At 36.2% G+C, this 72,089-nt stretch overlaps 3 protein-coding genes and 2 non-coding genes across 7 annotated transcripts; 2 read left to right on the top strand and 3 right to left on the bottom strand.

The window, feature by feature from the left end:
* The first annotated feature begins 27,218 nt into the window (after positions 1 to 27,218).
* LOC127106116 (protein MIZU-KUSSEI 1) lies at positions 27,219 to 28,034 on the top strand. Its single transcript, XM_051043408.1, has one exon. The coding sequence runs from the start codon at positions 27,264 to 27,266 to the stop codon at positions 27,930 to 27,932; it is 669 nt and encodes a 222-aa protein (XP_050899365.1). The 5' UTR covers positions 27,219 to 27,263; the 3' UTR covers positions 27,933 to 28,034.
* An 8,461-nt stretch (positions 28,035 to 36,495) lies between these two features.
* Positions 36,496 to 41,028, top strand: LOC127106476 (uncharacterized). Of its 3 annotated transcripts, none has more exons than XM_051043766.1 (7): positions 36,496 to 36,568; positions 36,938 to 37,054; positions 37,481 to 37,707; positions 37,809 to 38,020; positions 38,144 to 38,246; positions 38,774 to 39,144; positions 39,370 to 41,028. In XM_051043766.1, the coding sequence occupies exons 3-7, from the start codon at positions 37,600 to 37,602 to the stop codon at positions 41,009 to 41,011; spliced, it is 2,436 nt and encodes an 811-aa protein (XP_050899723.1). In that variant the 5' UTR covers positions 36,496 to 36,568; positions 36,938 to 37,054; positions 37,481 to 37,599; the 3' UTR covers positions 41,012 to 41,028. The 3 variants fall into 3 exon arrangements, with proteins under 3 accessions (XP_050899723.1, XP_050899722.1, XP_050899721.1); XM_051043765.1 differs by having other exon boundaries at positions 36,531 to 36,662; XM_051043764.1 differs by lacking the exon at positions 36,496 to 36,568 and adding an exon at positions 36,575 to 36,847.
* A 102-nt stretch (positions 41,029 to 41,130) lies between these two features.
* TRNAL-CAG (transfer RNA leucine (anticodon CAG)) lies at positions 41,131 to 41,210 on the bottom strand. The gene has a single exon. It is a non-coding gene; the product is annotated as a tRNA-Leu (tRNA).
* An 83-nt stretch (positions 41,211 to 41,293) lies between these two features.
* On the bottom strand, positions 41,294 to 41,365 carry TRNAQ-UUG (transfer RNA glutamine (anticodon UUG)). The gene has a single exon. It is a non-coding gene; the product is annotated as a tRNA-Gln (tRNA).
* A 240-nt stretch (positions 41,366 to 41,605) lies between these two features.
* Positions 41,606 to 42,720, bottom strand: LOC127106001 (RING-H2 finger protein ATL54). The gene has a single exon (XM_051043277.1). It carries the CDS (start codon positions 42,453 to 42,455, stop codon positions 41,673 to 41,675), a length of 783 nt encoding a protein of 260 aa, XP_050899234.1. The 5' UTR covers positions 42,456 to 42,720; the 3' UTR covers positions 41,606 to 41,672.
* Between the last annotated feature and the right edge of the window lie 29,369 nt (positions 42,721 to 72,089).

Raw genomic sequence — 72,089 nt, 5'->3', positions numbered from 1 at the left:
AAAGAACACGCAATCTATGGATGATATGTCACATTAGAATGATGAAGATCAATCCTTAAATGGATGTAATGAGAGACAAGTTGTTTCCTCGGTATTTGCTGAAATGAATAAGAGCAGTTCATGGAATGCTACTTCTGATTGTGTCATCATAAGATACTGTGAGGATCTGATGGTAAGCATAATAAAGCGGTTTATTCATCAAGAGAGGATTAAGCTTGAGAAACTGAAGGATTACTCAACTAACTTTCAAGAAAGAAGTTGCACTTAATTATGGTAGAGTGAAATGATGCTTAAGGATGTCATCAAAGTTGATAAGGAATATGTTGTCCAAGATATATTGTCCAAGATGTGGAAGAGATGTTGAAGACTGAGTTACAAAGGAATGATGTAAAATCAGAAGAAACTGGAATGATCAAATCAAAATATAATGTTGAAGCTAATGCCTTAGTCAGGATGTCCATCATCCAGAGAAGGTTGAATGACAAAGAGTTTCTCTCCCTCAAAGTTCCTTTCTTAGCTACAGGAAGTTTGTTGAAGAGTATGTCGTTGTATCACAAAAGGACATGTCTTAAAAAGGAGATGTCAAAAGGATTTTTGACATTCAAGGAAATGTTACAACTGCTAAAGGAAGTCTATGTGACATACAAGGAGTTCATCATGTTAAGTCACAAGTGTAACAAAAAGAGTACTTCTAATAGATGCACTTTTATTTCCAACAATATCATATCTTGGGACATCAAGGAACGAATTGATATGACCATACCTTCTGATGAAGCTAAATTCTATATTGCTGAGTGTAGTGGTAAGCAATTACTCTATGTGAAACACATGTTAAAGAAGTGTAATGTGAGACAATATGCTATGACATTTTTCTCTAACATTCTTAAGTCATTAGATGTAGACAAATTTGAAAACAAGGTATGCATTTGTGAGATTCAATAATAGTCAATGCTAGGGAGGTGTGCATGGGAGTTTATATCTCTCTATGTATGTTCTGCACATGAAACAATATAAAATTTGATTGTTTTTATACCTCCTTTTTATATGGACATGCGTTATAAACAATGATCTTAATCTTATTCTATTTTCTCTTGCTACCGTCACATCTACATTTCAAAATGAGTAAGGTGTCTGTGAACTCAAAACCCTCTAAAAGAATGAAGAAAGAAAGGATGAACAAAGGGGTATGGCCTTCTGCAAATATAAAAGATGTAATGTCATCTATAGATGACAAGAAAACTATTACCACAAGGAAAAGACTTGTTCAGAAACATGGTTCTGACTTAGAGGCTGATGAAGACTAGATTGCCTACAAGAACTGCAAAGGATGGGTTGAAGAATAAACTCATATGTTCTAACTTAGCTATTCTAGCCTTTTTTATGTTTTTGTATTTGTAAAGGTTCTATACCCTATTTTATCTTCGTACTTTAAGACAAATCTAATGATTGTGCATCTTTTGATGTTGTTCTAGTTGTTTTCTCATGTTTTTATTGTATATATGCTAACATACTAACCTATGCATGAATAACTTCTTATGCAACCTTCTTATTTAATTTTGGTGTTGTAATTTGCACTGTGAGTAGCTAATTTTCTTTAGGTTAGATTTTGTTTGATGAACCTATTTTGATATTGTTGGGACATATGTTTGATTTGATATTGCATGAATAATTTGATCTATAATTCTATTCAATTGCACCTTATTCTTAATGTTTTTATGTGAAATATTCTTTTAGTCTGATTTTGGGTTAAAGCCAGCTGAAATATACTCGAAGGCATCGCACGCTCGAAGATACAACAGAGTCGCCACTGAACTTTATTTATCCAAAAAGAGGGAAGGGAAAATATAGATAAACCCCAATGGGAAACAGAGAAACGGATAAGGAAGTCAGTTATGCAAGGGGAAGGTATTAACACCCCTCATATCCATACTATTCCACTGGAAGCATTTTGAATTCTCTTGCTTGGATGGGTGTTGTTATCTTCATGTACATGCAAAACAGAAAGGGGTTAGGAAAAGAGTGCTCGAGGAGGATTATGGACCTCATGCCTACGTATTGTTATGGTGCAATGAGAAAGTCATATCCTCGTAGTTCGTGGAACAAAGACTAAAAATGGGGGAGAGGAAAGAAGGGATAGAGAAAGGTGCTCGCCAAGGATTCGCATCCTTGTGCCTACGTATCCTCATAGTGCAGTGAGGAATCAAAGCTTCATAGTTCAGAGGCCAAAGAATAAAGAAATAAAGATTAGGGGTGATATTTAAACCGGAAAGATAAGGGGATTACCAAAGCACATGGACTGACATGGTAAAGAAGAAAAGCAAGAACTTGTCAAAGCACATGGATTGACATGACAAGGTTCTTACCAAAGCACTGGGTCTCACATGGTAAAGGAGAAAAACAGGAACTTGTCAAAGCACATGGACTGACATGACAAGGTTCTTACCAAAGCACTGGGTCTCACATGGTAAAGGAGAAAAACAGGAACTTGTCAAAGCACGGGGAGTGACATGACAATGATCTTACCAAAGCACTGGGTCTAACATGGTAAGGAGATGGTGTCATAACCAAGAAAATGGGAAGAACCATGAAGGTGTCAACCCAGGGAATAACCATGAAAGTGTCAACCCAGAAGGAAATTTGAAATGGTGTTTAAACCAAAAGGAGAAATGAAAGAGCCATATGGCAAGTTGCCGACTTGACAGTGAATTGACTGGAACTGCACTAAAGTTTATGAATAAAAATGAATAGTCTGAGCAACTAGGGTCTACATCCTATGCACAAAGGTACTCTAGACAATGGTAGGGAAGATCCCATATCATCATTTTCTACTGCTTAAGGCTCATGGCATGCAAGTATAATCAAGGTTTGACAAGTTGTTGAAGCAGATTCCCAAAGATGCTTGTGAGGATGAGTCAGATCTACTAAGGAAAGTTGTGGTCCACAGAGGGTCTTGAACTTGTTGAGAGGCTGAAGCTCCAACGTACATGGGCAAGTCCCATCAAGTGACCAAGGGACTTATGGTCACTTGAAAAAGACTAAGGGGAAGTGTAACAAATGAAAGGATCTAACTGATCAAACGAGAATTTGATCAAGCTAAATTAAAGGAGTAAGATTGATGACCAAACAAAGATGCATGATCATATAAAAATAGCCTAAGTTCTCATTGTTAGGTAGCCCAAGAGAAAGGCACGTGGATTCAAAGTGTAATATTATATGTCTCATTGTTAGGTAGCCCAAAAGAAAGCCATATGTGTGCAAATGTCTTCTAAGCCTAAGCAGATGAATGCAATAAGCAAGAGGCATAACAACCACAAACTCAAAAGTTCAACAGGAGAAAAGCAAGTTAAAGTATCCACGAGGTCCATGGGTCCAAGGTCACTCCAAGTCAAGAAAATGGCCTAAATTCTAAGTCAAAGTCCAAAGAGGTCTTCAACAGTCCAAGTTAAGCATAAGTTTAAGATCATGTCAAGGTTAGTTTATCATGTTTTGGTTTATTAAGATTAACAAGCAGATCAATCAAACAAGATAAGAAGCAACAAATGAATAAGGCAAGATGAATAGAGTTTGAAGTGAGATGATGATTAATGGGACATGAAATTAAAGTGCATTAAGTAAATGATATTAAATTAAATGACATAAACTAAATGACTTGAATTAAATGACAATGATATAAATAACACAAAGTAATGTTAGGAGTTAATGATCAATTGATTGTATCGGGACAATTCAATGCTATGTTAAGCAATCGTAAGTAGGCTTATGTAGAAGTCAAACCTATCTGAGGTCGGTCAATAACAATGTATGTATTAGACATGTTAGAGAATTAACACAAAGTTAATCTCCTACAACATGTAACATAATGATTAAATAAGAAGAGAGATGAAAATAGAAAGAGTGAATAGGAGAGTTAAAGCAAATCACACAGGGATCATTCTATCCATAAATCAAAGGACTCAAAATATGGCGCATCGAGGGATAACATATCATTGATGCAAATTACTAAAGATGATTCACAATCATCTATCAAGAGTTTTAGATCAGAGAAGGTTGATCAACCTCAAGTCCATCTATCAATGATTTGAGACGAGGAAGAAATCATCAACCAAGCAGTCAATTCAATTCAACACATCAAGTGATCAACCAAAAAATCAAAATAAAATGAGTCTAAAATAACTTAATATTGATTAAATAAAGGAAATAAAAGGGAAAATGTCAAAGAGGGGTCAAAGCATCAAACAAAAGTCCAACAAAAATGTGGAAGGTCAACAAAATTAAAAGTTGGGGTTTAAAATATTTGAAAATGATTAAAATAAAAATGAAAAAAGAAAATTAAATGGAAAATAAAAGAAAGTATGCATTAAATGAAAAAATGATTTTAAAAAATGAAAAAAAATTGAATGAGATAGAAAATATTTTTATGAAATTATGGGAAAATATTGGATTAAAAAATAATAAGGGAGCTATTTAAAATTAATTTTGGAAGAAAAGAAAAGAAAATGAAATAAAAAAATAAAAACAATTTGAATCCAACAGCTAGCTAGGTGGCACGTTCTGATTGGGTGAGAGTTTGAATTTTCCCAGTGAAGAACGTGAAACACTTCATCTTCAACCTCGGGATTTTGGATCAAAGAAGGTTGAATCAACCTCAAGTCCATCTATCAATGATTTGAGATGGGGAAGAACTCATCAACCAAGCAATCAACTTAATTTAAAACATCAAGTGAATATCAAAAGAAAATAAAAAAACAAGATTAAACAGGATTAATAAAAGAAAATAAAAGAGAAAATGTCAAAGAGGGGTTAAAACATAAAATAAAAGTCCAAGAAAAATGGAGAAGGTCAACAAAATTATAAATGACTTGACCTCAAAAGTTGGGATGAAAAATATTTTAAAATGATTAAAATAAAAATGTTGAAAGAACAATAAGAGAAAATATGAATAAAATGCAACGAATATGGGAGGTGGCGCATTCTGATTGGCCATGAATTCAAATTTCCCCTCTGAAGCGCGCGAAGCCAACTTCGTCTACAACCTCCGAATTTGATTTTGCAACTTCCTGAACTTGAAGTTTTAAGCTCAAACATGCATCGTGCAAGCTTCTACTTCACTCATCGTTCAAGTCCCTCTACATTAGAGCAATTAATTTTCTTTGAGCATAGAGAGTTTGCTCAAACTTGTGAAGAACCCTAGCTCTTCAAAGTTAAATTAAATGAAAAAATCAAAAGATAAATCAAAGGTAGACGAGGGCTTTCAATCAGTGGCACCCGACAAAGAGAATGGTAACTTGCTTGAAGTGTAATTTTACTCGTAACTACCTTGTCTAAATCGAAGCTCGAAGTCAACAATGGTGGAACTAGAAGCAAGGTTGCAGAAAGATTCAGACCACGGAAATGCTTCAAACAACTTTAGATAATACTGATGAAGGATTATGGGCAAAATTTTGGAAGCAAAATGACCTAAATCGAAAAAGAGGGTGGCTGTTTTTTAGGTGCTTTCGAGTTTCAATGAGGCAGAGATTTTTTGGCTTTTGATGCTTGGAAATAAAGGCAAATCACTCCCCTATTTATAGGAAATTAAATGGGATCATGGTTCATGTGAAATTTGATCTCAAACGTGTGAATCCCTTCTCAAAATCTGAGATCCAAACCGTGTGAAAAATTGGCACCAAACTCGTGATTTTGGCGCTTTACAAGTCGTTTTGTGTTATAGTAAGATGCTTATGGTCATGGGAAACAAGTTTTCACGCGTGAGAAGTGGTCCCAAGTTGATTTTGGCATGTTTCCACATTATAGGTCACGGTGCAAAACAGAGTTTAGGTCACCATGTTTATACTTAGACCAATTCCAATTCACTCGTGCATTTTCCAAATTTCTTTGAGGCAAATGATCACTTCTTGAAGTAGAATATGATGCAAAAAGAATCAAGCCAAAAGGAGCTTTGAGGTGAAAGTTACATACTTGGGAAGTTGGGGTCGTGACCTGAGTTTTAGGTTGGGCAATTGGTCAAGCACTTTGAGGCATGTTTGGTCATTTTGAGGTCCTAAGTTGATGACACCATAACTTTTGATTCCCTTGTGCATTTTGAGAAAAAAAATTGGGCCAAATGATCTTTGACTTAAGATTAACAAGATGAAAAATAAAGGGATCAAAAGAGTGCTTCAGCTGAAAATGGTAAGGCTGGAAAGTAGGGGTCATGACATGGTTTTGGTCCATTTTGGCAACTTGGTCCTTTGCACAAATGAGGTCCTTAATGATTGGATTGGTGTTTGACCCTTTAATAAAAGTTGTAGAGGGGATCAAAAGGCACATTTGGCTCAAAGAATCTTAGAAATTGGATAAATATTGAGGGAGTTGTGGAGTTTGGACCAAAGGCATGGCATACTTGCAAATCAGATCAAACATGTTTGTGCCCCTTTGTGCAAACTTGATGTTTTCTTGCATTCCAATCCATGATGATGATGGAATAAGAATCCCTTTATTAAAAATTTATTAGGGCTTGGGTGATCTTGATAAAATCTTGAGGATTGAGTAATGTGGCATGAAAATAAACACATGAGCCCCCTATGAATCACAATGGAGCAAACTTGCATTTCCTTTTACTAAAAGACCTTTGTCTTGCCCTGTTTATATATTTATAATAATAATAAACAAGTACCATCTCTCAATAAAGTTAGGGTTAGTAGATAAGAAAAACAAGATGAAACCCTAATGTTAAGATACAAGGCACAATGTGGTCATGCTTGTGATTCCATGACCAAATGTAATTGTCATGCATGATATGATTTAATGTATGAAAATGGTATATGCAAGAAAAAAGGAGGGTAAATTTTGGGGTATGACATGGGCACATAGGGAATATTGACCATTAGTCTATGTGTTGGACCTAGGGTAATTATTGTGCTTGCGATGATGGACTAGGGATAGAAAAATTCGAGTAGTGGCTTAGGAATTAATGCTCTATTGTATTACCTAATCTTGTTTACGTTGGTGGACTATGGATAGAAAACTCTGATTATAGATTAGTGATCTATACATCAAGGGATTGAGTGTAGCAGTTTTGTTAATTCACAATGGGATTATAGGGACGATATCATTTATGTAACATATTGAACATCAACAATAGAGAAATAAGGGATTCTATACACAATATGGACGCTTTCGCATTATTTTCAGAATACTTTATTTTATTTTTGGATTTAAAACCTGAACCCCCCATCCCAATTTACTATTTTTTACGCATTGCAAAATATTGTCTTGTTAAATAGCAATCTTTGTGAATTCGATCTTTTTTTATTACTGCGAAATCATCGGTACACTTGGCGAGAAGTCATCAATATTAATGGTGGGTGGTCAGATCTTGGAGTTTTTCTATGATCCTAGTTTTATGATCTTTCACTTGCTGGTCGATCATACTTAAGATTTTGTGCTTGACTACACTGCTCTCAAGTACCCCCTAATCCTCAAATATACATATACTCTTCAAAGCAAGTATATAATTAAATCTCACAACGTTGTAACACATGTGTATAAGACAAGAAAAATATGAGATACAAGTTTAACGTCTTTCTGATTAGTACATCATATACAAAATATATATATATATATATATATATATATATATATATATATATATATATATATATATATATATATATATATATATATATATATATATATATATATATATATCATTACTCTTCCTTTATAATACTTTACAAGGTAATAATATTTCAACATTCTTAACCTACAACATCAATCTCAATTTTACTTCAAAATTATTCAATTTCTTCCATTACCGCCACAAGAAATCACAGTAAAAAAACGATCATAATCTCTACCATAAAAATATAATCACTTGAACCCATGCCAATAAAAAAAATTGTATTTTCTTCACTGACAATCATAGTTCAAAAGAACTATAATGTCACAAGCAAATATTAACTCTTACTTATAAATCAAACCAAATGCTTTGATACCGTTTGCTAAAAAAATTGACATAGATAAAATAAAGAACACAATCAGAACACAATATTATAATGTAGAAACTCTAAAATAGGAGAAAAATCATGGTCATTGTCAAACGAAAACCAAAGAATAGTACTATGTGGAAACTTATTACAACATATAGACTACTCTCAAACACCCTACGATCTTCAGTACACTCACACATTATAAAGTATATATCTAACTACATCTCACAATACTCTAACACGAGAGTATAATATAAATAAATAAATATTGCATACACGTTTAAGTTCTTCTAATTGGTGCATCTCATAACAAAGAACTATAATCTATATATTTTTTCTCTTCCTTATTCTACCTTTACAATATTATGCAATATGAGATTATTTTTACATGTATATTTTCAACAACCATTAGCACAAGAATTTAAATAAATAAAAGTTTTGAATCTATATGGTAATTTCCTCCCTTGTGAATCTAGTGAACATTGAAAAATAGTTGTACAAACAATCCTTGAAAACTAACTCTAACTTTCTCTTTTCTCAGTACACCATCGAGACCAGTGGCGGAACTGAGGGGGGACGTGGGAAGGCCACGGCCACCCCTCAACTTTTTATATTTTTTTTAATTCATATATATTAAATTACTAAAATATCCTTATTTTAAATTAAAATTAATTTTTATTTTTTCTTTTTCATTCAAAGTTAGGTTAAAATACAGATAAGGTAAAAAGCTCCTACATTTCCTTTCTTTCTCATATGGGTTTTCTACCGGCACCGAAATCGGAACAGATTAAAGTGATCGGCATCTAACAGGTAAAAAACTTTATTCATTCTTCTTTTTATAAAAAGTAACAAATTAAAGTGATTGCTTGATTTGTGTTTTTGAAATTTTTAGGGTTCTTCTTTCTTGATGTGTTAAAATAATCTATATGAGGTTTATTGAGCCAATTCATAACAATGTAATTTACAAATATAGTTATACACTGTAATAAGGTTTATTTAATCATTGTTGCTGCTAATTTCTAATAGTGAAGTTACCGGTATTTGAAAACGGATTAAAGTTGATTAATTAAGTTTATTAATTTTTTTCTCTTTTAATTTTTATGTTCTCTAAATTGATTTTTGGATCTGATATGATATTATAGGAAGAGTAAAGATGAATAATAGGAAAATTGATTCTTTTTTCAAAAGGAAAGCATGTGAAATTGAAAGAGAAGAGAGAGATGAAGAAATTATAATCCCGACATCCGAATCTGAAACAGTTCTTGAGAATCCAACAATTGAAGAGCATCATGGTTTTGAAAATTCTTTGGAACGCGATCCTGGAAAGTGTCCTCCGATTTGGCAATATCCACCAAATTAAGTGGATGCAATACGAAGAGCTTATCTAAAATGGGGTCTATATCAAATTCATTTAGAAAACTATCATTTGTTCGGTAACGAGGATCATCCGAGAAGGTTTCAACATACTTGGTTTAGCATATTTCCATCATGGTTAGAATATTCACCATCTGAAGATGCCGCATATTGCTTACCATGTTACCTTTTTAGCAAAAAACTAAGTGGACGTCCCAAATCACTTGTCTTTATTTCTATGGGTTTTAGAAATTGGAAGAAAGTTAGGAATGGAAAACATTGTTCCTTTGTTAAACACATAGGAAAGGATCTTTGCTCACCACACAACAATACAATGAAAGCTTGTCAAGACTTTTTGAATCAAGATGGTCATATTAGAAATGTTATTCAAGTGCAAAGTTCAAGTCAAAGAATGAATAATCGATTACGACTCAAGACTTCAATTGACACTGTTCGTTGGTTAACACTACAAGCTTGTGCTTTAGGGGTCACGGTGAAAGTAGCAAATCAAGAAATCAAGGTAACTTTCTTGAGTTATTGAAACTTTTAGCATCCTACAATGATGAAGTTGCAAAAGTTGTGTTGGAAAATGCTCCACAAAATTGCAAGTATACTTCACATTAAAATATCAAATTCAAAAAGAGTTCTTGCAAATTCTTTCTAGTAGGGTGAAAAAGAGTATTCGTGAGGAAATTGGTGATTCCAAATTATCGTTGTTGATGAAGCTTGTGATGAGTCAAAAAAGGAACAAATGGATCTTGTATTAAGATTTGTTGATAAAGTTGGTTTAATACAAGAGAGATTTTTTGATATGGCACATGTTAAAGACACCACATCTTTCACTCTTAAGGAAGCAATATGTGATATACTTTCTCGACATAACCTTGATGTTTCTAACATTCGTGGCCAAGGGTATGATGGTGCTAGCAATATGAGAGGAGAATGGAATGGTTTACAAGCCCTCTTTATGAAGGATTGTCCGTATGCATACTATGTTCATTGTTTTGCTCATCGATTGCAACTTGCATTAGTTACATCATCAAGAGAAGTCAAACCTGTTCATAAATTTTTTGAGAAGCTGATCTTTGTTGCAAATGTTGTTTGTTCTTCTACAAAGCGTCATGATGAGTTACAAGCTGCCCAATTAGAAGAAATTGCTTATTTGTTAGAGATTGATGAAATTGTAATTGGTAAAGGTGAAAATCAAGTTGGTACATTGAAACGAGCTGGAGATACTCGTTGGGGATCACATTACGATTCAATTTCTAGCTTGATAAACATGTATGAAGCAACTTGTTTAGTTTTTTAAAAAATTGCAAAAGATAGAGGGAGTTATGCTACACGTGGGGATGCAGATAGTTATTATAATTACTTGAAGGCATTTGATTTTATATTTATTTTGCACTTGATGAAAGAAATCATGGGAATAACAGATATGCTTTGTCAAGCCTTACAAAAAAAAACCAAGATGTAGTTAATTTTATGAACTTGGTTCGTTCAACAAAACATCTTATTCAAGGTTTGAGAGAAAATGGTTGGGATATATTGTTTACTAAAGTGGTATCTTTTTGTGAAAAGCATGGTATTGAGATTCCTAATCTTAATGATGTTCATTAAACAACAAGATTTGGACACTCCCGTCTTGAAGAGAATCAAGTCACAATTCAACATTACTTTAAAGTTGAAATCTTTTTCACTACCATTGACAAATAGTTACAAGAGTTGAATAGCAGATTCAGTGAGGAGGCAATGGATTTGTTAACTCTTTCTTGTTCTTTATCTTCTAAGGATGGATATAAAGCTTTTAGCATTGATACTATTTGTTCTTTAGTTGAAAAATATTATCCTATGGATTTTAGTGATCAAGAGAAGAATAATTTGCAATTTCAACTCCAATATTTTCTATTTGTTGCTCGTCAAGCATCAAACTTGAATAATTTATCAACTATTCAAGAACTATGTTCATGTTTGGTTGCATCTGGACAGGCTGAAACTTACTTCTTGATTGATAGACTACTTCGTCTTATCATGACTCTTCCCGTTTCTACGGCCACAACTGAGAGGTCTTTTTCAGCAATGAAAATTATTAAGACTAAGTTGAGAAATAAGATGGATGATGGTTTTCTTGGAGATAGCATGACAGTATATATTGAAAGGGAGATTAGTGCAAGCATTAGTTCGGAGTCAATTATTGACGATTTCAAGTCACTCGGAACGCGTAAAGCATTACTTTAAGGTAGTTTTAAGTCATGTAATTTAAATTTTTAGTAATTAACTTTGTATTTATTTTAACTTTAATGTTTTATTTAAAATACTATTTACATTTTATTTATAATCTTTATTTTACGTTAGCGGCCATACCAAATTTTTTTATCTGGCTCTGCCACTGATCGAGACCAAATCATGCACCCTAAATTTCCTTTAAGCCTCGAGTTGCAGTTTGTCTTTTTTACCATTTGGAAACTCTTTGTTATTCTTCTTATTTTTATTTTTATTTTTCTTCTTTTTCTGAAAGGTGTGTCTAGTGTTCGACACAACCAACACATATGAGTACATTCAACTAGTTTATTTTTTAATTTTTTTGTCTACATTGACATGTTTGGGTTAGTGTGATTGCTTCATAGTCCACAATACCTATTTCATTCACACTTAATATGTATTATAGTAAACGTTAGTTATACTCTTTAGTTACACTAGTTAGTCTCATTGGTCATATACGTCTTATGTTTCCCTTGGTGTAATTCAAATTCTCTCGGTATTTTAATCTAGTTTCTATTTTACTTTTCTTTCATATATGGGTTTTAATAGAAATAAGGGTTAAATATGTTTTTAGTCCTATAAATAGACCAACATTCAATTTTAGTCCCTCTAAAATTTTCCTTCAAACAATGGTCCTCCTAAACTTTTCATTTCATAAATTTGGTCTCTCTCGCTAGTTTTCACTAACTGAGGCTTACATGGAACTTATTTAATTTTCCAACATTGATTTTTTTTAATTATTTGACAACGTGGATGATTTTATGATAACGTTGACTAAATATATAGAAATCCAAAACATCTTAATCCTTGAACCATTCCACCATTTTCTTTTGAAAGTCAAACCTTATCAATCGTCTATTTCTACCTCTGTGTGGTCCCAGATCTTATGGTCTCTTCCAGTTGAAATATTGTTGGTGAGGTACTTCCTTCCAGTTGAAATTAAGCTTATGCTCAATTTTTTGCATCTTTCAAAGAACAACACGTGGTCCTATTGTGGTCCTTCAGTTTGTCACTTTGTTTATTCAGTAAAGTCAGGGTTTCTTTATCCATTATTTTACTTGTATTATTAATGAATATCATATATTCTGGGTTGAATTGTATATGTATTTAGGTAGTATTTTGTACTACATACTATATTTGACTTTATTTGAAAAACTTTGACCCTAAATGAATTAATTGTATAGGACACGAGTAACTTTAAGGTTGTGTTCTATACCAAGGATTGTTTTGTAAAAGACCATAACTTAATATATAAGGGTGGGTACGTTTATGCATATAGTGGTTAAGATCCAAATTATTGTTTTGTTTTGAAGCATGTGAGTTAATCAAAGGCATTGATATTGATTTTGGTGTTGGGGTTGTGAAAATGTGGTGGAAACATGATGGTCGTAGCTTTGATGAAGATTTAAAACCTTTTAGGGTTGATGGAGATGCATGTGATTTGTCTATGTTTTCATTTAGAAATAATTGTTAAGTTAAGATATTTGCTAAACCAAAACTAGTTACAGGAGAGGCCACCTTTATGGATAAGGTTAAAGAGAAAGGCAAGGGGACAAAATGTGATGAAGAGGTTGATAATTCTAGTGAATCTGGTGGTGAACATAGGGATGAATATATGAAGGGTGTATATGTTGATGATAGTAAGGAGGATATGATGAAAGGGTTTGATGAAGGGTGTAAAGGGTGTACATTTTGATGATACAAAGGGATGAACCATAGGAAAGTAGATGACCCCATTAAGTATGTGCATAAATGTTATCACAAGAGTACATATGAAAAATGTTATAATGAAGTGGTCACCCTTTAAATTGCTGAAACAAATGGCCTAAGACCTCTAATCTTATGATATTGTCTCTCATGTTCAAACGTAGCCTATGCAAGCCAAAGAAACTTTATAGGAGAGAACCAGGTGAGGCAACCCAAACAAAATGGCAAAGAAAAAATATCAACCATGGGTGAAAAAAGTGCTTTGGAATAGGCCACAATAGTAGTTCTTGAAAAAATAATAAGCAAATTATACTTGTTCCACTTGAAAATACAACATAGGAGCTACTTGCACAAGCCATTAAGACTACCAAAGTCCAAGTGACAAAAAATGTAATGTTCTAAATTTATCTTGTGCTTGTGTGTAAATAAATATGTGATTTAACAATGTCTTTATTTCTATCTAGGGAGGTCTGTGGGGTATGTAAATGGTAGCCCAAGTCAGACTACAACAAAGAGTAAAAAGGCTTAGAAAAAGAAGAAAAAAATATTGATACCAAAGAATAGGGTGAAGAAAAATGCTGATTTGACATGTGAAAAAAAAGAGTGATAAGCTAAGGACCCTGAAAACAAGAGACATAACTGGCCCTAGTAAAAAACCTGATGATCCATTGGTGAATACTGAAGAGGGAACCACATCAAATGTCATTGTTGATGCTAGGATATCAAAAAGATGGGCATACATTTGTAAGGGCGTAACTCAATGAAGGCTATGTTGATATTTTGAAGATATTTATGTTTTGTATTTGAATTGTCATATGTACTATCATATGTTGATATTTATGTTTTGTATTTGTATTGTCAAATGTCATATTCTGTTTTGATATGTATTGTAATGGAATGGAGCAACTACTTTGATTTGTAATGTAATTAATGGAGCAAATACTATCTTGATATGTACTATAATGAATGGAACAACTATTATGATATGTATTTTAATAATTATGTTTGGTCATACTATGTACGAACATGTCAAAAGAATGCCAAAATATAGGTCATACTATGTCCAAATTATAGGCCATACTATGTCCAAAATATAGGACACATTATGTCCAAAATATAGGCTACATCATGTCAAAATTTCTGCCCAGATTATGTCAATATCAATCCATACAACATTACATTACTAGAACAACATTTGAATAACATTTCATAAACAATTCAACAACATTACACTAGTGAACGATATTTCAACAACATTTCAACAACATTACATTAATGAAACAACATTGGAACAATATTTCAACAACATTACATTTCAATATATTCCTTAGGATTTACACCTCAATAACAAGTACATGTTGATCATAAACAAAAAGACAAGATAAATCGACTTCAATTTTCCACAAAATGCCTCTGACTTCATCTTCATCTGCAGTTTCTTGTTCTTTTTCATTGAAGATTCATACGGATCCTTCAACATTTCAACAGCTTGCATCTTGTCCATCTTTGCTCAAATCTTCATCTACAATTTCATAAACATCTTTTCCTTGTTATATCTTTTCATCCCATATGAATAAATTTCAAGTTTCCTCACATTGCAAAAATGGACATCTCCATAAAAGCCTTCATTTGTTAGGTTCGTTCTTGCAATGGTGTGATATCATGCAAGCATTACACGCACACCTTCTTCCTGGACGTTTGCTCACAATTGCGAAATCATAAGAAAATGTTTTGCTTCACCTTGATGAAGTTGGCATTTGAGCAAGATTTGGGAACGAGTTACAATGAAGAAGAAGAATGGAACGAGTTGCAATGAAGAAGAGGTATCAAACGATTTACAGAACATGAATGGAATGGGAAAGAAAAATATGAATTTAGGGTTTTATTCTAAAGAGGAAACAATAATTGAAATATAAAATAAATTAATTAATTAAAAATCCTACATCATTATACCACGTGTAAAAAAAACCCATTTGGACCTCCACGTGGGCAACCGTTAAGTCATTTTAACGGGAGCGACCAATACTCTGGACTAAAAAGTTTTGGAGGACCGATGTTTGAAGAAAAATTTTAGAAGAATTAAAATTGAATTATGGGATATTTCTGAGGGTCCCTGACACATTTAACCCTAAAAATAACATTATTGTATGAAAAATTCAAAATCCACCTCAAATAATTTCAGGTACTCCCAAAATTTTAATTTTGACATTTTCAAAAAGATCCTTATGATATTTCAAACCTCCATAAATACTTTCGGAAGGATTCTTCTAGTATTTTATTTTTCATGTTCTAAAGCAAATACAATAAATAATATTAGTTATTTAGTGAAAAAATTTCACAACCCCCACAAACGCTTTCAGAAGGATCCTTCTAGTATTTCATTTTTCATGTTCAAAGGTAAACACGCTAAATAATGATGGTTATTTAGTGAAATTTTTTCAGAAGCCTCACAAAATACTTTTTGAAAGATCTTTTATCACTACGCCAAAAACTGGAATAGACAGCGCCCCTTAGAGGGCGCTTTATTACAAAAACGCACTCTAAAGTGAAGAGAAAAAATAAGGAGCATACTATTGGAATAGACAGCGCACTTTAGAGGGCGCTTTTGTAACAAAGCGCATTCTAAAGTGAAGCGAAAAAATAATGAGGAAATGGAGGGACACCAATAGAGGATGCTTTATTGAAAGCGCCCTCTAAGGGTAACCTTAGAGGGCGCTTTTAAAAAAGCGCTCTCTATGTCCATGTACATTTCCAGTTTATAAGGCGCTTTTGGAAAGCCTTAGAGAGCGCTTTTAGAAGCGCCCTCTTAGCCCCCCTTTAGAGGGCGCTTTTGTAACAAAGCGCCCTCTAAAGTGAAGCCAAAAAAAAATAATGAGGAAATGGAGGGACAACAATAGAGGGCGCTTTAGTGAAAGCGCCCTCTAAGGTTACCCTTAGAGGGCGCTTTTAAAAAAGCGCTCTCTAAGTCCATGTACATTTCCAGTTTAGAAGGCGCTTTTGGAAAGCCTTAGAGAGCGCTTTCAGAAGCGCCCTCTTAGGCCCCCTTTAGAGGGCGCTTTTTTTACAAAAGTGCCCTCTAAGGTCCCCTTTAGTAAACATTAAAATTATAACATATACTGCATGTCTCTTTATTTTCCCTCTCTATAAGCTATTTCGTTTACGTAACTGGGTTTTCTCTCTACTGCGATTACTCTCTACTGCGATTACTCTCGTCCTCCGTTTGTTCTCCCTCCCTCACCGTCATCGTCGCCGTCGCCTTTTTCTGCTGCTGCGTTCACGTTCACGTCCACCGTCACTGTTCACTTTCTTCTCCATCGTTACCGTCACCTTGAAGGTATTTCTCTTCTCCATCGTTACCGTTCACTTTCTTCATGTGTTTGATTAGGGCATTTTCTAAACTTAGTTTTACATTTTGTGCATTATGTTGATTAATGTTGTTTAGGGCAAACTGAGTTTTTTATTTCTGATTGAAAACTGATATCATTTGAAGTGTGTTTGAGCTTGTGCTTGGAAGTTTGATGATTATGGATGCAAGTTTGTTCATGTTCCAAACACCATAAGTTTGCATTGGTCTTTTGCATGCAGTAGGTGTGTGTGAGTTTGTATTCAATAATGATAAAAAAAAAGAGTTTAGATTGTTGTAACATGAGAGAAATGGAAGGTATATGAATGTGTTCACGTATTGAATCATTGTCTTACTTGGGTCTTATTGAATCATTTCTATATTACAGATAAAATGGCTAACCAAGACGATACCCATGACGCGAATGGATCACGTAACAATGTTGAAAAAGAAATCAAACGAGGATTAACTGTTATGAAGTCAATCATTCGTGCAAGAGACAAGGGTGTAAAATTTGAAGTACATTGGAGTGTTGAAGACCAACTAATTGAGCCTAACGGTTCAATGTTGGCAAGTTACATTGGTTTCCTTGTTCGACAACATATTCCGATTACATGTGATAATTGGAGAAGTCCGGACTTGAAGGTTGGCAAAGAAAAAATATGGCCGGAGATACAGGTACTTACCATATATTGTTATATGTTTTTTTTGTTGACTATTTGTTGACCATATATTGTTATAATATTACTTTATAATAACACACTCCATGTGTATGTTTTTTAGAGATCCTTTCACATCGATGAAAGCCGGCAAAAATATTGTATTCAATTGGCCGGAAAAAGACTCCGAGGATTTCGATCCTTTTTGTCCAACAAATTTCTCAAGGATGAGGAAGGAAAATTTGTTGAAGCAGAACGGCCAATGAAGTATGCCGAGATTATTTCAGCCGATGAATGGGATAACTTTGTCGCCAAACGAAGAAACGAAAAATTCCATGTAATGTCTATTAATTATGGTATTATACAATTGTTAAGTTACTTGGTTCTAATATGCCTTAAACTTTTTTATCCAGGAAGTAAGCGACATAAATCGGAAAAGGGCATCAAAACCCGCGTATCCGTACAAAAAAGGGCGTACGGGATATGCACGGTTACAACAAAGAATTGTGAGTATATTCAAATGCTATGAGCTTATACATTGTCACAATATGTTATAATTGATGATCTTATAATCTAATTCAATGTGTAGCTAGCCGAGGAGAAAAGTGACGCAACATCTCTTCCGGAGCACGTATTATGGAAGGCTGCTCGGATTGGGAAGGATGGGGCTGTCGTTGAAGCGGTCCAAACTGTTTATGACGAATGTGTAAGTATATGTAACATTATTTCTTTAATTATATCGAAAATTTTGTTAGACATATAATTCATTTTTAATCTCCTCTAATAATATTTCAGGAGACTTTATCCCAAACCTTACCTTCAACCGAGGTCCAGGATTGCAGGAGCGTACTTAGTCGAGTACTAAATGTTCCTGAGTATTCCGGTCGTGTGAGGGGTAAGGGTTTTGGTGTGACTCCGTCGTCATTTTATAAAAAACCAAAAACAAAAAATCCTACCAACAAAGAGGTGATGGAGACCTTGGCGGAGTTAAGGGCACAAGTACTTCAACTGCAAAACGAGAATGCAAGGTATAGAGAGGAAAGGTGCGCCTCCGAGGCAAAAGATACTAGTGACCGAGCTAGTATCAATTGTCAACCGAAATTTCCCGAGGTAATTATATATGTTATTATGAAATTAAAATAGCACTTTTTTACTTGACACATATACACGTTAACAATAACATTTATTATTGGTTTAGGGCATTTCACCTTGTCAGCTGTATCTATCGTCACCAACTTATCGCATGGTTGGCAAGGGAAAAGTGCACAACACTTCGGGTGAATTACTTCACCATAATCCCCTCCCGGTGGGATATATGAAAGTTTCGGTTGACCTTGTATTAGATACCGACGCGCTTCTACCATTACCTGACGTTGTTTCAGAGACAACGTTGATGCGAGAAGCAGTCGGATCCTTTGTTGGATGGCCGTCAGATCTAATTTTCCCAGATGCCGAGGTATATATGTTCTAAATGATTATGAATCTTTAGTATTCACATTTCAATTCAGCTACAATTATGATATTTAATCAATCCTTATTACATGGTAATGTTAGACTCCTACAAGACCCACGCATAAAGCTGGTAAAGGGATTTCAAGACGCATCGAGTCGGTTGCATCTCTAAAAGAGGTACAAATATATATACCTATTGAATTATATACGCAACGATTTTGTTGCATCACAAAAAGTCATGATTTAATTTATATGAATTTTTAGGTTCCCGGTCGAAAGTTGAAAAAAGCTGGTAACGATATTCCTCCAACGACGTCCGGGACAAAATCTCAAATTATGATGCGTCTTGAGAAAATGGTGAATGAGTCCGATATTATGCACGGGGCCATTCGTAGTATAGATTTTGATGAAGGTGTTTTCGGAGCTGCTCATTTTGAAATAATTGTAAAGGAGGACATGCAACAACTTTTTGAACACGACGAATTGGGCATCGCTGTCATTCATACATACATATGGTACTCCGATCAATCTATAATTTACTTAGTTGAACAATTTATTTACACATTTCAATGAGTAGTCTAATGTTTATTATGTTTCTATTTAAGGTATATGTATGTAACATTGCTGCGGGGAACTGAATTGTGTAACCGTTTCAATTTTATTGCTGCTTCCCGTATCAACGCAACGTTAATAACGAAAAATCCAACATCCGTAAAGAATGATCTAGTCGATAGATTCATGGCGGTCGGCGATAATACTACACCCAGTTTGTATTTTTTACCGTTTAATTCTGGCAACGGGTTAGATTTTCTTTCTAATAATTTCATTCTAATCTATGTATATCTTTTACGTAGAAAATTTTCATTCATCTAAATTTTTGTTTTATTTTACAGTGGTCACTGGGTGTTGGTTGCTATGGATCTTTCGAGACTAATAGTGTATTATCTCGATTCGTTATCGGGTGATTGGAGTAAATATCCGAGTATGAAGAAGACGGTTGACGCGTAAGTGAAATTCCCCTAAATATTCGTGTGTATTTGTATATTTAATTATGTCTGTCAGATTGATCTCAATATACGTTTTTATTTTGTTAGGACAATAATAAAATTTAGATCGAAAAAGAATTATCGCAATAGGAAGGACATTACCTGGATCAGAGTTCAGGTATATATTAAGTATCTTATTTTTGCTTATAATAGTGTTTGTTTTTTTGCTTATAATAGTGTTTGTAAGAAATTAACTATATATATATTGTTTGTTTTTCTGTGTAGTGTCCTCAGCAAAATAATTCGGTCGATTGCGGATTTTTTGTATTGAGATTTATGAGAGATATCATTGCGTTGAATCGTATAGACATCCCAAAAATGGTATGGAATAATAACTTAGGGTTTATTTTAATATTATCGGATATTTCATCTAATTTGTTACTAAATCATGAATATGTTTTATTCTCTTAATTGTAGTACTTTGAGGAATACAAATCTTACTCAAGAGCTCATTTGGATGAAATGAAGGATGAATTGTGTCAATTCATTGTTGATCAAAGAATCATATAGCTAGGTTGTATATTGTTGTACATATATGTATGGAATGTTGTTGTTGTATGTTGTTGTTGTATATATGTTGTATATTGTTGTTGTACTTTTACTAAATCATGAATATGTTGTTGTATATTGTTGATCAAAGAATCATATATTATGTTGTATATATGGAGGATTAATGTTGTATATAAATGGATTCATGTTGTATATATCAATGGATTAATGGTGTATAACATTGGATTAAAGGATGAAATCAATATGAATTTTACACTTTTGCAGCATGCGAACAGGTTACCAATTAAATATCCACTGTTTTTCAAACAATTTTTTTTAAAATAACTAACACTTTAGAGGGCGCTTTCTGTAGGAAGCGCCCTCTAAACATTTTACATTGACAACTTTAGAGGGCGCTTTGTCCAGAAAGCGCCCTCTAAACACTTTACATTGACAACTTTAGAGGGCGCTTAACACTTTAGAGGGCGCTTTCTGTAGGAAGCGCCCTCTAAACATTTTACATTGACAACTTTAGAGGGCGCTTTGTCCAGAAAGCGCCCTCTAAACACTTTACATTGACAACTTTAGAGGGCGCTTTTTCCAGAAAGCGCCCTCTAAACACTTTACATTGACAACTTTAGAGGGCGCTTTTTCCAGAAAGCGCCCTCTAAGGTGTCCCTTTATGGACCACTCCAGAGGGCGCTTTTTTCTGAAAGCGCACTATAATGTGGCCCTTAAAGGGCCACTTTAGACAGCGCTTTCTCCAGGAAAACAAAGCGTTGTCTTCACCTATGCCAGCGCCACTTTAGAGGGCGCTTAAAAGCGCTGTTATAGGCCAAAATAAGCGCCCTCTTTTCCCTTATTTGGCGTAGTGTATTTGGTTCATTTTTATTCTAAAGTTTTCAGAAGAGTTCTTCCAAAAACTTAAAAATGACTTAACATAATGATTTTATTGAAAAAGTTAAAAATTGAAAAATTCAGAGGTCCATAAGACTATTTAAAATTAAATTGAAGATTTTATTTATAATATTAGAGTCGTGTTTTGATTCTATTACCTCGAGGTTATAACTTATGGGTTCGCCACATCCGACCTAAATAAAAATCATGTTGTGGGGGTGGAGGGGGAAACCTAAAATATATTAGTAATATTAAAATATAATAAACAAAGTTAAATTGTTATTGGGGCAAGTGGACCAACAAGATAGACTTTAGGCATAACAATAGGGTAGGATGAGGATGCTTTTACATTATTTGTCCTCGAACCTGATTCCCTTAATAATCTCAATTCCCTTCATGATTTTCGACGAGGATGAATAATTAAACTCTAAACTCGTCCCAAAATGGCAATACCCTCTCTCTTCCCTATCCCTGCAATGGAATCAATTTATTTTAAAATATAAATGATATATTTTCTCAAGCCCGTAAATTTCTCCAAACCCATAACATGTATGGAATCCTAACAAACAAAAACATACATCGCTAATAAAAAAGTAAAATGATTCTGAAAATTTTCACATATATTTTCAACTATTTTAAATAATGAAGAGAAAATAAAAAAATTAATACATTAACCTTAAAACTAATATTCTAAATTATCAAAATAAAATAATCCAAATTATCAAAGCCAAAAAAATAAAAATACAAACCAATATTTTAAATTATCATCAAACAATCACATAATCAAGAATATTCTATATTTCAAACTTCTATCTAAATGGAGTGGGTTTGGGGATGAACTCAGGGTGGGAACAAGTGTCTCTCTTCTTTATTTCACTCTCATATTTTAAATTTGGAAAAACTCAAATGTAGAACCGAACTAAGTCAAAATGGAGTTTCCTTGTGTCAATTTTGGAGCTATATTTTTTGGCATTAAAAAAGCCTTATCTCCGTCTTTTTATATAAAGTATATTTTGTAAGAAATAACTCAGAGTATTATGTCTTTATCAACAAATCTTTTATTGATGAAACCATTTTCAGAGGAGGAATTCAAGGACATAATTTCAAGTTGTGACAAAAATAAAATCCTGGGCCAAAATAAACTCAACAACAACTTTTCCAAAGAATATTGGGATCCTATAAAAAAGGGCATATTGATATTTATGTCTAAATTTCATACGGCAGGAAAGTTAACAAAACCAATTACGACTTTCTTTTTGTCACTAATCCCAAAAAAGGTTCATTCTCAAGAGCTTGGTGATTTTCGCTCAATTTGTCTCATTGGAAGTCTTTAAAAGATTTTATTTATGCTATTGGTATTTAGATTGAATAAATTTTTATCTAAGGTAATCTTTCATTGCCAGTCATCCTTTCTTCTGGGTAGGAAAATTTTGGATGGAGTGGTGGTTGAAAACAAGATTTTTTATTTAGAGAGAATAAGAAAGGATAAATGTCTATTGTTGAAAGTTGTTTTGAAAAGGCATATCAGGAACAACGAATCCCTTTATGAATGATAAACAGATTCTTTTTGCACGTTGGTTATTAGGGGTAGTAGTTCCTACAAAGGATCAGACTAATGACGTATACAATACTTGAATTGTCGATGTAGATCCTACATAGTTGGTTCTCATCCTTCAGAGACTACGAGTATAATAGGAGCATCCGTCAACAAAAGAATCACCCTAAGATGATCATCTCGTGGCTATTGAGAACGAATTAAATCAGATGGTTCCATTTCTCAATCTTTTCGACCTAGGTCCCTTCCGTAGGAGCAAGTCATAAAGATTGAGAAAAATACGTCATTCACAACCACTGATGAAGGATTCCTCGAAAAGTTCAGGATTACTAATCCTTTTGAAAAGTCCAAATCGAATGGATTCGGTCTTATACATACGCGAGGAAGGAAATACTAAAAGAAGAAACAATCTTCTTCTTTCTTTTATCACTTAGGAGCCGTGCGAGATGAAAGTCTCCTGCACGGTTTTGAATTAATTGTAATTTCCTTATGAATATGATGAGTAAGATGAGATTCCAAAACACTTGGATAACTTTGATGAAAGAATGCATTTGTAACAACTTAATGTTCGTTCTTGTTAATTGAAGTCTATATAAGATTTAGAGTGAGAAAAGGTCTTCGTCAAAGGGGTGCTCTTGCACCCTTTATATTTTTCATTATAGCAGAAGACCTTGCAACACTAACTAATAGAGAAACAAAGTAAGGGGGACTCAACGAATACAAAGTTCAAAAAACACTTCAGTACAAAATCTTACAATTTTTAGACGACACAGTCTTTCTAGCTCATGGAACTGGGGAAGATTTGTGGTCCTCAAAATAACGCTAAGAAGCTTTGGACTGATATTGAGTTTGAAGGTGAATTTATTGAGAATTAATTTGATTGGTGTTAACACAAGAAGATGCGCTGCTTGGGATCCAATAATGGAGAATCACTACTACAAAATAGGTTTTTTAACTACAATTGAAATAAGGCTTTTGCCTAGGTTGGTGTGGATAAGGTAATGAAGGATGTAATGGAAAGTTCCCATTTCCCCCTCAGTTCATTTTTCAACAGAGGTGGGAAATAAATAACTTTACCATAGGTTGGTTTTCCAGAAAGGTGAAAGCAACAGTACAAAACTATTCTCCATGATGGATTGCAAGAATGGATAAATGTTTTGATCAAAGTTGTTTCCTCTTGTCTTGTAATGTTTATTGCTAAAATTATTTTCTTCAATACATGCTTGTTAAAAAAGGTTTAATGTTGTTAGGATAAAACATGAATGTAGTTGTTGTTGAGTTTTAATATTTCTAACAACAATAATAACAACAACAATAACAATATAACAACAAACATTTCTAAGTTACACTCATGCTTTCCTAACTAACATCAAACAATTTTAACAAGCATCAATTAAAATAATAATTTTATAAATTACAAGAGAGTATATATATTAAGGAACCAACCTTAAGATATTTATGTACTCTGCAATCCATCATAGAGAATGAGTTTTACCTCATGTAAGGCTTTCATTATCAGTGTGTTTTCAAGACTTTGCACTCTCCCTTCAAGATAAATCGATGATTTACGTTTAAATATATTGGTTGGTGTAAGTTTCAAGTGGACCACTTAAGTTTCATGTGGATTGATGAGTTGATAATGTCTTGAACGTTGTTACTTTATAAATAGACGACAAAGATTTTTCCTCTCGACTAGAAGAATCGAGAGAATAGGTCATAAATAAAATGAAATAAAATAAAATATGCTAAAATGATGTTGCTGGGAATCAAATGAGGTTGATCAAAACCTTTCCCCTCGTTTCACAAATGAACTGAGGGAATTAGTCATAAATAAATAAATAATATGCTTAAATGCAGTTGTTAAGATTCGAATGCGAGTTGATTATAACATCTCCCTATAGTTGCCAACATAACTGGGAGAATAGGTAGTATTTTGTTTTAAAATTGAAATATGGTGCGCATATGATTTACACCTCGGCTGTTGGTTGGGTGAGGTGAAAGTTTTGTCATAAAATGTATTATTTATACTAATGAATGTTAAAAATAGACTCTCATCTTCGAAAGTTTGACACCTCTCAACCCGGGGAAGAATTATACTGATAAGTTTGGTGTTTAGTAGTTTATCGTTCTATCTTTCTATCTTTTTTCCTTCTTCAAGGCCCCATACAAAGATTGTTAATAAGCTGATCCAAATTTAAATAAAATTCTTATGGTATGGAGGTTCAGAGGGTTTGAATGTGTGTTGGATGAAGTGGGAGAATGTTTTCCTCTTTGCATAGAAAGGTGGACTTGACGTAAAAAATTATAGCTTATTTCAATATGGATTTACTAGGGAAGTGGAAATGGAATTTTTAAATGATGTGAATGAACAATGGTTCGAACTTTTATCATTTAGATATGTCAACCTATCATCACTTTAGGTACGAGCGATGCTACATGTTGCACTAATAAATATTCCATTTGATGGAGAGATATCATGAACGTAAGAGAAGAGCGACAAGCTAGTACGAATCGGTTCAACAAAAACACCAAAGCCAAATTAGGTAGCAAAGATCAAATCTTATTTTGGAAGGATATGTGATTAGGATGGATAACATTAAAGGATATTTTTCTTAACCTTTTTTTTCTTTTACAATTAAGAAAAATGATTGTGTTTCAAATGTGGTCGATTTCATCAACGAATCATGGCAATGTCATATCTCGTAGGTTTCTAGAGAAGTACAACATGATGGAGAAGAATTAAATCACCTTCAAACTTTGTTATCTTATGCTTCCACAATATAAATGGTCTTTGACACGAGGATTTGGATATCCAACAAAGTTTGAAGTTTAAATGTTAAATTATTTTATACATCTCTCATGGAGAACCATCGTCATACTTCGGTGAAGCAAATTCTTTGAAAACTCTAAATATTGTTTGGAAATGCAAAATCCCATCGAAAATTAGTATCTTTGGTTGAAGACTTCTCCAAGACAAACTACCCACAAATGAGACTCTATAAAAAGAGGTATTTTAATCGATACCTTTTTCACTCAATTGTGTATTTTGTTTTAAATGTTTGAAATTTCGACAATGAAAGACTCTTTATTTGATCATCTCTATGATTGTTGGGTGGTGTGGAATGTAGAATACTTAAAATTTGATTTTGTTTAATGGAGAAACATTCATTTCGAGGAGCAAATGGGAAAAAATTAAGAGAATAACTTTTTCTCTTTAGATTTCCAACAAAATGTATGTTAATTTATGTCTTAAGGATTACTTTATATCTCACAATAGGGTGACATCTTTTATATTTTTATTTGTCTCAAATTATTTGTCCCTTTAGAATACCAATGTGATATTTATTATTTCTTTTCACTAATTTATCTTTATTTATTATATTTTAAATTATGTAATTACTCCACTACCTATTTTTAATAGTCTATTTTAATAAATGACACTAGTTTTATCATTGAAATAAATGACACTAATTTTATCATTGAGATAAATGACATTAGTTTTATCATTGAAATCAACAGAATTAATCATTATTTTAAAAAATATGATTTTTTTTTAAAAAAGCTACATATATGATGAGATAGAGAAAGCATGATCTAGTGAATAGTATGATTTAGTGAACAAACATTTATTGTACTTGTTTTATGGAATAGGTTGAAGTATCTCTTATCCTCTCACTCAGTATATTTTTTTGAATTAATACCATTTTACTTGTAAAAAAACAAACACAATTTGTTTTTACTAATATAAAATCACATCAATCAACAAATTTCTTTGTATGTATCATCTATATTTACAATATTTTTTTATTGGGGATAATTTTTCTACCCATCACAAAAAGTTGGGTGTTATACATTCCACTAATCAATTAATGACATTTAATTTTTTATTTAATGGTTTAAATTTGACTTAATACATATAGTCTTTGAATTTAATTTGATGTTCCGATTTAATCCCTTAATTAAAAAAACATTATAAATTAGTCCCTTAACTTTACTTATGTTATCCTATTTGATTATTTCCGTCAATTTCTAGTAAAAAAAAAAGTTAAATTCTGATGACGTGGCATGACATCAAGACTATTGGTACAAATCTGAATCATCATATGTAGTTAAATACTGATACACTTTTTAAATTCAAAAAACGAAACTCTTGCAGTTTAAACCGTGTATTATATATGATGACTCATATTTGTAGCCACGTCCACTAAAATATAAAGTTTTTTTTTCAAAAATGGACGGAAATGACCCGATAGGATTAAAGGACTAAGTTATAATATTTTTTAATTAAAAGATTAAAGCAGAATATTAAATTAAATTAAGAGACTTAATGAATATTAATTGTATCTTTAAATTTTAGAAATTTTCAATGCATTTATTTACTTATGATAACTCTAAACAACTCTTTTTGAGGTGGATATACAAGAATTCCCTTATTTATTTAATTAAATCAAACCCTAAAGTATACACAATACTATAAATAGCTAGACACAACCATTCCAATGGGTGGAACTAGCAAGTACGAGTACCAACAATATGGCCACTAGCGTTACAACAGTGGACTGCCACAAACAAGTCAGATCATGGAGACTGTTACGTTCTCTCATGCAACTATTAATCCCAACTTGCAACCGTTCCACCATTCTTGAAGATCAAGATTCAATATCAAACAAAATTCACCAACACTCCAACTATACTTCTTCACTCACAACATCCACCACAATCACAGGCACAATATTTGGATACCGCAAAGGAAAAATAAGTTTCTGTATTCAACCAAACTCAAACTCCACAACACCGATTCTCCTCTTAGAGCTAGCAGTACCAACGAGTACTCTAGCTAGAGAAATGCGAGGAGGAACACTGAGAATCGCGCTAGAGAGTAGCGACGACAACGGAAGATCTTCGCCGCTGTTGTCGACGCCATTTTGGACTATGTACTGTAATGGAAAAAAGGTTGGTTATGCTGTTAAAAGAAAGGCTTCAAATACTGATTTTGAAGTTCTTAGTTTGATGAGTTCGGTTGATGTTGGAACTGGAGTAATGAAGTGCAGAGAAGAAGATGATGAAGTTATGTATCTGAGAGGTAGCTTTAAGAGAGTTGGTGGTGGATCTTCTGAATGTGAATCTTTTCATTTGATTGATCATGAGAGAGATCATAATGTTCATCAAGAACTTAGTATTTTCTTTTTCAGGTCAAGGTGATAATTAATTAATTACTTTGACCTTTCATTTTTTTTCTTCTTATGGTGAATGGGGCATTTATTATTAACGTACAATAAATAAATATACTATATGCTCCATAAATGCGGGGATTCAAAAGCATTTTTACGCGTAAAGTGACAACTCATAATGTTCTCCTTGTTAGTACTATTATTGGCCATAAAAGCAATGTTAGAGAATTGTATCCATTTTCAACACCTTTAGTTAGCACTTCAAAAATAAAGTGTGTGTTTAACTAATTAACCGAAAATTGATTTTAATCAAATGTACTATTTTGTAAAATATAGTTTAATTATGAAATAAAATCATTCTCTTAGATAATTTGATTCTAAATCGTTTTTGGGTTATGCTTATACCAACTACAAAATAGCTTTAGCTTAGAATAAATTTCTGTGCTAGAGTCAATTTCTTAGGTAGAAACCAACTAAACATCTTAACATCCGATCAAAGCATGTTAGCCCAATAGTACAAAATAAAGTGATATGGCCTAAAACGGAAGCTGGGGGACATAGAGGATAACCGAAGTTTCTAAACCAACCATCCAAATTAATCAATGTTTAATTGTTAAAATAAACTTTGAAATATTTTTTTTAGTTCAATTTGTAGAGAGATTTTTCTCCGGGCCGACCAAAACTAAAATACAAACTCAATTACAAGGCCCAACTCAAAGTATTATTATAAGAAGACCAACGATCAACTGGAAAATCACTAAAAGGGTCTCACACTAGATTTAAACTAAAGATTCATTATTCAATGTCAGATCTGATCGGATGACTCTCTACGATACATGTCGAATCAAATAGGAATACTTTTAACCGTCTATCATATATAAGGGAACACTTTTAACAGTCTATCATATATATGTTAGTGCTTGAGGAACTTTTAGTGAGGAGAGAAAGAGAGAATAATAAAATAAAGATTGTATTATTGAATTGAATGAATGATAAAACTGAATTACAATGTGTCTATTTATACACACCTAAGTGACTTGACTACTAAGTGAAATAACAAACTAAGTAACAAAGCCGGAACTCTAATTAGCTTTGGGCTTGAGTCACACAACTCAACTTGGATTATATGTAATATCTCAACATACCCCTATAGTCCAAGTTGTCGAAACACACTAATCATTGTTGATATGAATTATTCCTAATTTCTTTCTCAACGTTAGGAACATGTCGATCTTCAATCGTTTGGTGAAAATGTCGGTCAATTGTGCTTCACTTGAGCAATGTTTTACTTCAAGTTCACCTCGATTCACCTTCTTCATTAAGAAGTGAAATCTAGCTTCTATGTGCTTACTTCTTCTATGCAAAATTGGATTCTTCGCAAGCTTTATGGTTGACTTATTGTCGATCTACAGTACTAGAGATTTCTTCACTTCGACCTCGATCTCTTCCAGCAAAGATCTGATCCAAATTGCTTGACACGTAGCATATGATCATGTTATATATTCAGCCTCACACGATGATAATTCCACCACAGGTTTCTTTCTCGAGCAACATGAGATTGAGGCACCAAACACTTGAAAAAAATATCCAGTAGTGCTTATTCAATCTTCCTTATCTCCACACAAATCAGCGTCTGAATAACAAGTAACCGTAGCTTACTTGCTTTCAGAGTCTCGTCGAAATAAAATTCCTTTGTTTGTCGATCCTTTTAAGTATCTCGGGATTCTTCTTGCAGCCTTCATGTGTGACACCCTTGGCTCACTCATATATTTGCTCAATAATCTGACTGAGAAACATATATCAGGTCGACTATTGCACACATATCTCAGAGATCCAACAATTTGTTTGAACAAAGTTGCATCGAATTTGTCTTCCTCTCCATGCTTCTCCAACTTCAAATTTGGTTTGATAGACGAAGATGCAGGAGTCGAATCATCCATCATGAATCTCTTAAGTATCTCCTTGACATACTTTCTTTGATGTAGCACTATACCTTGCTTCGATATTTGAAATTTCATGCCTAGGAAGTATGACAACTTTCCCAGATCTGACATTAAATTCCTTTTTCATTAGCTCTTTGAACTTTGACAAATTCTTCAAGCTATTTCCAGTTACTAGCAAGTCATCATCATATAAGCAGATGGTTGTTATATTTTGTGCCACAACCTGAACATACACATCATACTCAAATTTGCATTTGACGAGTCCCAATTCAACCAAGTATGAGTCAATCTTTTTGTTCCATGCCCTAGGTGTCTGCTTGAGACCATAGAGCACTTTGTGCAACTTGTATACTTTACTTGCTTCCTCCTGAATCACAAACCCAAGAGGTTGTGTGACATACATCTCTTCATCTAAAGGTCCATTCAAAAATGACGATTTCTCATCTAAGTGAAATGTCGATCATCCTTGCTTACATGCCAAGGCTACCACTAGTCGAATAGTTTCCAATATTGTGACAGGTGCAAAGACTTCAGAGTAGTCGAGTCCTTCTCGCTGAAGAAATCCTCGAGCTACCAATATCGCCTTATGTCTTGTTGTCGTCCCATCAACATTGTGCTTCAACTTGAACACCCATTTCACTTCGATAGCTTTTATGTGTTGGCAATTCGACCAACTCCCATGCATTGTTTCTTTCGATTGCTTGTAACTCTTCGACCATAGAAGACTTCCACTTTATATTCTTTAAAGCCTTGCTATAATTGATTGGTTCAACACCTGCAAGAAAAGTAAAATAAACTAGTTATCCATCTGTTGTGACTTCATCATCACCAACCATTTCATAGTCTTAAAGTCTTGCTAGACGAGCTCTAGTTCTTTGAGGTCTCTGGCTTATGCTAGCCATAACCTCTCCGACTTTGATTGTGTCGGGTATGTTAGAGACAACTTCAACTTCAACTGGAATATCGACCATATCTTTGACTTCGACACCATTACTTGATTCGTCGAAATCATAGCTCATCAATGGCTTGTCAATTGTATTATTAGAATTTCAATCCCATGCAGAATTTTCATCAATCACAATATCTCTACTAATCATAATATTCTGATTAATTGGATTGAACAACCTGTATGCTCCAGTCTTATGATATCCTACCAGAATCATAGGTTCACTCTTGTCATCAAGCTTTCTTCTTCTTGCATTAGGAACATGCTTGTAACATATATAGCCAAACGCCTTCAGTCGACTCACTGATGGTTGTTTGCCACTCCACGCTTATTCGGGAACCTTGTCCTTCAGCTTCTTGGTAGGGCTCTTGTTCAGTATATAAACAGCAATCGAAACAGCTTCACCCCATAAGGATTTTGGCAAATTCTTCTATTTCAACATGCATCTCGACATGTCCAGTATAGTCTTGTTTCTTCTTTCTGCAATTCCAATATATTGAAGAGTATAAGGAGCAGTTACCTCTTGATCCGCACCATGTTCTGCACGTAATGCTTCAAATATCTTGGATGTGTATTCGCCACCCCCATCTGTTCGCAACACCTTGATCTTCTTTTCACTCTGGTTTTTGACAGGCATCTTGAATCTCTTAAATATTTTGAATACTTTGTCCTTTCTCTTGATCACATAGATCCACAACTTTAGACTAAACTCATCGACAAATGGAAAAAAATACATTTTTTCACCAATGGTATGCTCCTCAAAAGGACCACGTACGTCTGAATGTACACCTTTAAGTATGTAGGAGGATTTAATTGGCATAGTGGAAAGAAAAGACTTCATGGATTGATTTCCAACTAGACAACCTTCGTAAAGTTTGTCGGGCATCTCAAGACTTGGTATACCAGTTACCATATCTTGAGTGACTACTTGATTGAGCGACCTAAATTTCAGATGGCCAAACATCAGATGCCACAACCAACTATTTTTGTGGCCGACAACTGTTTTCAGACATTGTACCTCAGTCAAACTGATCATGGTCTTAAATGTTCTATTCTTCGACAAAGGAGATTTCAAGACCAAGTTATTTAGTATGTCGAAAATTTCTAAAGATCCATCTTTCATAACCACTGAGAACCCCTTTTCGACCAGTTGTCCAACACTTAGCAGATTGCACTTCATTCCATGGACATAGAGTAGACCTTTAATCAAGAATTTCACTACATTACTCACTTGAATAACTATGTTGCCAGTATCTTCAACTTTCAACAAGCTATTATCAACAAGTTTGACCTTGCTCTTCTTCGACTCGTCAAAATCTACTAACCATACTTTTCGACCAATCATGTGATTCGAGCAGTCTGAGTCGAGGAACCAGATCTTGGATTCGACATGGTCATTTGCAACTGCAGCCATAATCACCATATCATCATAATCATCTGAATCATGTCGTGCAAGGTTCTCTCCTTCGTCCTTTCCTTTTTTCAATGTTTTGTCTTTCCTATACCAACAATGCTTGGCCAAGTGACCCCATTTTTCACAGTTATAGTATTGCACACATTTTTTTCTCTTTTTTGCCTTCCTTATAGGAATTTCCTTCTCCTCATTTTGAGGATTCATAATCTCCATCATCGACCTTATTCTTGTGAGTATTCGACCAAGACTTCTTACCCTGAGTCTTGTCGATTTTTTGTTGGAACCACCATTCTTTTTCCATGATTGAGCTTGTAGTGCTTGTATCAAGTCTTGAACTCCTTTCCTTTCGACAATCCTAATCTCATGCCCCTCCAATGAACCAATAAAATCTTCAAGTATTAGGTTTTCAAGATTGTTGGATTCCTGAATAGCTACGATAATGTGATCAAAGTGAGAAATCAACATACATATTACCTTCTCAACTATCGTCTCATCAGTTAGGGTTTCACCATAATCGCATGCAGTCTTTTCATATTCTCCCATCGACAACAATTCATATTGTCGTCGCAAAGTTTGCAACTTGATAACCTTGAATTTCTCGCCTCCTTCATAGTACTTGACAAGAATATCCCATGCCTCCTTCGTCGATTCAACATGAGTGATTCTATCGAAATTAGCTGCATTATCCGCCGATTGGATGTAAAACGCCGCCTTGCAATCCTTCTTCTTGGCATCATTTTGAGCGGTTCTCTGTGTGTCAGTTGCATCTTCACCAACCACAGGAACACCATTAGTAAGCTCTTCTAGGGTTTCATGAAAGCCAAATAGAGATTGCATCTGTTTTCTCCATCGGAACCAATTCTTGTAATCAAGAGTTGGAAAGGAGTTTGGTAAATTTCCGTTACCATTCATCTTTGCAGCGATTGATCAACAACAACCCACAATCCCGAAAACATGATCTCTGACGTATGATTCTTGAAAACACGATCAAGAATCTAACAGGGGCTTTAGATGCCAATTTATTAGTGCATGAGGAAATAAAGAGAGAATAAGGAAATAAAGATTGTATTATTGAATTGAATGAATGATAAAATTGAATTACAAAGTGTCTATTTATATACACTTAAGTGACTTGACTACTAAGTAAAATAAAAAACTAAGTAAGAAACCTTAAATTCTAATTAGCTTTGGGCTTGGGCCACATAACTCAACTTGGATTATATGTAATATCTCAACAATATAAGCATGCCACACGTCTTAATAGATACGATCTCATTCTCACTCTTGCAAGATACACCTTTATGACCTCACTGACTTGTGAATTAGAGTACTCACCTTGCAAGTCCATTGTGTTCTGCCACATCAGATACAAACATGTACCACCAAGCCAGAAGAACTCAATCCTTTCACATTATTGATCTTTCGTTTTGTGATCGGAACAATGGCGTCGTCTGTAAAAATCAGCTTCTCATTCCCGCAAATTTCCACTGAAATCCACCATCTCTTAATAGTTGCATTAAAACGAGTGATATTTATTATGGTCTAATCTCCTATCAACTTTATACCAAATATGGTGGTGTATAAGTCTATTAGATAACCGCTCGACATAATGTCGTTGTCGTCGCTGAAGTGTTAATTAATGTTCCTGATCCTACAAGAGAAGTTTTTCCTCCTATAGTAGAAGAAGTTGTTTCGGTCCTCGTGAATTCTCCCACCGTTTCAAATCCTCAGGCTTTGGTTCCTCTTCTTACCGACCATAGCACATTCTAGATCCTTCATTTTCCAACCTTTTCAATAGTTACTTCAAGGTTAAATTTCCAAACAATTGCAACCACAACAATAAGTCCTTGGACCAGAGATGCTCTAGAGCCTCCTACACCTCCAAGCCAATCTAAGCATGCAATGGGGAAATGAACTGCTCACCACCGTCTACAACCTGGTGCAACAACAAAATGTGCATTTCCTAGCTGAAAGACTCGTAAGAATAGAGGAGAACCTGTAATACGCTCCACCTCAAAATTGCTCGCCTCCCGAAGAGGCACCACATAGTAATCGCAAAGCCACGCCTTAATGGATCCTCATCGGCACCGTCTCTCTGCAAAGTTTTGTTTCCATATCACTAGATTTTCACCTATAATAGGTATTCCTTTCTCCTCGAAATGACTTTGAGGCCAGCGGCGGCAACTACACTCCCTTCGAAGGACGTTAAACTCGAAGATCTCCGATGTGACATCCCCGATTAAGGAACAAATGAGACATCGAAATACATTTTCCTAATTGAAGAAGAAACGTGCTCTTTATACACATCCTTTAAACTCTAATCTCTAAATTCCTCTAAATACATTCGAAGCTTAATAGTTAAGTCGGGACCAAATATGAAAATGAACATATCGAACACGTAAACGTTATGCTTAATTATCACCACTTCAGGAACGCAGTGAAATGAAAATTGTTTGTCATGGCCCTCAAAAGGGCAATCATGACATGATTCAAAACATTTCCTTATGGTTGTATCGACTCCTAGAAGGAACTCTACGACTCTTTTACAACTCAGTTTACGGTCCAGAAATGGAAACCCAAGACTTTATCCGTCCTCAGTAAAATCCAACAAAAGAAAAGGAAAACCCTATGAGAATACATTGACTAATTTACCAAGGTAGTTGTCGAAGTAGAAAGGTCGAATGACATGCTGAAATGTTGGATATTCGAGAAAGGATTAAGAATGAATTATATTTTTCATGAGAAGTTAGGACTAGAAGGTGTTAGAAATGTGTATGACCTTCTCACCAGGGCCTAACTATATATTAGCTATGAATAAAAACTCTCATCAGAAGAGGTGAAAATGGGACGAGAATCAAGGAACCCTACAAATAGTCTAACGACATAAAAGACCCTAATCAGTGTCAGGATGATAGAGACCAAGGTCTCGAGCCATATTTTTATACTACACATCCTTAATATGTCAAGAGAAAAGATATTTCAATAATGCACAAACACCGATTTCAAGGATGGTGGAGAAAGAAACCCCCATCATATGAAAGATTAAGTCACTTCTACAAGAGCCATATGCATAATATAGATGCATGTGTACACATGAATGGAACGATTGATGATATGATTAAGAAAGGAAGGTTAACCTGATATAACTAGGAAGACAATCAAAAGGAAAATTGTGGAAGAAGAAGAGACCACAAGAGGCGAGACAAATCTCCAAGAAAGAAGAGATCCCCTCGCCGACAGAAGTCATAAAAAAAAAGATAATTGAGGTCGTGACTGAAGCAAAAAGAAAAAAAGACAGTAGTGGCATAAATGAATAAGATAAAAGAGGAAATCATCAATTTATAACCTTTATCATGAAAGGTTCCCCCCCTCTCAAACACTATATCCAAAGGGACAATCAAGAGAAGGATTAGTGAGCTTATGACAATAAATAAGAAAGAAGATGTGTCATATGAAGGGAAGCTGAAAAGACGCATCCTTAGATTCAAAGATAGTGAGAAAGTGGGCGGTATCCCAAATGATATTTTTCCCTTAGTTATAACGACGATGATTGCCAACTTAGACGTTTTGAGAATCCTAATTTATGGGGGAGCTCGTGTAATATCATGTACACCAAACTCTTTTAAAATGTATGGCTGAAGAAAGAAAGGTTATTGCCTTGTACAAGCTCTGACCTACATGCCTTCAAAGACTTGCTAACCCGTCAATGGCGCTTTGTAGAGATCATGGTCATAGTCGGAGGAGGAAGAGACATTATGATGGTAGACCTACAATTCCTGGTAGGGTCATGAAATAGTGTGTACAAATGCATTTTGGGTATACCTATCTACACAACGCTCAATATCACGATCTCCCGGTTAATTTGAAGATTAAGTACCATAACATCCATGATAAGCCGGTGATAATACGCGTCGTCCTATCTAGAACCCAATGAATAAACAAAGCCTTACATCAAACCCAATACTCGACAATGATTGGCAAGGAAAAATAAAACTCGTCAAAAATTAATGACCGTAACCTCGAAAACTGCTTAAAGACGATGGTGCACAATCATTAAAATAGAGAATCTTTGTCTCTCAACAGATACAATTTGAAGTATTCTAACTCGATGGGTGCACAATCATTAAAATACAATTTGAGATATGAAAAAAATGATGTTTAATTAGGTAATTAGGATAAGGAACTAATCATGATAGTAATCTATTTTTTTGATGTTATTAGGAGAATGAAGTAATTATGGTAGTAATGTTATTTTTTTTTTATGTTATTGATGTTATTAAAAGTAGATATCTTGTAAGAAGCACTCATGACTCACCTTAACTGCCAGTCAGTGTTGTGGTAGTTAGAGTCGTCAAGCAAGGCAAGTAAGTAACTAACTCAACATCGACCAAACACAACAAATGCATACTCTAATTTTCTTCTTCTTTACCTTCCATTCAAATTTCCATTCTCATTTAGGTATAACATTCATAATCTCTTCCTCCTCCATTATTTTTTCAATCATCCCATGGGAAGAACCAAAGTTTCCACTCTTTTCTCTTCCAATAACACCATTAACCAAACTCTTGTAAACAAACCCAATTCACACAAAGATTCTTTTCCCTTTTCACTCTTCAAATTTTTTCAACGATTTATCTATACAAGTATGCCTTGATTCTTCTATGTTTGCTTTTTTTTATTCTGAAGTTTCTTTTTTTTGGTGTTTCACTTATCTGGGTTGTGCTCATTTGCAGGAAAAGTTGATGGAGGATCACGAACAGAGGAAGAAGAGAAAGTATACTCTTGGTTATACACCTTGGCTCAGTCTGAGAAAAACTTGGTCTTTGAATATGTTAGGTCAACTGAAAGAGGCAAGTATCTGGACTTTGATTTTGTGATTTTTATGTGTTGCTTCTGTAAACTGTTTGACAAATTTCCTCAATGAAAAAAATTGAAAGGAAAAGAATGATGTTAGAGTACAGCTAAGATTTAAAATTGCGGCTGCTGTTGTCATCATTGATATTGCAGAGAATTGTGGTCAAATGTGCAGCTAATGTAGTCTAATTTGTGGTCATGGAGATATCAAAAGTCTTGATGTTATGATGATCCTTACTGCAGTAACATGCTTTTATTTAAAACATTGATACAAGTAAAAGAACATGAAAACATTAGGAATGGGTTAATGGATAAGCTTTGGTCATTCGAATAACCTTTCTTTGTTTAACATTTCCCTCTAGTTTTTGTTTCTGTGTTATTTTTCGCCTTTTGTGTTAAAGGTATTCTTGAAATTTTTGCAGGTTTAAGTTTCACGGAAGCTGAGAGGAGGCTGCGGGAAAACGGACCAAATGTTCCACTTGAGTATTCTTTTCCAAACTCGTGGCATCTTCTATGGAACGCTCTTTTTCATCCTTTCAATATGATTCTGATTGTTTTATCTTCAATGTCATTCATTGCCCGTGACTATCCAAACGGATTCATCATGTTCATATTGCTTTTAATCAGTGTCGTCCTTCGCTTCTGTCTGGTACTTTTACATTAGTTTGTTGATTGAATTCAATGAACGAATAGTTCTCTTCCCTTATAGTTTTGTTCTTAAAAATTGTACATCTTTGTTGCGGATATTAGGAACACAAAAGCTCAAAAGCAGCGATGAAGCTTTCAGAATTTTTAAGCTGTCCTATAAGAGTTCAAAGATGTGCTGGTAGAATTGAGCAGAAAGAATTAATAGTTCAGGTTGATCACAAGGATGTAGTTCCAGGTGACATTGTGATTTTCGAACCTGGCGACCTCTTTCCTGGAGATGTCAGGCTGTTATCGTCAAAACACCTTGTTGTAAGGTACTTCGATTAAATAGGAAGTTTACTTCTTTTATAGATTGGAGACTTCTTTAAATATGTTTCCTACCATTTCCTTTTCAGCTATCTAATTATCACCTAGTGATTTCTTTACCTTCTTAACAGTCAGGCATCACTAACTGGGGAATCTATGACAACTGATAAAACCGCTGATGTTAGAGAAGATCGCATCACTTCATTACTGGATTTAAAGAACATTTGTTTTAGGGTTAGTAAAACAACTCCTCCCTATTTTTTATCAATGGTAGTTATAGATATAGAGTGTGTGTGTAGCTCAGAGTGACAGCGGTTGATTTTAAATGAATTGGTTATGGCTAAAACTAAATTGAATGTAAAGTGATTTACGTTTGTATACATTCATGTAAAAGTAAAATTGAGTTAAACAATAAATTCACGACAAAGCTCCAAATTCTAGCTTCAAGTTGAAATCAATTCCGGAGGCAAAATCGATTCTACACCTTTGAAATCAATTTTACCTCCTCCAAAAGTGGAACCAAAGATACACAAAGTTGCATCTCACAAAGTCCTAACTAGAGGATTAGATAGATGGAACATCATGCTAGGAATAAACTTATTTTTTTTACTGGTATATTGCCATATTTATTTGCATAATGGATTGGCAATATTGATGAGTGATCTTTAGCTATTTGCATAATGGATTGGCATTGATGAGCTGTCAGCTTAATAACACAATTTTTTCTTCTTCTGAAAAGCGACCAGTTATGAATATTGCAGGGAACAAATGTGGTATCAGGTACTGGAACAGGTTTAGTTATTTCAACTGGATCCAATACTTACATGAGCACCATGTTTTCAAAAATTGGGAAGAAGAAGCCACCGGATGACTTTGAAAAGGGTCTCAGATGGATATTTTACATGCTTATTTCTGTTATGGTAGTAGTTGTTACAATTATGTTTGTGACAGATTACACTGCATCTAATGATTTGAGCAAGAGTATTCTCTTTGCCATCTCTGTTGCATCTGCCCTCAATCCTCAGATGCTTCCCCTCATCATTAACACATGCCTTGCGAAAGGAGCACTTGCAATGGCTAAAGACAGATGTATTGTAAAACGTCTAACAACCATACGCGAGATGGGATCAATGTAAGTGTAAATTCACATTTAACATCAACTGATTGATGGCTTGGTCGCTAAATTCATATGACACTTGCTCAATTTATAATAAAATGCACTAAAGTCTATCAATACTTGGATCTTCACACAACACAATAAATAAAAGGATGCAACAGCATCATTAACAAAGAATGAAAGCAAAAATCCAAAAAATGGCAAGCAATATAAGATCAAGAGGTTTGTTTTCTTTTGCAGGGATATCCTTTGTATTGACAAGACAGGCACGCTTACAATGAATCATGCTATTTTGGTTAATCATCTCGACTGTAGGGGTTTACCCCAAGAAAAAGTTCTACGCTATGCCTTCCTCAACGCTTACTTCAAGACTGAGCAAAAGTATCCTCTAGATGATGCAATTCTAGCACATGTATATTCAAATGGATTCAAGTTTCAGCCGTCTAAGTGGAAGAAGATCAATGAGATTCCTTTTGACTTCATAAGAAGAAGAGTATCTGTCATGTTAGAAACAGACGACAGGCACTCACAGTTCTTTGGCAGGTTCATGGTGACAAAAGGAGCATTGTTGGAAGTTATAAAAGTTTGTTCTTTTATTGAGAATTTTGATAAAGATGAAATTTCTACATTCTCCTCAGATGACTATCAAAGGATTTTAAATCTATCAGAAGAATTGAGCAATGAAGGGTTAAGAGTTATAGCAGTTGCTATAAAGAAGCTGGAAATGCAGCAAACTTGCGAAACAAGTAATGGAAGCAAGAGAGGCATCAGTGATTTCGAAAGAGACATGATACTCCTTGGTGTTATAACATTTTTTGACCCACCTAAGGACTCGGCAAAGCAAGCACTTTGGTGTTTAGCCGAGAAGGGAGTGAAAGCGAAGGTTTTAACCGGTGACTCACTTTCATTAACCACAAGAGTATGCAGAGAAGTTGGCATAAGTACCGCTCATGTTATAACAGGACCTGAGCTAGAAGAACTTGATCAAGACACTTTCCACGAGACCGTTAAAAGAGCAACAGTGCTAGCTCGTCTCACGCCAACGCAGAAACTCCGAGTTGTTCAATCCTTGCAGACAATAGGAAACCATGTTGTTGGGTTCTTGGGAGACGGTGTGAATGATTCACTAGCATTGGATGCTGCCCATGTAAGCATTTCTGTGGACTCGGGTGTACCCATTGCCAAAGACATGGCAGATATAATCTTACTAGAGAAAGATCTCAAGGTGCTCGCCGCGGGCGTTGAGCACGGCCGTCTCACCTTTGGCAACACAATGAAATATGTAAAGATGTCAGTTATTGCTAACTTAGGTAGTATCATTTCACTTCTTATAGCAACATTGTTCCTCAAATATGAGCCATTGAGTTCTAGACAGCTTGTTACGCAGAATTTCATCTACAGTGTCGGACAAATCGTTATCCCTTGGGACAAAATGGACGAAGAATATTTGAAAACTCCTCATAAATGGTCAGAACGAGGGTTACCAGTGTTCATATTATGGAACGGACCAGTTTGCACTTTTTGTGATGTTGCAACACTTTTGTTTCTTTTGTTCTATTACAAAGCTTATGAAGATGAGAAATTTTTCCATACAGCTTGGTTCATTGAGGGTCTTCTCATGCATACTCTCATTGTTCATTTGATAAGAACTGAGAAAATCCCTTTTATACAAGATATTGCATCTTGGCCTGTGATTTTCTCTACTCTTGTTATATCTACAATTGGAATTGCAATTCCATTTACTCCTATTGGAAAGGTTATGGAGTTCACAGTTTTACCCCTCTCCTATTTTGGATTTTTGTTTGTTATTTTTCTGGCATATTTTACACTTGGTCAGGTTGTAAAGAGATTTTATATATTGGTTTATAAGAGATGGCTTTGAATATCAAATTTTCAATACAGTTATGCTTTTCATGTGATGTTTGTTTTTGAAAATTATCAGTTTATCATCATACATATATTGAAAATTGAATATTTGAAAGGTGAAAAAAATAAAAATATTGACAGCTATGGGATTTGAACCCATGCCCTTTCGGACTAGAGCCTGATTCTAGCGCCTTAGACCACTCGGCCAAACTGTCTTGTTGTAAATGAATTTCACAAAAACCAATACATTACAACAAATTCTATATGAAAAACATTAAATATTATTTGAGTGAGAAAAAGGTCCTACCGGGAGTCGAACCCAGGTCGCTGGATTCAAAGTCCAGAGTGCTAACCACTACACCATAGAACCTTGCGATATATGGTTTCTGTTAAGTCGTTATTTGTTTTCAGTTTTCTTATTCTAACTGTTACTTTTTAATGACCCTTCCATTTGAAACAGAGGAATCAGAGCAAACATAACCAGTTTACTCAAACTTTTATATATGCATTGTGTTGCCATTTTTCTGCTGAATATATAAATACAAAGCAATGATATGAAAGTCTCAAACTAAAAAATGGCCTAATGATTGTAATTGAAAACAAAAAAACATAGTAGAACACAGCACCATTCATTGAAAATGACCTCATCACATAATTTATTTGTTCCATTTAACAAACTAAGCAGTGTTATTTTTATATGATCTTTCACTAGATGATACACCAACAGAATCACCATCATTATCATTATCAATTCTGACAACCTGAAATTCTCCTACATTATCAAAATTTTCTATCTGTCCCTCTTGGTTCAGACTCTCCCCAGAAACATTTGAACCAACCTGATCACTTTCAGTGCCTGTAACACTCACCTCTGCAGCAGCATCATTGATCACAGGTGCCCTACACAATGGACAATTCTGATGCGATCGAAGCCAAGTATCGATGCAATGAATATGAAAAGCATGGCTACACTTAGGCAAAATCCTGAGACTCTCTTCCTCTTGAAACTCACCAAGACAAACAGAACACTCTGTCCCATCAATAACTCCTTCGTTTTTTCTATATTTCAAAACCGTAATAGAATCTATCACAGATTGTTGAAGGCCTATAGTTCGGATGAACCATACGGGGTGATCAATAATCCTCTCATCATCATCGTCACCATGGTTACCATCATCTGAACTAGTAGAATCTCTATAACCATGGACATCGAACAATATAGGCATGTTTCTTCTACCACCGTTAACTCCATGGTTATGTCTCCTTAGGAATATGGCTAAGGTTAAAAGAAGCATAACCGTGGTAACCAAGCAAGCCATGCCAATCAAAGCGATATGAAGAGTGTGGATATTATGGATACGATGATCGGTTTGGTAGTAGGAAGGTGGTTGTTGAGGAGAAGGATTTGGGCTATCATTGCATTGATAGAGATGAAGCAGATTTCTCAGATGAAAAAGCATTGCTGAGATTTGATTGAGAGTGGAACATGGAAAATATGTGTGAAGAAATGAGTGGCGTGATGATACTGATTAGGAAGATAATAAGAATTTAAGGCAATTTTCACATTCAATACGAAACTTCCGAGTTTACTTTGATTTTGATTCTGCGTTTACGCGTTATTTTAGTGGTGGTGGAGCCCTCTAGATTTACGAGTTTTTGGCAACATTGTGATTCTGTTGAAATTTTAAAGGGTAGTTTATGAACATTGTTATGATTTGTGTGAAAATATTTCAATTAATAACAAAGGTGTGTTTTTGGTTGAAGAAATTGTTTTAGATAACTTATTTAGAAAGTTGTTCAAATTCATCTCTATAAACTTCTAAAATAAGGTGATTTTTTTAGTTGAATGATTTTTTTAAGAAAACTTCTAAAATAAATGAATTCAGAAATATATTGTCAAAATTATGAATATAGGTCTCTAGAGTTTTTTTAATTATGTAAATATTTTCTTATATGTTAAAAGTTTTTACACATCAATCCCTATTTATTTTTCAAATTTAATGAGTTGGTCTTTGTATTTTTCTGTTACTCATATCGATCACTATATTAATTTTTTAAGAAAATTTAAATTAGTCCTTTAAAGTGGTCCCTATTTTTTTTTTTAAATTCAAAACAATTAGTTTAGTACTTATTTTTCGTGTTGTATATATTGATCCCTCATTTTTTTGAAAATTTTAATTTTTCTCTGATTTTTTTAACATTCTCTTTGGTTTACATTTATACATTTATTTTATTTTAGTCTTAATATTCTTTTTTGTTCCGTATCTTTTGGTCGGAGTTCATTTTGTTCTCTTAATTTTAAAAACGACTATTATATTCCTTAATTATTCAAACAATGTCTCATTTGTCCTTGACGTCAAAGACGTTAGTAAAAGTTAATGGAGGATGCTAGGTGTCACTTATATGGATTAGTATTTTCTTATGTGAATTAGTAGTTGCTTAGTTGGAATACTTAAGGATAGTTGGGTTTCGTTTACCTATTTTTTAGAATGTTAATAAGGGAAATGTTTCATTCTCTCTAAAGAACGAAATATGCGAATGAAGAGCTATGAATGAAGGCTGAGAACGAAGGTAGAGAAGAAGAAACGAAGGCTGAATCGAAAAGAAGAAAACAAGTTTACTGGTAAGTCAAAAGTTTTACTTCTTTCAAACTTAGGGTTAAAATTTTACCCCTTTCTAAAATAAGTTTTACTTGGTTTTCAATTTATTGGGTGCAATCTGACTGATTTAATGTATAAAACTCGTTTTAGATTATGTTATTTGTATTAGGGTTTTTGTTGGTTCTTATTCGAAATTTTAATTAGTGTTGTGTGATTCTCTATTTGTTTTAGGAATTTCTGTTGTAGCTATGTGATTGTATGATTTTTAGTGTATGAAATTCTGTAGGTTTTACGAATTTGTATTGGTGTTATTTCTAAAAGATATTATTTATTGGTTCTGAATAAGTTTTCCTTTTAGGTAAAAGAAAAATATGACTTTGTTCATGTTTTTATCAATCATGGAGGTGAATTTGTAGATGCCAAGTATTCTAATTATGAGGTGAGATGCGATGTAGATAATGAAGGAGAATACCGATCCAAAATGCAACGGAAATTAAAAATTTCTCCTTTAGTGATCCTTACGAATGAGCATGATCAGGGATAGAATCGTTACCTCTTATGGTGATTGAAACCCTTGATGCGGATCGAAGGAGTGATCACGAACGTTGAATGGTGCCAACGCCTCTACTCAGTCCACACGAACGGATTCCTTCAGTCTCAGTGCTAGCTGCTACGAATGAAGGCTTTGAGTGAGAGAGAGAGAGAGAGAAACGAATTTTTCATCTTAACAAATGCTTTTGCACAAGGGTTCTATTTATAGAATCACTTGTGTGGGCTGTAAGCTAAAAAGCCCATTTAAGTGTATGTGGCCCATATCTTATGATATACCAAAATCATTTAATCGTCGTACCTTACCATATTTCGTATTCTACTTAAGTGCATAGTACCTTACGATATTCTACAATTCACTTAAGTGCACCGTGTAGCGGGGTATTCGTTACCATTAGAGATATTGACTAAATCCAAGGTAAATCATACAAATCGAGTCGCCACCGCACTTCTATTTATCCAAAGGAATGGTTAGAAAGCGAACAAAAACCTAAAAGTTTTATCGAATCAAAAACTAGTAAAAATGTCAGAGATCTGGGTAAGGGGGTTGGTTATGCAATGGGAAGGTATTAGGCACCCAAAACATCCTAGGTACTCCTAGGGAGCCCTTTTCACATTTGTTGCAAAGGTTGTTGTTTTGTGAAAATTTTATTTGTGCAAACATGACTGAAGGGATGAGAAAAACGTGTATGTTTATCTAATGTACTACTTACTAAAAGAAGGGTCAAAAGAAAATGACTCGCACGGATGTCGCATCCACTGCATACGTATCTCATCTGAATCTGAGAATCAGAGTCTTTGTAGCTCGGCTACCTATGGGTTAAAGAGGAGTGTGCTCGCTAAGACATCGCGTCTTATGCCTACGTATCTCATTTGGGATGAAAATTAGAGCAAAACGTAGTTCGACCACCTATGGGGTAAGGGTTGTGTTTTGGGGTTAACGACGTTACTACGCAATCTACCAGATGCTCAACCTTTGGAGACTTACTCGTCTGTAGTAGAAGGAGATAACGTGTTCTTAGGAGAAGAAAAATCAATGAGTTTGGGGTGTTTAGGGATGCTCATGCAAAAAGGCAGTCCTAGATGAAGGAACCGCGCTACCTTAAATGACATGCCACGAGAGGCTATACGAAACCTAAGAAATCGGTAACATGCGGGAAAAGTAAAGGGATCGAGAGATCTACCGTGCGGATAAAGATCCGAAGTAACAGCAATTAAAGAGATAAGAAACCCAGAGATCTCTCAAGCTAGCACCATCAAAGAAAGTGAGTCAGTACAGGTAATCGGAATAAACCTCCAGGTGGTATCCCACAAATAAAGTGGAACACCAGGCAAGCCATCTCTGCAAGAGTCATATGAGCCCTCACAAAACAAAACTCAACAAACAGGTTAGAGAAACAAGATAAGGTAATCAAGAGTTGCCCCCAAATCAAAATTTAACCACATGAATCATGCGATTAAAATTCACAAAAAGCTCACAAAAAGCAACCAAGGGTAGGAGGCCTAAACCTCTTGTCAAACACATGCATCAAAAGGGTATCAAATTCACCCATAATACCTCATACATTCAGAGCATTCAAATTAAAAGCATAAAGTAATGGGAATAAGGCAAACCTGACTGGAGAGATCGAATGAAATTGAATTGCCCGGTTGGGTTTGCAAAGCACTCTTAGGGTTTGTATGAGAGGGAATTGATTCTTTGCCGATGAGTTCCCTTCAGTCTCTGGAGGTTGCTCTGAATTCTGTTAGCTCTTCTCTCACTATCTTTTTCCCTGTCAGGGTAATAGGAATAGAATTGCCTTTTGTTTCACTGAAACTCTGAATTTATAACCTGATTTTTGTGGACCTGTGGGCTCAAATGAGAGAGGCCCAAGTCCAAAAATTTTCTGTTATATTTTATTTATTTATTTATTTATTTTTTTTCGTTTTTCGTTTTTTTTTTTCGTTTTTTTTTAATTTTAATTTTTTAAAACACGTAGGCTTCGTCTAGCGAGCATGACAGTTCAAGAAATTCCTCTGAGCGTAGGTGATTCCGGTGGCTTTTCTTGGGACTCGCTAGGCGATCCATTCTGCTCGCCTAGCGAGCATGACAGCTAATGAACAAACTTTTGCTCCTTCAAGATTAACGTTTTGACTGACGAATAGACCTCATTTGAACCTGTTGGAAGTATCTAAAGCCATTCCCTTGTGTTGACTGATCATCTAAATAGAACCTACAAAGTGTCTTGGATGATACTCAAGCTTCAAACAAAAGATGTTAGTGACACATTTTTGTGCTTTTGGTTAGTAAACAAAAGTAAGAGAAACAATGATGCATAATTCAAGCATGCTTGGTGATCTCAAACCAATCACAAGGAGTCCCACCCAAAGGCAAAGGGAACCAAGATGCTAAAGATCCTTGAGGCAATGCAAATGCAATGTTATGATGCCATGAGGGATCTTAGGGTCAAAATTGGGGTCTTACAGATGCCCCTATTTAAGGTCATTCTAGCCGGAGAAGTGAAGGTTAAAATTTTCGTCTCGACGGGGTAGAATGGGCTTAAATAATAACAAAGAGACGAATTTTGGTCCCTAAGAGACCTCATGATGCAAATGTAGGTATGAAAAATGGTAGCACTCTGTGGAGATATGTGTCCACAAAAGCAAAGAAATCAGAAGCCACTGATAATCCATATGAGCAATTCACTCCATGGGACCAAGACCCTGGGGACTCTCCTGGGGATAGAAAAGGGATAAAAATGCGCGAGCAGGTCACGACTCAAAGCGTGGGGAACAGAATTCCAAAGGGAAAAAATCCAATGGAAAGACTCGAGCTGACTCGAAGATGCATGTATTGGGGAATATGCCAATACAGCAAAAAAACTATCCACAACGGATACTTCGGATAAAATCCGGATGAAAACAATCCACTAAGGGACTTCGCTGGGGATGTCCACAAGGACACTCCTGGGGAAGCAGCGGGACGAGGTATTACCGGTTACTGGGTAATAAGCTCAAGGAGACATGTGATCTGAACGCCAGGTATGAGGGTGAGAGATACAACATGCTCAGGAAGAGATGAATATCCAAGACCGGCATAAGGGTGAGAGATATCAAAACTTCAAAACGTCTGAGGAAAACCTAAAAGGTATACTTCAACTCAGGGATTCTGACTCCACAGGGGACAAAAAGTCATAATAGGGAGCAGAGAGGAAGGAACACCAGGGATACCGGTTACTGGGCATATAATAGGTGACCAACCAAGGCGTGAATTGGGGAATATTCCCAAAACACTCATCATCCACAAGAGGGCTAAAAGCAAACTCGATTATAGGATGGATATTCGGCTCCACAAAGGGGATACGAATCTTACTCAACTGGGGAAGAACAAAAGGCTTCAGACCCGAGAGTGCATGAGATATACTATTTATTACCGTCAGAACATAGATAATATACTCGCATGGACGATTATCCACAACCGATTACTAGGTTAATAAAGGATAAATCGACCGAAAAGAAAAGGCATCGGGATACCGAAACTAGGTATATAATGATGACCAATTCAGGGGAGAAACAATCGTTACCAACAACAACAAGGTAGACGAGAGATGACCCGCTGGGGATAAATTGCGTAATCAGGGCAATTATCCAAGCAGATGAGGGGATATCATCACCGAATATTGGATGAAGATAACTGTCACCAATTAAAGATGAGCAAAAATAGTTACTCTGCAAAAAGGGAAGAAATAGGGTTTACAACTACCGGTATGAGGGTAGAGAAACACAGACTCCGCCGGGGATAATAATTACTAATTATTGAGCAATTATTCATTTACCACGGGGAAACAGGAAAAGAGTCTCAAGAGACCGATCTAGGATCAAACTAGATAGGCACACCAAATCAAGACTTGTCCCGGTGAGGATATAACTCAATGGGGAAAACCATCCCAGTATATGTGTTGGGAAGGAACAAAAACAATCAACATCCACGAGGATATGACCCGGTGGGGAATATGGAAGAAAGGATAGACGCTTTCTGCTTATGGAGCTGACTCTATATGGAGAGATCAGACAAACACATCTGCTCGGGGAAGTATATCACCAAATAGTAGGAGACAGCAAACAACGATATATGGAAAAGAATGCAACATGAATATCTGAATGTTATAATTATGCATGAATATGCGTGGTTTATGTATGATGTATGCTGACAGACAGATATATCTAACACAACCAGGTCCAGGAATCAACCACCCGGTACTACATCTCAAGGGAGAAAGCCAAGTTCACCGGGGAGTATTCAATCTGCTGGGGATCAGAGATACCAGGAAGCAAAGAACTCTGCAAGGGATGAATCATCAATCATTCCAGCTGGGGACGAGAGTTATCACAGACAAGGTCCACCACACCAACAACTCTACTGGGGAATCTATCTGAGGAGATAAAGGATTTATCGGGATCAACCACCAAATACCGCTCTTGCCCAAAGAGATCCAAGCTGCTGAGGAAGAAAGATTGCTACTCTGCTGAAGGGAAGATAGGTGACTCTCAACAAGCAATCCACTTGGTAGGATAAACCACAAGGGGTTCCGAAGGGAGGAGATACAGTCATGCCAGGAATATGGACAAAAAATCTTACCCTGTTGGGGATCGTACCACCCTTGGGAGAGCACTAGGGATCTCCTAAGTATCCTTTCGTCATTGTGAATGTTCACTTTGTTTAAAAACAAATTATAAAAAATTTGATCGTTTAAAACAATGATATTTTCTTAATCAAAACATGCAAAACATTTGTTGAATAGAAACAGATAAGAGTGCCAATAATTGGATAAAAGGCTCAAATTTATTTGACAGAATGGTTGTCTGCGAATGGCAAGACTCCATAGATCTTTACAAATTTGAAATTGGTGATATATATTGGAAAAGGGCTACATTGAACATAATGACCATTTCTCCACCAATTCTGAATCCGATGTATTTGAAGCTTTGGCTGATAATGAGCAAGGATCTCTGACGGACGACAGTTGTAGAACAAAGTCTTGTCAGGATGCAGTTACTTGCCAAATCCCTAATTTTTGCCTAGATTGCCCCAGGATGAGGTACTCAATCTAGCGGGATACCTATATTCATTTTTCATGTCTCTAACTTTTGCCTGGACCGCCCTTTCGGGTTTTCAATCCACCGAGACGCTCATTTTTGCCTAAGCCGCCCTTTCGGGTTTTCAACTTAGCGAGCTATTCAGTTTTTATTTTTTTTAGGCGAAGTATTTCTTGACTGCATCTGAATTCACATGACGAGTGAAATCCTCCCCATCCATAGTTGTAAGTATCAAAGCACCGCCTGAAAAGGCTCTCTTAACAACATATGGACCTTCATAGTTTGGAGTCCACTTGCCCCTGGAATCGGGCGCGAAAGAAAAAACTTTCTTGAGCACAAGGTCACCTTCTCGGAACATACGAGGCTTGACCTTCTTATCAAAGGCTTTCTTCATCCTTTGCTGATACAACTGGCCATGGCACATGGCAGTTAATCTCTTTTCTTCTATCAAGTTCAGTTGGTCATAACGACTCTGAACCCATTCAGCATCAATCAACTTGGCCTCCATCAAGACTCTCATTGATGGGATCTCCACCTCTACTGGGAGTACCGCCTCCATGCCATAAACAAGAGAGAAAGGGGTTGCCCCTGTTGAATTGCGGACAGATGTACGATAGCCATGCAAAGCGAATGGCAACATCTCATGCCAATCTTTGTACGTAACCACCATCTTCTGGATAATTTTCTTGATATTCTTGTTAGCAGCTTCAACAGCCCCATTCATCTTGGGTCTGTATGGAGAAGAATTATGATGTGCAATCTTGAATTCACTACACAGCTCTTTCATCATCTTGTTATTCAAGTTAGATCCATTATCAGTAATGATCTTATCTGGCACACCATATCATCATATGAGTTGATTCTTGATAAACTTCACGACACCTGCCTGGTCACATTTGCATACGACGCCGCTTCAACCCACTTGGTGAAGTAATCAATTGTTACGAGAATAAATCTGTGTCCATTGGACGCTTTTGGCTCTATCATGCCAATCATGTCAATTCCCCACATGGAGAAAGGCCATGGTGATGAGATCACATTCAAAAGTGTCGGGGGAATATGAATCTTATCAGCATAAATCTGACACTTGTGGCATTTCTTCACAAATTTGCAGCAGTCAGACTCCATTGTCAGCCAATAGTAGCCTGCTCTCAACATCTTTCTAGCCATGGCATGTCCATTGGAATGAGTACCAAATGAACCCTCATGGACCTCAGTCATCAACAGGTCTGCTTCGTGTCTATCCACGCATCTGAGCATAACCATGTCAAAATTTCTCTTATACAACACATCACCATTGAGGTAGAAACTGCCTGACAATCTTCTCAAAGTCTTCCTATCTTTTACAGATGCCTCAGGCGGGTAAATCTGGCTCTGAAGGAAACATTTGATATCATAATACCACGGCTTATCATCTTTTACTTCTTCTACTGCAAATACATGAGCTGGTCTGTCCAAGCGCATCACGGTGATATTGGGGACTTCATTCCATAATTTAACCACAATCATTGAAGCAAGCGTGGCAAGAGCATCTGCCATCCGATTCTCATCTCGAGAAATATGATGGAAGTCAACCTCAGTAAAGAACGTTGAAATTCTCCTCGCATAATCTCTGTATGGAATGAGACCAGGCTGATTCGTTTCCCATTCACCCTTAATCTGATTAACAACGAGGGCCGAATCACCATATATATCAAGATGCTTGATCCTTAGATCAATACATTCCTCCAATCCCATAATACAGGCCTCATACTCAGCCATATTATTCGTGCATTTGAAAGTTAGCCTTGCTGTAAAAGGAATATGCGCGCCCTGAGGAGTAATAATCACGGCCCCAATACCATTTCCATACTGATTTACAGCGCCATCAAACACCATACTCCATCTGGAACCAGGCTCTGGCCCTTCATCAAGTGTAGGCTCATCGCAATCTTTCACTTTCAAATACAGAATTTCCTCATCTGGGAAGTCATATTGAACTGACTGATAATCCTCAATCGGCTGATGTGCCAAATGGTCAGCCAAGATACTACCTTTAATAGCCTTCTGAGCTCGATAGTCAATATCATACTCAGATAACAACATTTGCCAACGGACAATTCTCCCTATTAAAGCAGGCTTCTCGAAGATGTACTTGATTGGATCCATTCTGGATATCAACCAAGTCATATGATTTATCATATACTGGCGTAAGCGCTTAGCACCCCAAGCCAAAGCACAACATGTCTTTTCAAGCATTGAATATCGAGACTCACAATCGGGGAACTTCTTACTCAAGTAGTAGATAGCATACTCTTTCTTCCCTGATTCATCTTGCTGGCCAAGGACACAACCCATAGAACCTTCAAGAACAGTCAGATACATGATCAATGGTCTCCCTTCCACGGGCGGAGACAGAATCGGAGGCTCAGACAGATATTCTTTAATACTGTCGAAAGCTTTCTGGCAATCCTCGGTCCAATCATGGGACTGATCTTTCCGGAGGAGCTTGAATATTGGCGCACATGTGGCAGTCATGTGGGATGTGAATCTGGAGATATAATCAAGCGGCCAAGAAAACCTCAGACTTGCTTCTCAATTTTGGGCGCAGGCATCTCTTGTATTGCTTTGACTTTTGAAGGATCAACCTCAATCCCTCTTTCAATGACGATAAAGCCCAATAACCTGCCGGAACGGACTCCAAATGTACACTTGTTGGGATTCAGACGAAGCTTATACTTCCTCAGACGTTGAAAAAGCTTCAACAGGTGCTCTATATGTTCAACTTCCATTCTCGACTTAGCAATCATATCATCAACATATACCTCAATCTCCTTGTGCATCATATCATGAAACAAGGTGTTCATAGCTCGTTGATACGTGGCTCCGGGGTTCTTCAAACCAAAGGGCATCACTCGATAACAGAATGTTCCCCAAGGTGTGATGAATGTTGTCTTCTCCATATCCTCAGGTGCCATTTTAATCTGATTATATCCGGAAAATCCATCCATAAACGAGAAGACTTTGAATTTAGCTGTATTATCTACCAACATATCAACATGTGGTAGAGGGAAATCATCTTTCAGACTAGCTTTATTCAAGTCTCTATAGTCCACACACATCCGGACTTTTCCATCTTTCTTAGGCACGGGCACAACATTGGCCACCCATTGAGGATATATAGAAGTCACCAGGAACCCCGCATCAATTTACTTCTGAACTTCCTCTTTGATCTTCACTGCCATATCAGGATGAGTTCTTCTGAGCTTCTGCTTTACAGGCATGCACTCAGGCTTTAGAGGTAGGAAATGTTACACAATATCAGTATCTAGACCAGGCATGTGTTCATATGACCAGGCAAAGACGTCAACATATTCTCGTAGCAACTTAATCAACCCCTTCTTAACAGATTCTTCCAGAAGTGCCCCAATCTTTACCTCTCGCACACAATCTTCAGACCCCAAGTTGACTGTTTCCAGATTCTCAAGATGCGGCTGAATGATCTTCTCTTCATGCTCAAGTAGCCGGGTGATCTCATCAGGAATCTCTTCAACCTCATCTTCCTCTGCCTCAAATACAGGGAATTCAAAATTGGGAGATGGTGTTGGGTCATTATGTTCAATGGGTTTAGAAATCAACCTGCATAATGATTTTTGGATATGAAAAGCTTTAGAATTCAAACAAGGCAAATCATTATGCAGATGAGAAGGTTGATTTTATTTTATTTTTTAGGGTTTTATGTGATCACCAATTTCATGCAAAAACAAAAAGGGAAAATAAATGGGAAAAATAAACATTTAACATGAATTTATTGAATGAAAATATCATTGTATTTATGTTGCCAACAATGTTATCACTCCTCCTTTTAGAATGGGAGAAGTGTTTTTAAACAAAGTGATCATTACATTGACTTATGGACAACTGTTGGAATATCCACAACGACCCAGTTGTTGCAGACCCCTCCAGGGATGATGAAATTGCCAAAATCCTTTGTATCTTCTTCAAAAACGGCAGCAGCCTCCTCATCTAGACCAGTGTGGATGAAACCTCCACTCTTGAATAACCCTTGCTTGTTGAAAGTACCAGAAGAAAAACCTATGCCAGCCCGGGACTCGTTGTCTTCTAACTCAATCATTTTTCCTAAACCAGTGGTTGCACCACGCTCAATGGCCAACTTTGCATCTTTGTAGGAAGCAAATGAAGGAGTTCTCTTCTCAATAGGCTCAGCTATAGATAAATCTTGGAAAGGAGTTCCAATTTCAACCTCAACATCTATATAAGAGAAGGAAGAAAAATGGCTAACCAGGAGAGCCCTTTCTCCCCCTACCACCACCAGCTTCTTGTTTTTCACGAATTTCAATTTCTGGTGTATGGTGGACGTCACGGCACTTGCCTCGTGAATCCATGGTCTGCCTAAGAGATAGCTATACGATGGGTGAATATCCATAACCTGGAAGGTAATCTGGAAATCACTCGGTCCTATTTTGACTGGGAGATCAACTTCCCCAATCACAGTTTTGCGAGACCCATCGAAAGCCTTCACAACTACTCCACTCTGCCTCATGGGAGGCCCTTGATATGATAGCTTTGAGAGAGTGGACTTTGGCAATACGTTCAATGATGACCTGGTGTCCACCAGCACATTGGACATGGCGTCGTCTCTACAACCCATAGATATATGTAATGCCAGGTTGTGATCTCTTCCCTCCTCAGGGAGATCAGAGTCACAAAAGCTCAGGTTGTTGCAAGCAGTAATGTTTGCAACAATGCTATCGAATCGCTCCAAAGTGACATCGTGATCTACATATGCCACATCCAACACCTTCTGCAGAGCCTCTCGGTGTGGTTCTGAATTTAAGAGTAAGGATAACACAGATATTTTGGATGGCGTTTGTAGAAGTTGGTCTACAACATTGTACTCGCTCCTTTTGATGAGTCTCAGCATCTCATCACAGTCTTCTTTCACATTGCCACTCGAGCCAACAGAAGTAGGAGTTTTCAGTACGGAGGAGGGCTTAACAGCATGTGCCGGATTCGGAGAATTCACAGCGTTCCCGATCGGGCGTTCAACAAAATCAGCATTAATTTGAGGCTTCGGCGGTGCTGAAAATACATGGCCACTACGGGTCAAACTGCTAACATCGGCAATATTCACAACAGAAGAAGAGGGCAAGGACACCTCTTTCCCATTCTCTACTGCTACGGAGTTGTAGCGATAGGGAACTGCCTTTTCAGAGGAGTAAGGCACAGGACCAGCAGGCTTAATGATCAGAGCGGGAGAAGCCTTCTGCTTGCTACCATTATACTTGATGATAACAGGCTCGGGTATCCGGAACACTGGGGAGATCACATTGACCTCAGGCTCATTTTCATCAACATTCCTGTTTTGAAGGATCTCAATGACTCCTTCGTCCAGCATTTCCTGAACATCCTTGCGCACCTGGCAACAACCCAATCGGTTAACAGAGCAGGCTCAACATCTATCATGGTCATGCTCATAATGATTGTAGTCACACAACAAATGATGCATCTGGACCAGAGACTGTTGAATATGACTGACATATTTGACCTTGTATTTTCCAGGGAAATCCTGGACCATGTTGACAGATTTCCCATGTTCGGGCAATGGGTTCTTCTTCACATTAGGGCCTACGTCCTCAAAACATAGAATACCACACCTCACAAGGTCTTGAACCTTGGTCTTCAAAGAGTAACAATTCTCCACGTCGTGGCCGGGAGCACCAGAATGGTAAACACAATGTAACTCAGGCTTATACCACCACTGGGGGTTAGCAGGTATAGCCGGTGGGTCTCTCGGAGTAATCAGCTTCCTTTCTATCAAAGAGGGATATAACTCTGCGTGCGTCATAGGAATAGGATCGAAGGTGACCCTTTTCCTCTCGTAACTCGTGCTGGTTTGATTACTGTTTCGAGGCTGGTAGGCCTGCTGTTGCGGTCGGTGCTGTTGTTGCTGATATTACGGATGTGGTTGCTGATTGTTACTATGTTGCTGATACTGTTGATTGTCTCTGAAAACAGGTGCTATATGAGCCACCTGGTGCTGGTTACTGGCGGGACGCACAGTCTTCCTCCTCACAGAGGGTCTTCTTGGTTTCTCATGGGAGATCACAGCATGTGCCTCTCCATCTTTCTTCTTTGCAAACGCCTCATAACGTTTGGCAGAAGAGCCTTCTTCTCTGGTTAACCGTCCTTCACGGACCCCTTCTTCTAGACGCATCCCCATATTTACCATCTCGGTGAAGTCAGAAGGAGCGCTAGCAATCATCCGCTCATAATAAAAAGAACTTAAAGTCTTCAAAAAGATCTTAGTCATCTCTTTCTCTTCTAGCGGAGGCACGATCTGTGCTGCCACCTCTCGCCACCTCTGGGCGTACTCCTTAAATGTTTTTTTATCCTTCTGGGACATGGCTCTCAATGGATCTCTATCGGGAGCCATATCCACGTTGTACTTGTACTACTTGACGAAGGCTTCGCCGAGATCATTGAAGGATCGGATGTTCGCGCTGTCTAAACCCATGTACCAACGCAAAGCGGCACCGGACAGACTGTCCTGAAAGTAGTGGACGAGTAGTTGGTCATTATTGGTTTGAGTCGACATCTTCCTGGCATACATGACCAGGTGGCTGAGAGGACAAGTATTTCCTTTGTACTTTTCAAAATCAGGGACCTTGAATTTCACAGGGATCTTCACATTTGGAACCAAGCAGAGTTTGGCAGCAGACTTGCCGAAAAGATCCTTCCCTCTGAGAGTTTTCAATTCCTTGCGAAGCTCAAGAAATTGATCGTTCATAGCATCCATCTTCTCATAAACATCTGGACCCTCAGACGGCTCAGAATGATAGATGGTGTTGTCTACCCTGGGCAAAGTATGCACAACAGGAGGAGGAACGGCAAGGACCGGGCTAGATGCCGACAGAGAAGCAAAGGTAGGAACAGGACCCTCAGGCATGAAATTGGGAGGCATCCCCCACGGGAACCCGGTTGGCATGGCTGTTGGAACAAAATGTGCACTGGCAGCGGGCACAGTAGAGGATACAATCTCGGAGATAACTGTCCTCTGGGGAGGAGTTGAAGGTGTCGGAGAAGACTGGCTCTGGGCAGCCATGAATGACTCCATTAGGGCAGTCAATCTGGCCACTTCCTCTTTCAGTTCGCGGTTCTCTTGCTCTAAGTGATCCATCAGTCTTGAAACGTTGGCTCTAGTGTAGTATCGGTGAGTCAGCTTGTCTTCAAAATAAATGAAGGACACAGAGTTAGACCATAGGGTAAGGGACCGGAAACAAAACCTGCTTATGCATATGATGCATGCAATGTTTGTGCATATGATTTGTTTTTTATTTCAAAGGAACTTTAGAGTTTTATTTGCAAATTCTGGAAATATTAAGCATTTTATCACATATGGAAATATGTCATCAAATAATATCAGGGAAAAGAAATCATATACAAGAGAAAAGGAAAATAATCGTCTTATGGATCCCTAGAAACAATCATTTAAAGCTCGGGACACAGGAAGATAAGATGCGCGAAGCCTCTTCACCTCCCTATCGTAGACTGCCTCCATATCGGCCTTCTCTTTGGCGAATCGATCATACCTCCTCTTCCAGAACTTAGAAGACTGAGGAAGTAGAGAAGTCCATACATCATCAGGGTCATCAATAACCTGATGCTCAAGAAACTCAATCAATGCATCCTTCTCCTTAATCTGCTGAAGCAACTCTTCACGTTCACGGATCCAGGCACGTGAACGGTCTTCGTCTCTCAACTCCTCTACTCCTTGATTATGGAGGGTTGAAGGCCCAGCCATAATCATAGGTGTAGGTCTCGGATACTCGTAAGGCATGAGATACTCAGACGCCCTCTTCCGAACCCAAACAGTGTAAGGCTCCAAAGCGATGCAACTCTTAGGACCCAACTCTTTCCTTCCTTTCCTATGAATCTTGCGCCAAGCACGGACCATCCTAGATTTCAAGCCTTGGGGATCTTTACCATCCTGAAAGAATACACCCTCTAACAGAATGTTATTGGGTTTATCCTTTAAGGGGAACCCAAGCTGCCGACGTGCCAAAACAGGATTGTAGTTAATCCCACCACATGTACCAAGAAGAGGTACATTGGAGAATTCGCCACAAGAGTCAATAATCTGCACACCATCATATACACGGTTATACCAAGAGATATCATCATTAGTGAGAGACATAAGTCTCGTGGACCACCGTAGACATTCCTTGTTTTCCTTGAAAGCGACCGTCTGAGGTAAGTGAGAAATAAACCACTTATACAACAGAGGCAAACAACACACAATGGCGCCACCACCCTTTGCATTCCTCATATGCAAAGAGAAGTAGGTATCGCCCAACAGATTCGGAACGGGATTAAGAGTAGAGAAAATCCTAATAGCGTTCACATCCACAAACTTGTCGATGTTGGGGAATAACACTAGCCCATAGATGAGAAGTACAAATATGGCCTCAAAGGCGTCCTCACTCCTGGCCTTCCCATACATAGTAGCTTGGGCAATGAGGAACTCAGAAGGGAGACCTTGAATTCCCCCTTTGGTAGTCATATGAGCATCAACGAGAGATTCATCTATGTGTAACATGTCTGCTATCTCTTGAGAAGTAGGAACCCTTTCCAAGCCACTGAACAACAACTGGTCTAGAATAGGTATACCCACAAGGTAAGCATACTCCTCAAGGGTAGGCAAAAGCTGGAAATCCGGAAATGTGAAGCAACGGTACAAGGGATCGTAAAACTGCACCAATATACTCATCAATCCTTCATCCACCTGGGTGGTCAGAAGAGGAAGAAGCTTCCCGAAACGAGCCTTGAAACCCAAGGGATCTAATACATAAGATGTCAAATTCCTTAACTCTTTCAAGTCTGGTTGTCTGAAACTGTACTTCTTTGTATTCCTTCTTTGTCTTTCCATGTCTGAAAATTTTACAAATAGACCTCTTAAGTTCCTTGAAAATTTTCTTATTATTTTGATGATATGAATGCAAATGGGTGCATGAATGCATGAATGCAACAATCACACTCAAGGATCAAGAAAAGCACACCAAACAAAGGTCATGGGATGGATCATGTTATCCTTAATATCAACCATCCATTTTGGTGGATTATGGTTTACACCTTATCAACACCCAAGTTCCATTGATATTAAGGATACCTGAACGGATCAACCATGAATCAAGGGTTTGTTGTAAGTCACGAGCATGGAGTTTAGGTTAAGAACCACCCAAAGGGAGTGTACTAAGGTTTAAACCTGCCAAACATGTTCTACAAAAGGTTCCCATAGTCATCATCCCATCTTTTGGATATTATCGGAGGAACGACTACTCATATTCCAAAAATATTCTCAAGAGAGACTCTTATGAGTGTAGTATCGCGTAACAATCGTATCAAATCTTACACTTGAACGACTTTCGCACTACATCCTACGAATAGGCCAAGATGGGTTTGGTAAACTAAGGTCCTTGGCTTCTAAGGTCTATATTGGAAAAAGTAATGTCTAACCACAACTACATGTGTGACATTATTGATCCCAACATAACCTCCACCAAGTGAGTGGACTTGCAAGTCAACTTGCTAAGGAATAACTCCACACAAGTCAACAAGATTATGCCATTCTCCTATCCTAAATGCACTCGAGTTCGGGTATAGAACTCATCTCACAAAGATCACCAAGCATACAAGGAATTAATATTCAAGCAATTCAATCATTACATATAATACAGTAATCCCAAATTGCACAAAAATATGTCACAAAAAAAAATACAATACAATACAACAAATATGAAAAGTAGGCAAAACCCACTAGGATGCTCATTCCTCAGCAGAGTCGCCACTTTTCTGTAGCGGGGTATTCGTTACCATTAGAGATATTGACTAAATCAAAGGTAAATCATACAAATCGAGTCGCCACCGCACTTCTATTTATCCAAAGGAATGGTTAGAAAGCGAACAAAAACCTAAAAGTTTTATCGAATCAAAAACTAGTAAAAATGTCAGAGATCTGGGTAAGGGGGTTGGTTATGCAATGGGAAGGTATTAGGCACCCAAAACATCCTAGGTACTCCTAGGGAGCCCTTTTCACATTTGTTGCAAAGGTTGTTGTTTTGTGAAAAATTTATTTGTGCAAACATGACTGAAGGGATGAGAATAGCGTGTATGTTTATCTAATGTACTACTTACTAAAAGAAGGGTCAAAAGAAAATGACTCGCACGGATGTCGCATCCACTGCATACGTATCTCATCTGAATCTGAGAATCAGAGTCTTCGTAGCTCGGATACCTATGGGTTAAAGAGGAGTGTGCTCGCTAAGACCTCGCGTCTTATGCCTACGTATCTCATATGGGATGAAAATCAGAGAAAAACGTAGTTCGACCACCTATGGGGTAAGAGTTGTGTTTTGGGGTGAACGACGTTACTACGCAATCTACCGGATGCTCGACCTTTGGAGACTTACTCGTCTGTAGTAGAAGGAGATAATGTGTTCTTAGGAGAAGAAAAATCAATGAGTTTGGGGTGTTTAGGGATACTCATGCAAAAAGGCAGTCCTAGATGAAGGAACCGCGCTACCTTAAATGACATGCCACGAGAGGCTATATAAAACCTAAGAAATCGGTAACATGCGGGAAAACTAAAGGGATCGAGAGATCTACCGTACGGATAAAGATCCGAAGTAACAACAATTAAAGAGATAAGAAACCCAGAGATCTCTCAAGCTAGCACCATCAAAGAAAGTGAGTCAGTACAAGTAATCGGAATAAACCTCCAGGTGGTATCCCACAAATAAAGTGGAACACCAGGCAAGCCATCTCTGCAAGAGTCATATGAGCCCTCACAAAACAAAACTCAACAAACAGGTTAGAGAAACAAGATAAGGTAATCAAGAGTTGCCCCCAAATCAAAATGTAACCACATGAATCATGCCATTAAAATTCACAAAAAGCTCACAAAAAGCAACCAAGGGTAGGAGGCCTAAACCTCTTGTCAAACACATGCATCAAAAGGGTATCAAATTCATCCATAATACCTCATACATTCAGAGCATTCAAATTAAAAGCATAAAGTAATGGGAATAAGGCAAACCTGACTGGAGAGATCGAATGAAATTGAATTGCCCGGTTGGGTTTGCAAAGCACTCTTAGGGTTTGTATGAGAGGGAATTGGTTCTTTGACGATGAGTTCCCTTCAGTCTCTGGAGGTTGCTCTGAACTCTGTTAGCTCTTCTCTCACTATCTTTTTCCCTGCCAGGGTAATAGGAATAGAATTGCCTTTTGTTTCACTGAAACTCTGAATTTATAACCTGATTTTTATGGACCTGTGGGCTCAAATGAGAGAGGCCCAAGTCCAAAAAAATTCTGTTATATTTTATTTATTTATTTATTTTTTTCGTTTTTTTTTCGTTTTTCGTTTTTTTTTATTTTTTTTAAACACGTGGGCTTCGCCTAGCGAGCATGACAGTTCAAGAAATTCCTCTGAGCGTAGGTGATTCCGGTGGCTTTTCTTGGGACTCGCTAGGCGACCCATTATGCTCGCCTAGCGAGCATGACAACTCATGAACAAACTTTTGCTCCTTCAAGATTAACGTTTTGACTGACGAATAGACCCCATTCGAACCTGTTGGAAGTATCTCAAGCCATTCCCTTGTGTTGACTGATCATCTAAATAGAACCCACAAAGTGTCTTGGATGATACTCAAGCTTCAAACAAAAGATGTTAGTGACACATTTTTGTGCTTTTGGTTAGTAAACAAAAGTAAGAGAAACAATGATGTATAATTCAAGCATGCTTGGTGATCTCAAACCAATCACAAGGAGTCCCACCCAAAGGCAAAGGGAACCAAGATGCTAAAGATCCTTGAGGCAATGCAAATGCAATGTTATAATGCCATGAGGGATCTTAGGGTCAAAATTGGGGTCTTACACACCGTATCTTACGGTGTTCCTTATTTACTCTATCTATCATAAATCCGTTCTTTTTGTGTGTGACCTTGTAGATTTTCGTGGCATTGGTAATTATATTAAATCACGTATGTAACATAGTAAACAGTGAGCGATATCTAGCAACACATCACTGCTACCCAAGACACGAAAATCTCATGTGATATGACAAATCCTTTTATGATAATACTTATGTGTACAATTACTCTTTTGCCCTTATGTCTATATTTAACACAAGGCATAAACCGTGTCATCCTTGTCCAGTTCAATATTGGGCCCGTAAACATTTATCCTGTTACGCAGGATGGGCAAATTCCATCTAGGTCACTTATGTCCCTCAACATGCTTCGTGGAGTACCCATCAACTGTCTTTATGGTCATCCAGTTACAAACAATGTTTGATCAACAATAAGGTACTCGATTCTACATCTAGATTCCATAGTGGTTTTAGGTCGAATGATGGTATACACCATTATCACCATGAGAATAACTTATGACACTTTACATAACATTCTGTATAGTATTCTCATAGCGGGTCAATCCAGTATAAATATTACTCCTAATATTCATACCCATGTTTAAGACTTGATAACTCCTTATCCATGATCCATGAGATGTGATCATCAGTCTATATACATAATAAGGATGGAGTTGGTGGGGTTGAGGTGAATGATGGCGAGGTTAATGATGTTGACTTGACAAATGCAAAGAGTGAGGGAGATGATGTTGGCCTCATTGGTACTAAATTTGATGACGATAGTGATGATATGAGCTTTGATTATGATAGTGCCTTAGATATTGAATTTGATGATTCAAATGAAGGTAATGATGGTTTGCTGGAAGAGGGTACTGAAAATATGTTAGATTATTGTGATGAGATTGAGGGCACTAGCAAAATAACATATAAAAAATGACTTTAGTGAGGTTGAAAGTGAGGATAATAATGAGGAATTGGAAAATGGGTGTGAAACAGATGATAACTTTGAATGTAATATAAAGAAATACATTGTTTTCAAATTGCCAAAAAAACATGACAACCTATAAATGGGAATTAGGGGCCTATTTTGCTACCAAGGTTGATTTCATGGAAGCAATCACTACCTATGTAGTCTAGTCAAGCAGGGATCTGAAGTTTGCTAAAAAGAACAAACAAAGGGTTATGGCTACATGTAAGGAAGAGTTCTAGTGGAATACCTATTGTGCCAAATTACCAAATGAAAGATATTGGCAATTGAGGAAACTGGTGGATGTTCATAAATGTAGCAGAGCTTACAATGTGAAGATGATGACTGCAAAATGGTTAAGTGAGAGAATTCATAACTCATAGAAATATAATCCTAAAATGAAAATCAAGGACATCAAGGAAAATGCCCAAAGGAAATAGAATGTTGGTGTAAACAAGACTAATGCAGTTAGGGCTAGGTATGCAACCAAGGGAATGGTTGATGGTTCATTTTTAGAACAATACAATAAAACTTATGACTATTCTCATGAAATTCTTAGAACAAATCCTGGTTTAACAACTAAGGTGAGTGTCTAACCTGTTCTAGATAATGAAGTTGATAAGAGTCCTCATTTCTAGAGATTATACATCTGTTATGTAACATGTAAGGAGAATTTCAAACTATGTAGGCCTATCATTGAACTTATGTATTTTTTAAAGGGCATATGTTATGGAGATATATTGGTAGCCATAAGAAGAAATCCATGTGATAAAATGATGACAATAGCCTTTGTTGTTGTTGAAGGTGAAACAAAGAATAGTTGGACATGGTTTTTGGAGAAACTCATTGAAGATCTTGGAGGTAGAACTCAATGATGTACATATACATTCATATCATATCAACAAAAGGTAACTGTATGATTTTTAAGTATGCTTTTTATTTGATATTTTTGGTGTTTTGTACTTACCTCTATTGTGTTTATTGGTAGGGTCTTTTGTCAGACATGGATGAGCTTTTACTTAGTGTGGAACAAAGGTTTTGTGTACCTAATCTGTACAACAACTTTAGAAATATGTTTCTTAGAAAGAAGTTGAAAAGATAATATGGAAAGCTGATAAGTCAACATATCCACGAGCTTTAGAAATGAAGATGAGAGAAATGAGAGGTGTGAATGAAGAAGCATTTTAGCATATGATAAAGACACCTCATAGGTTCCAGAGCAAGTCTTTGTTTAGGACAAACACCAAGTGTGATAGGTTATTGAACAACAAGTAAGGGGATTTTAATAGTGTCATAATTGAAGAAAGATCTATGCCAATTGTGACTATTCTTAAAGAAATCAAAATATACATGATGGAAAGGCGGGCATCAAATAGAATGAGATTTGGAAACTATATTGATGATGGTATTTTTCCTAATATCAGAAAGAGGTATTATATTCATTGACTATACTGATGGTTTACATAATTTATTTTGTTGTTATATTCCTTACTTTTCACCTATATGTTTCATGATTAGGATTAAGAGATTAGTGGATAAACAAACTTATGGATTGTTAGGTATAACATTGATTGTTCACTATTAATTATTTATTTTGTTGTTCAATAAAAATTATTTATTCACTGATTTTGAAGTAAGGCACATTGAAAACTCGAGAGATAAATTCTCTGTCAATTTGGAAGACCATATCTGCTCATGCAGGATATGGCAACTTACATTGTCATGTGTTCGTGCCATATCTTCCATGAGGAGCGGGAACATGAGAATAAAGGACTATATTCTTGATATTTACAATAAAGAAAATATCAGGAGGTATACAAGCATGTTATTTATCTTGTTAATGAGTTTAGCCTATGGGAAAGGACAAACTATCCTAATGTTGAGCTATCTATATCCCAAAAAATGCCAGGCATGGTAAAAAAGAAAAGTAACCTAAAGCAAGGATAAACTAATGGCACTTATCACAAAATGAGGAGGATATGTTTACATGTTAAGTGTAGTAGGTGCAAGAAAAATGGTCATAATAAGGCAACTTGTAAGTCGCTACCTCTAACAAGTCAAGACCAGCCTACACAAGGCCACACAACATAGGGTACACAAGGTTAGGCAACACATGGTACACAAGATCAACATTCACCAAGTTAACCTCAACCTAGTCAACTGCAGTCAACTCAGGAAAGTGTAACAAGACTTGCTAAGGCAAGTGGACCAAGACCTGTTGAGGCAAGTGGACCAAGTCCTGCTCATGCTAGTGGATCAAGATCTGCAAAAGGAAGTCCTATCAAGAAGTTGAGCATAAGGAAACCAGATAGAAGTGTTGGATCACCATGACCTACATCCATGTTAAGTGCATCAAGATATTCCTTAGGCCCTATAAACTAGACTCAGTTTATCTCAACCAATCAAGAAGACGAAATATATGTCATTAGGAACTCTATTTTGGATTTCTTTTAATTTAGATGTCTTTTGGAACTATGTTATGATGTATTGATGTAATTATGTCTTTTTGTATCTTTGTTCTGATGTATTGGTACTATGTTAAGTACTATGTCCTTTATGGGGTTTTGATGCATTAATATCACTATTGGTACTTTTTATTGGTACTCTACCCTTTATGGGTTTGCTAATTAATGAATGAAGCTTACTGATACAAGTTTGTTTAATAATTAGATATCAAATCGATGCTCAAATTGATACAAGTTTGTTTACTAAATATGGTTTACTCTGTCAAATTGATGCTCAAGTTAATACAAGTTTGTTTACTGAATCTTCTTTACTTTATCAAATTGATACAAGTTTGTTTAGTGATACTAGTTTAAAAATAGACTAGGCGATAACCATACACATGTATTAATAGACCATACCATATACATGTATTAACAGGTTTGTTGGGTGAGAATATGGAGTAACCAGACGATCTAGAGGGGGTGAATAGACCCTCTAAAAATAATTCAAAAATTTGACTGATTCTCCAAAATGAATTATTAGAGGGTTTTCTAAAAAAATTCGCACGAAAGGTTTAAAGCGAAAATGTGAAGATTATACTTTTGTTGGAATTTGATCACGTTAACACTTAACCAATTCACAAATACCAAAGATGGTTTTATGGTGATACACAAAAGGTAATCAATTGATTCAGTTATATATTTCACGAGGTGTGTTTATACAACGATTCAATATCAATGAACTCAACAGTTTCTCAAAATTTAATCACCACTAAAGCTCAGTTAGGCTCCGATTCTAAAAAAACCTAACCTTACATTATAAATCACTACCAATTGAATAAATGATAAACTACACTGAAAATTGAAAACCTAAGCATGTAATATCCTGCAAAAATTAAATGCAAAAGTGTGTGTGTGTGTGTGTGTGTGTGTGTGTGAGAGAGAGAGAGAGAGAGAGAGAGAGAGAGAGAGAGAGAGAGAGAGAGAGAGAGAGAGAGAGAGAGAGAGAGAGAGAGAGAGAGAGAGAGAGAGAGAGAGAGAGAGAGAGAGAGAGATTACATCGGGATATATAATGGTTCGAAGTTTGTCCTCGCTTTTCCTAATCCATTCTTTAATGGTTCCCATTGGAACATGTTGTGTTCCTTTTTATTTTGATAAATATTACAAAAGTTCATACAATCACTAATCCACAATAATGGTGAGAAAAATAAATCTCCTACCTGGATAATGACTTATATACAACATAATTCTAAACTCTTTGGCTCAATCTTTGCTCGATTCACGCTTCTTGAATCTCCCAGATTCATCAATCTGCTCATAGTCTCCGTGTGTGGCAATCACCCCTTGATTCCACCGATTTATTGAGTGGTGATCTATCTGAAGATTTGAGAATAACTCCACCTTGTCTTTACCGAGGTAATATGGAGAGAAGAACCTCCTTCTTTTCACTGGAATTTGTCAGCACTAATTACAACAACCTCAATCTTGCAAGCTACCTGAAAATCTCAACCAAATCTTCAAGAATAATTAGTTTCAAAACCGCGTCTCCCTTAATAAATTATAAATCTCTCATGATCAAGATCTGAAATAAAACTTGAGGTTGAAGATGAAAGAATTTTGTTGCAAGAGTTTTTGAACTTTCAAAAAGAAAGGGTATTGATTTCATAAAAATCACAATGTAGATTGTGAAAAAGTGTATTATGAAAAATGATGACAAAATAAATTTATATGTGCTTGATATTAAGCACAAAAATGAATAGAAAAAGTTAGTTAGATTCAAGTAAAGAGTATTTCATGATTTGAGTCAAATGAGCAAATGAAGTGGAATAAGAAAACATAAAGATTTTGAACCATTTCTTGTCTGATTCGAATCAAGTACAAAGTTTGATTTGAATCAGAAGGCCTCTGATTCGAATCAAGTGTAAACAATGACTCAAATCAATTTAAATAGAGCCAAAAGAGAAATCTGAAAAAAACTGTCTGATTTGAATCAAATGTAAAATATGATTCGAATCAAATGAAGCATAGGTGACCTAGATCTGTCCGATTCGAATCAAGTGCAACTTGTGTTTTGAATCACAAAGCCACCTGATCTGAATCAAGTTAAAAGTATGATTTGAATCAGAGTGTTTGAATTTTTTTGGTTTTCCACTGTTCAATTTGATTCGAGTCAGGATATGTACATGATTCGAATCATACACACAAAATCTCAAATTTTCATGGTTTTCAAAATACTTTGAGACTTTTCTTTCCACCAAAATTGAACCAATAACACACATGGTTCTTATTCCACTGACTCATGCAATTGACTAAAAGCATCATGATCAACCTCAAATATAACCATTGATTTATGCATGCTAAAAAAATAAATCGATTCAATCTTGATTCAGAGATGTACAATTATGAATGAGACTCAATAAACAAAAGTAAATGAAGACGAAAGAGATAAGACAATAAACAAAAATACCATATTGAGGTTCTCCTCCTGAATGTATTAGGACATGCAACTTCACTCCCCCTCTAGGGATATTCAACTTCAAGGTTCAAATTAAAACTTAAACATGTATTAACAAGTAAAGATTAATACTTGTATTCCATTTCATTCATCTAAATTTTCATTACAATTTCAAATCACCCATACCATAAACTTGAATTCCATTTCATTGATTTAAAATTAGATTATCAATTTATACATTAAAAAAGTTATAACTATGAAATGTTGAATTGTAATTCTTTGTGTCAAAGTAGTATTTTCGACAGAGTCTGTTGTCGTTGAAATGTTGTGTCAAAATTATGTGAGTGTCGAGAAGTTAGCATCGACATGGATTTGGTTTTAAACCCAATTTTGTAGTGTTGGCAGAGTTAGGTATTTTTGGATTTTATTTTTTGGCTTTACTTAGGGAGCAAGCAAGAAAAATCTATAAATAGGAAGTAACCCCTATTATTGTAAACACTTAAATCTTGCAGTTGCAAAAGAATAAAGAATCACAGTTTGTGAGCAGAGAGGAACTCTGCAAAAAATTTATCTTATTCCTTCTCTCGATAAACCCTAACTATTTTCTTCTCAATTCAATCTTCTTTTCTTGTTTTTCATCATCATTGTGCAACGATAGAATCTTGCAATCAAGGTTGGTTGATTAACTCAAGTGAAAAGTGAAGAATAAAAGGGAATTAGATCGGTGCAATTGAATCTTGTTCATCAAGATTGATTCAGAATTACTCAAAGTCTTGGGTTTAATTCTAACATCTGGTATTTAGAGCACTTGCTGAGTGATTCTTGGAAGCTTAACATGATGAATCATCCGAATGGGCATTTTCTGGCGAGTCTCCCAATTCTGAAGAACCAGGATTACCAGAATTGGTGCAAGCAGATAAATATTGTCTTTTGCTATCAAGATCTTTAAAATCTTGTGAAAGGGGGAATGACACCGCTTGCAACAAAACAAATGAAGAAAAATTTGCACACAAAGAATTGAAGAAGAAAGATTATTAAACTCTCTTTATAATCAAGGTATATGGAGAAGTGTTTACATCAAGATCATTTGTTTCAAAGATCTCGAGGTCATTGTCTCCAAAGTTCGACCACATGGTAGTAGCCATAGAAGAGTCAAAATATTTTCCAGCATTGACAAAGGAAAAGCTTCAAAGGATGCTTGAATCTCATGAACAAAGAATGACTGAAAGAGTTGCAGGCAAGTCAAAGAGTGATGTGGCTTTGCAGGTGCAATAAGCAAGAGAAAAGAAAGGCAAAGGCAAGTGGGTCAACAACAAAGATCAATGAGGCTACAATAATTCAACTGGTTGAAATCAGCAAGAAGGAGGTTGGTCTAATCAGATAAGACCCTCATGCCAAAGTAACAAAAAAGGCGGTGTTGTACGTAGAGGAAGAGGTGGTAGTCGAAAACCTGACAAAAGTCACATTCAGTGTTTCAATTGTCAGAAGTATGGTCACTACTCAAGTGATTGTCCTGAAAAATAGAAGAATCAGGAAATTGATGCAAAGTTTGCAAATCATAAAGAAAAAGAGATGTTGTTGATGGTCACATCAAGAGATGGAGAAATATTCCAGGACCAATGGTACTTGGACTCGGGATGCTCATCACATATGACCAGTATGAAAGATTGGTTTGTCAACATGAAACCCTAAAAGAAGAACATAGTAAAATTTGCAAATGACAATACTCTAGCAGCTAAAGGTATTAGTGATGTTCTGATTATGAGGAAAGATGGCAATAGGCCATCAATTTGCAATGTACTTTACATACCAGACATGAAAAGTAATTTGCTCAGCATAGGGAAGTTAGTTGAAAAGAACTACAAAGTGTTGATCAAAGACAAGATGATGAGATTCCTCGACTTAGGTGGAAGGTTAATCTTGAAGGCATCTATGTCTCAGAATATAACCTCCAGGATTGAACTTAATGAGATGGAGCACAAGTGCCTTGCAAGTGCAGCTAGCAGGGATGAATGGATATGGCACTATAGACTTGGCTATCTAAACTTCAAATATATCAGAGATCTAAAGAGAAGAAATATGGTTTAAGGGTTACCAAAAATTGACATTCCAAATGAAGTGTGTGAAGAATGTGTGCAGAAGAAGCAACACAAGAACAACTTCAACAAGGATGCAAGAAGCAAGTCGAAGGTAATTCTTGAAGTCATATACTCTGATGTGTATGGTCATATCCAGGTGGATTCGATTGGAGGTAATAGATAATTTGTCACATCCATAGATGATTTCATTTGAAAACTATGGACTTACCTGATCAAGAAGAAAAGTTAAGTGATTGAGGTATTTTCCAAGTTCAAATCTATGGTCGAAAGACAAAGTGGTCAAAAGCTCAAGATTCTGCGGACTGATGGTGGTGGATATGTGTCGGAAGACTTTGACAAATTATGTGAGAAAGAAAGGATTATGCATGAGGTGGTACCACCCTACACCCCATAGCAGAATGGAACGATAGAAAGGAAGAATATAACCATCATGAACATGGTGACAAGTATGTAAAAGGTAAGCATCTACCCAAAGAAAAATGGGGAGAAGCAGTGTCGACACCTACATATATTTTAAATAGATGTCCGACGGAGAAGCTAGAAGGAATTACGCCAGAAGAATGTTGGTCTAGTGTCAAGCCTAGATTGAGTCACCTGAAAGTATTTGGATCTATAGCACATAGACATGTGCCAGATCAGTTGATAAGAAAACTTTATGTCAAGTCGAGTAAGATGATCCTAATAGGATATCATTCGATTGGAGGTTACAAGTTGTTCGACCCAGTGAACAAGCAACTAGTGATCAACATGGATGTGATCATATATGAGCTTAAGAATGAAATTGGACTGAAAATGTAAAGAAGGATTCAATGAGAATCTTATGTGAAGACCCAATAATTCAAGTCGAAAGAGAAGTTCGAAAAGAAGAAGTCATAGGTCAAGCAAGCACAAGCAGACCTCAAAGAACAAGACACGTTCCTGCAAGGTTACAAGAATGTGTGATTACATCAGATGATGTGGTCGATGATGAAGGTGAGCTGGTACACTATGCTTTCTATGCAGATGTCAAATTACTCAATGTTACTGAGACATTAAAGGATTCGAAGTAGGTGAAAGCAATGAATGAGGAACTGAAGTCCATCGAAGTCAATAACACTTGGTCACTTGTCAAATTGCCTTAAGACAAGAAGGTAATCGATGTGAAGTGGGTATACAAGGTGAAGTTGAATCCTAAAGGATAAGTAACTTAACACAAGGAGAGACTTGCGGCGAAAATATTTCTTCAGAAAAATGGAATCGACTTCAACGAAGTTTTTGCACCTATCGCTAGGATCAAAAAAATCAGGTTGGTTGTTGGTCTAGCAAACATGAACAATTGACACATATGTCAGATGGATGTGAAATGTGCATTCCTAAATGGCCCCTTAGATGAAGAAGTTTATGTTGCAGAACCAGTTGGATTTGTGAAACAAGGCAAAAAAAGTAAGGTATACAGGTTGCATAAAGCCATGTATGGACTTAAGAAAGCTCCAAGAGCTTGGACCAAGGAGATATATAAATTTTTAAGGGAGAAGGAATTTGTGAAGTACACAATTGAGAATGAAGTATATGTAAGAAGAAGCAATAGTGAATTGCTTATACTATGTCTCTGTGTTGATGACCTGTTGATAACAGGAAGTTGCAAGAAGGAGATCGAAGATTTCAAACATGACCTAAGTGAGGAGTTTAAAATGTCAGACTTAGGAAATCTCTCATATTTCTTTGGCATCGAATTCTACAAGATTGGTAGAGGTTTGATGATGCACCAAAGAAGATATGCATGCGAGATACTCAAGAGATTTGAGATGTAAGATTGCAACCTAACTTCGACTCCGACTGAGCCCAAAATGCAACTGTTGAAAGACACAGATGAATATGATGTCAACCCAATGCAGTGCAGAAAACTTATTGGATCAATTTGATACCTTTATCACACAAGTCCTGATCTAGCATACATTGTGGGTATGGTAAGCAGATTCATGCAGAAGCCAAAGGTATAACACCTAGCAGTGACGAATAGGATACTAAGATATTTGAAAGGAACTTTTGACTATGGAATTTTGTTTTCTACAACTGATGAAGGAAAATAATGCAAGTTAGTGGGCTACACCGACTCAAGTTAGTGTACTGATGATGGGGATAGAAAATCCACAGCTGGCTATGTGTTTATGCTAGGTGGTGCACCAGTTGCTTGAAGTTCAAGAAAGGAACTAGTAGTAGCATTGTCGTCGTGTGAAACATAGTACATAGTTGTTTCTCTTTGTGCATGCCAAGCAACATGGGTGGTGAATTTGGTCGAAGAGATTACAGGGAAGAATCATGGAGCGATTACCATGAAGATCGACAACATGCCTGCTATCAATATGGAGAAGAATATGATAGCGCATGGAAGAAGCAAGCACATCGAAATGAGGTTCCATTATCTTTGAGAGCAAGTGGCCGAAGCGAAGTTGAACTTGGAACACTGCAGAACTGAGAATCAGATTGCAGATATCATGACGAAATGAGTACAAGTCGAAGTGTTCAAGAAGTTAAGATCTATGATGAATATAGATATCTTAGACACAATGAATTAGGTGGTGTGTTAAATTATAATTCTTTATGTCAAAATAATATTTTTGACATAGTCTATTGTCGTTGAAATGCTGTATGTCGAAATTGTGTAAGTGTCGAAGTGTCGAGAAGTTAATCTCGACATGAATTTGGTTTTAAACCTAATTTTAGAGTGTTGGTAGAATTAGGTAATTTGGGTTTTTGTTTTTGGGCTTTGCTTAGGGAGCAAGCAAACAAAATCTATAAATAGGGAGTAATCCATATTATTGTAAACACTTGAATTTTACAATTACAAAAGAATAAAGAATCATAGTTTGTGAGCAGCGAGGAACTCTGTAGAAAATTCATCTTCTTCATTCTCTTGATAAACCATAACTCGTATCTTCTCAATTCAATCTTCCTTTCTTGTTTTTCATCACCATTGTGCAGCGATACTATCATACCCC

This window comes from Lathyrus oleraceus, chromosome 7 (genome assembly GCF_024323335.1).
Source record: "Lathyrus oleraceus cultivar Zhongwan6 chromosome 7, CAAS_Psat_ZW6_1.0, whole genome shotgun sequence".
Taxonomy (NCBI): Eukaryota; Viridiplantae; Streptophyta; class Magnoliopsida; order Fabales; family Fabaceae; genus Lathyrus; species Lathyrus oleraceus.
Note: the sequence above shows the minus strand (reverse complement) of the source record. Positions and strands in the feature narration are given on the sequence as shown.

What these genes read in the sequence shown, in the direction of transcription:
- LOC127106116 (XM_051043408.1), top strand. Translation starts at nt 27,264, where the DNA reads ATGGCCACTAGCGTTACAACAGTGGACTGCCACAAACAAGTCAGATCA.
- LOC127106476 (XM_051043764.1), top strand. Translation starts at nt 36,712, where the DNA reads ATGGGAAGAACCAAAGTTTCCACTCTTTTCTCTTCCAATAACACCATT. An exon ending in TCAACGATTTATCTATACAA is followed by an intron (nt 36,848 to 36,937) that starts GTATGCCTTGAT and finishes GCTCATTTGCAG; the next exon opens with GAAAAGTTGATGGAGGATCA. An exon ending in TAAAGAACATTTGTTTTAGG is followed by an intron (nt 38,247 to 38,773) that starts GTTAGTAAAACA and finishes TGAATATTGCAG; the next exon opens with GGAACAAATGTGGTATCAGG.
- LOC127106001 (XM_051043277.1), bottom strand. Translation starts at nt 42,455, where the DNA reads ATGCTTTTTCATCTGAGAAATCTGCTTCATCTCTATCAATGCAATGAT.